General features: G+C 37.2%; 3 protein-coding genes across 3 annotated transcripts; 1 reads left to right on the top strand and 2 right to left on the bottom strand.

Moving 5' to 3' along the window:
- Positions 1-29,890: 29,890 nt before the first annotated feature.
- LOC113283229 (probable aspartyl protease At4g16563) lies at positions 29,891-31,564 on the top strand. Its single transcript, XM_026532415.1, has one exon. It carries the CDS (start codon positions 29,931-29,933, stop codon positions 31,371-31,373), a length of 1,443 nt encoding a protein of 480 aa, XP_026388200.1. The 5' UTR covers positions 29,891-29,930; the 3' UTR covers positions 31,374-31,564.
- Positions 31,565-32,431: 867 nt separating this feature from the next.
- LOC113277989 lies at positions 32,432-33,470 on the bottom strand. The gene is made up of 3 exons (XM_026526943.1): positions 33,174-33,470; positions 32,912-33,037; positions 32,432-32,813 (listed from the first exon to the last, which is right to left on the bottom strand). Exons 1-3 carry the CDS (start codon positions 33,222-33,224, stop codon positions 32,592-32,594), a joined length of 399 nt encoding a protein of 132 aa, XP_026382728.1. The 5' UTR covers positions 33,225-33,470; the 3' UTR covers positions 32,432-32,591.
- A 12,627-nt stretch (positions 33,471-46,097) lies between these two features.
- On the bottom strand, positions 46,098-47,471 carry LOC113279882. Its single transcript, XM_026528528.1, has one exon. The coding sequence runs from the start codon at positions 47,469-47,471 to the stop codon at positions 46,098-46,100; it is 1,374 nt and encodes a 457-aa protein (XP_026384313.1).
- Between the last annotated feature and the right edge of the window lie 24,618 nt (positions 47,472-72,089).

Below are 72,089 nucleotides of genomic sequence, written 5' to 3'. Positions count from 1 at the left end.
TTGGTATGTCAAATTTGGTTGTCATATTTTAATGAATCAAAACTCATGTTAAGAGTCGCTTGATTATGTACTAGAGTCAACTTCGTATAGTGATAAGCACATAAGTGCTACATTTTATACCCATATTTATATTAACTAGGACTCGATACTATGGCTAATACTACTATTTTAGTATTTTTTTTAGAAAGTACGAGTGAATTCGATTATCCAGCGAATAAACACATAGAATGTAACTTAAATGATGTTTACGGCGTAATTCTCGGAAGTGGCTAGCAGCACCAGGAGGAACAACTCAATTAGTTGTTTGTTGTCAAGCTAAGACACCATGTGCCTGCACCACTACATTTCAGAACTGAAAAGCAAAAGTGATAATTTCTTCCACGTACATGAGCCATTAGATTGAAGAGTTATTGAGACAGGTGGATTCCAAAATAAAGAGTCACGTGTCTAACTCTCAGTTTTCATAACAAAAGAAAGAGAAGTCCTATTTCTTATCTAAGCAGTGCGATCATTATCTCCTGTTCGAAAATGGATCTGTGGAGTCTCTATGGGTCAGAAATTGGATGGCAGGGAGCTGGTGATGCGGGGTTCTGGCTCAGGCAAACCTGTGGTACGAGAACTTCAGAATTCAGGGAAGTTTGATGTTCGTTGAATGCTGCGATGATATGGCTGATGCCATGGTTGCCGTGGTTGAGTTAAAGAGGGATGGTGGCCGGTCGAGGATCAAAGAATGGGAACGGTGGCCAATTTACGTGGCAAGATGTATAGAATATGGACTTAGGAATGTTGTTGCTGCGGTCGGAACGAGAAGATCACATAACTGATTAGTATTGCTGCCATTTGAGATCGAGTTGATGGTCAGAAATGATTGCAGTGATGAAGTTTTGTATGGCCTGTTAGAATGTAGTTGGACTGGTGCAGAGAAGAAGGAGAAGGTGACTGTTTTCGAGCTGAAGACGAGTTGCTGCTGATGCAATGGAAACAACAAGAGCACTGAGCAGTTGCCGTGGTGACTGAACTCATGATGGTCAGCAAAAGAAGAGATTAAAAAGTGGGTCTGTTGTTGATGTGTACGAGAATGGAGATGGCATCGATCTTCTACTCGCACTGAAGTCCGATGGAGTTGCTGTGCGATGGAGTTGTTGTATGTGGTTATCACCGGTGATTGGCTGGAATTGGGTATATTAATTAATGGCAGAGATGGATTCTGGTTGGTGTTTTTGAAGTTCAGAAGTGCAAATAGAAGTGAAGACAATCAATGGCTCAGCTGATCAAGAACTAGCAACAACACTTGGGCTTTTGAGATGGAGCTGTTCTTATGGAGTCAGGAAATGGAAATGGTGTGCTGCTAGATTTTACAAGAAGACGGAAGAAAGCTATGCATCTGAAGCGAAGTAGAAATGTATGTTATTGGCTGAGATTAATCTCTCCCGGAAATTGGGTTCTCAGGTTGGCTGTTTGGCCTGAATTGTGAGCCGTGGAAATATATCATTTCCATGGAACTGGTGTTGGGAATGGTGATTTTTACAAGTCGTCGATCCTGGCAATGCATTGGCGTCAAGTATAGCTGAATGGGTACCGGTGAATGGTGTACTGCAGTCTCGATTACAGCGACACATCAATGAAGTTTGGGGCTGTGAGTTATGTGGAATTAGGACTTGATGATATTTCCTAAATTTACGTACTGGATTGAATTTGAGTGCTTGTTGCACGGGTCCTGGGTGCTGTTGGGAGGAGTTGGAATGGGTCGAGATTAGAAGTTTCGAAAGAGGCAGTAACATGTGGAAATCAAGGAATAATTACCTCTTACCAAATATATAGGCAACGCATGAAATCATGGAGACAAAGGCATTTTACAATTGCACTCATGAGATATTGATATGGATGGAAAGTATTTTGAGTTTAAAGAAATAAGGTAACTATGTTTCCTTTTGGGGATGAGCATTTACTGAGCACGTAGTGGCAGAAGATTCTAAGATGAAGTGATGATGTGGCACGTTCTCATTGGTTGGTATTATATGTGTGACGCAAAAAAAGAAAAGAAAAAAAAAGGAGAAATGAAATATGAAAGAAGAGGGGAGGCTGGCGGCTGTGAGGCGGCTGGAGTTTTGGGAAGGCTACACGCCGAACAGAAACCGGAAAAGAGAAAAAGAGGCGACGACGTTTTTGAGAGCTCAAGAACAAGGGAAGAAGACAATGCCATTGATTTAATCTTTCCTTTTTTGTTATTAATTTTGATGAGTTTTAAGAAACCCATGACCATGTCTTGCTAGATTTTCACAACTAGGGTTTATGTTGAAACCACATTAAGTATAGGTTTATTGAATTGAGTTATTAGACAAAGACTATTTTAATTTGAATAAATTAATTCCATGATTTCATATATTGATTTTAATGATGAAATGAGTTGTTGCTTCACCGGTTTTCTATAACCTTTGTGCATAATTTTATAGGATAGCAAATATATGCGTCTACTTATTTGATATTCCATGATGGGTTAAATATTTTGATGGGTATACTTAGAATAGCCGGGTATTATTTGTGAACCTATAATTAATTTCGTATAACTTTCTCGCTAATGCAATTTGATGGTATATGCTTGAGTTTAGTCTTTTGATGTGTCATGCTTAGGGCGTCCCAGTGATATTTACGACTCTAATACTTATAATAGGCAATGTCAATAGAACGAGTTTCCCATATTCATGGATTATGTTTCATGTCAGTAATTGAATAGATATAGTGGTGGATACTATAAACCCTGGTTACCGAGTTTCCCATTGATTGTATTTTATTTCATTATTTTTATTATTTCGTTTTACATTTCTTATTATAAAAATTCCAAAAGATCATTTCTTGTTAGTTCATTAGAGATACTGATTAGAGTATTTCCACCGCTCTTCGTGGGAACGACCCGTACTTTCCATTGTCTACATTGTAGACACCGTGCGATTGCGGTTATCACATATAGGATTCTCCCAGGATCCTATCATATAGGTTAGCTTGAAAGTATTAGGATATGAGACATTACAAGTATTGAAGATGTGAAGAAGCAAGGATCTACAACAACAACAATCATCTTTCCACTTGAGGTTAGTGATATTTGACTTGAACTGTTTCATTCCCTAACGTATCTTTCAAGCCGTGCATATTGGAAACAAAACTGCGAAGCATGTTTGAACTCTAGATAGACATAGTATTAAGGAATACAATACGAGGTTTATTGCTTAACCATTAAAATTTGTAGATAAGACATCGCCATAATCATTTGAATGCTATTGTGATTATGTATGGGTATGAGGTGAGGACTTCATTCTAAGAAACAATGTTTTCATGTGTTCTAAGGAAGTAAATTCATGAACTTGGTTTGTGAATCGAAAAGGAAATGGCCAGGTGTTATTGGTTTTGTTATTCATTGCTTATCTTTTGAATAACCAATATGTGTGATTAGTAGATACATTCATGACTTGTTGTGTTCTTGGTAAAACTATTCACAAAGGACTGACTTATGTATTGGTGATCTGATTTCAAGTTGAGTTGTAGTAAAAAGTTCGTTGAGACTTGTGAAAGCAATAGATTTTAGACTTAATTTTAAAGCAAAGAAAACAAAGCAAATAAATGTTGATATGTTTTGAAAATTATGGAGACGCTGGAGCTAAGAAATCACCATTCATCAATACTTATGTGGTTCTAAATTAAATTATATCATGCAATTTAAACAATTGATTCGATTCTAAAGTATTGCCAAAATCAGATTCCCAAAATATCAAATGTTAGTCGCAATTATAACGCATCAAGAGTCTAAAAGTAAGCATGCATCATCAAGAGAAAACACATTTGATTAATAAGAATCATTTAATTTATTTTTTATCAATGCAATTAATCATATAAAAATATTGCATAAATTTATAAAATAACATTACTACATAATTCTTGAGAGAATGGCTTCCTCTGTCGCCCCAAGGATTGGGTTTATCTCATCATTAGGAAAACACGCTCAAAAATCATTTTTTATTGCTCAAAGGTGGTGTACAAATGATGAAATGGGAGAAACAATGATAAAACCGGGTTTGTAACAATTATATGTGTTACAAACAGAAAAGAACGATAAAACAGTACTATCACTGATTCTCGACCCATGCCTGTGTGTCGTTTCCACTGTTTAAAAACGACTGTCTTGGATGGTCTGTTCTTCGCGTTCTTCAGGTGAGCAGCATCAAAAGCAGGTTTTTCTGGTGATCGTATTTCGCCTCTGTGATGTTCCAAAACTCTCCCAAACTCTCTGTAAACCTTCTATGATATCCCAGCACCTATTTATAACCCAGCAACAACAAAATCTCACGTAATAACTTCATATAATTCTCCATTATTCTTCACGGCCAGTTTAGGAAATAATTCAGATTTTTTATCTCTACACGCGTTCTGAAGCTTCCAAATTGCCGTATTTAACTCCTTCACACTCCAAATAGTTGTTAGGGTCTTCCAAACACGTGCAAACTCCTCTGCTGCTCACCCAAATCTTGTGATAACCTCTTCCGAGAATAAACTTCCCTGTTTTATTCTCGCGAGTTATCTAGCCAAATGTAGTCGATCAAATCACCCATGATAGTTTTGTTGGGACATATCACAACTACCCAACAAGTTTCAGCCCTTTAATCTACCCAGAACTCCTTCAAATATCGATCGAAAAATCACACAGTTCTGTTTTTATTTTCCCGCCAAAATTCAGTTTTGAAATGTTGAAGATGAAGTGCCCCTATCCTGTTCTGGGGTGCGAATAGCAGATGGGTGCTGAAGACAAATTTGGGTGCTGAGGATGAATTTGGGCTACGCATAACCTTGGGTGCCCCTTAGCCAAATCTGGGGTCCGTATAGCAAATGTCCACCAGGGGTCCATATAACACTTTTTGAGCAAGTTTTTCCACACAAGTGTATTTCTCCAAAAACACCTGCACAAACATAAAAACACCATAATTAGTACAGAATCAAGCACTAGCAATAGAGACACTGAGGACAATTCATACACAAAAATGTGTCTATCAAATACCCCCAAACCTATTATTTGCTAGTCCTCGAGCAAAACTAATAAAAATAAAAGCCTAACTCACTAGGTGGCCCTAATGACCGAGATATAGTCTCGGGAGGGTTCACCAGAGGTGAACCCACAAAACCATGACTTCTAGTTGGTCACAAGTATCCAAAGAGCTATGAGGACATACAGATTCTCAAGCTATCTCCAAGTAACTAGAATGCCAGAGAAATTAAAGGTGTCAGCTCTAAAGCTGAACAAAGAATAGGGGAGACACATCCGCAACACTGCTAGATAAAGAGATATCCGCTACACATCTAGATAAACATTGTAAGATGTGTCCACTTTACAGCTGGATAAGATTATGAGAGAGATAAAAATGAGAGGGACATCTGCTACACAGCTGGATTAATTACGTGTGATGAGTTGAACCAGTGCTAGAAAGATTTTTTGCCAGATGGAAAGCGTACTAACAAAGCAACCAATATGCATCTCTCTTCGACTCTCTCATTGTGCTTAGTAGCAACAACGTCTTCTTCGGACTCAACTGTTGATGATAAACTATCGAATCTCAAAGAACCCTGACAATTAACTCTTCTCCTCGATTTCTTGCTTGAAACTTCCTTATAGATTTCTACTTCCCTATGGCCTTATTAAACAAAATTTAAATGTACTTTTTTTTTTTGAAACAAAGACAACAATTTACATGGCCATTAGAGAAGGACTTTAGAACTTGGATCTTCACAACTTGTAATGTCTTGGTATCATGAACTTCAACAACGTACATCGTTTGATTTTCTTTGCTCTTGTAACTCAATCTTCAACTTTTATTTTTTTTTATTTGTTTTTGAATTATTCTTTTCTATTGTTGCTTCTAAACCTTAAACGTCTTCAACTTTCTTCATAGATTTTTATGTCGCTCCGCTTGTTGATGATGATAAGTTTCTACTAAGAGAGAGTCGTAATCCAGTAACTAAGACTACATTGTGAGGTTGCTTTGTCTTTCTGGCATTTCCTTCTGACCTACTTTCCTTTCCGTCATGGATGGTTAGGTCCATCACGGTTACCCTCTAAAAGGAACAAGTTCTCTCCTGAATGTCAAAGATATTAATGTCTTTTTCCCTAATGTCTCAGAAGAATGTTATCCCTAGCAATTCCAATTTTCATCTTTTCGGTGAGAAAGCGTATGTAAACTTAGCTAACCGGATACTATGTGACGCTAGAAGTTTCAAAAATGAAACTAAAAAGTTCTTCCCCACCCCCAAACTTAAATCTAATATTGTCCTCAATGTTTCTAATGAAAGAGCAGTACCAAAAGTAAAATAACACGAGGAGAAGTTGGAAAGATAGTACCTGTGTGAAGAGAGAAATCAAAAACTAATATACAACATACAATCGCCTCGATGGTCAACAAGGGTAAACAGGGTCCTCCAGAGGGATCTCCTCAACATCTCCTGTAGGAAAGGGGTCTAAAAAGGGTTTCAATCTCTGACCGTTAACCTTCGAAGAACTACTACCATCCGGTGTCTCAATCTCAACAGCTCCATGAGGAAAGACAGTGCGAACAATAAAAAGACCCGTCCACCGAGAACGTAACTTCCCAGGGAAAAGATGCAAGCGGGTATCATACAGAAGAATTTTTTGACCTGGAGAAAATGATTTTCTTAAAATATTCTTATCATGCACAAGTTTCATTTTGTTCTTATACTCCTTAGCACTGTCGTATGCATCTCTACGAATCTCTTCCAACTCATGAGCTGGAGTTTCCTATGGGCTCCTGCCTTGTCTAGTGAAAAATTTAGCGGCTTAACAGCCCAATATGCTCTATGTTCTAACTCGACATGTAAGTGACATGCCTTGCCATACACAAGTCGATAAGGTGACATTCCAATGGGGGTCTTAAACGCAGTACGGTAAGTCCATAAGGCATCAGTAAGCCTAGACGACCAATCTTTACGATTAGGATTAACTGTTTTCTCTAATATACGCTTTATCTCCCTATTGGAAACCTCTACCTGACCACTAGTCTGTGGATGATATGGGGTAGCTACCTTATGTGTAATACCATATTTCTTCATCAAAAGCCTAAAAGGTCCATTACAAAAGTGCGACCCTCCATCACTAATTATAGCTCGCGGTGTACCAAAACGTGTAAGTATATTATTTTTCAAGAACTCAATCACAACCCTATGGTCATTGGTTTTACACGCAACCGCCTCAATCCACTTAGTGACATAGTCTACATCGACAAGGATGTAAAGGTTACCAAAATAATTAGGAAACTGACCCATAAAGTCAATACCCCACACATCAAAGACCTCAACAACTAAAATAGAGTTCAAGGGCATCATGTTCCTACGGGAAATGGTTCCTAACTCTTGAAAACGCTCAAGAGTAACACAGTGACTATGAGAGTCTTTAAACAATGAAGGACAATAGAATCCACATTGCAATATCTTAGCAGCAGTCTTCTTAGCACTAAAGTGACCCCCACAGGCATGATCATGACAAAAGGAAATAATACTGGACTGGTGACTCTCAGGTATACATCTCCTAATAATATGGTCTGGACAATACTTAAAAAAATAAGGATCATCCCAAAAAAAGTGCTTCACCTCGGCTAAAAACCTAGAACGATCTTGTTACCCCAATGTTGGGGCATTCGACCAGTAACAAGATAATTCACTATATTCGCATACCAAGGTGCTTGGGTAACAAAGAACAATTGTTCGTCAGGAAAACTATCCCTAACAGGAGGAGAATCATTAAGGGTATCCACAACAAGCCTAGACAAGTGGTCTGCTACTACATTTTCTGCACCTTTTTTTATCTCTAATGTCTAAGGAAAATTCCTGCAACAATAGGATCCATCTAATCAATCTAGGTTTAGTATCCTTCTTGGAAAGAAGATACTTCAAAGCAGCATGATCAGTAAAGATTATGACCTTATAACCTAAGAGTTAGGATCTAAACTTGTCTAAGGCAAACACAATAGCTAATAGTTCCTTCTCCGTAGTGGTATAGTTCAACTGGGCATCATTCAGAGTTTTGCTAGCATAGTAAATCACATGAAGTAACTTATTTTCTCGCTGACCTAGCACAACACCAATAGTATAATCTGAAGCATCACACATGATCTCAAAGGGTAGGTTCCAGTTGGGTGCTTGGACTATATGGGCGGTAGTGAGTAAATTCTTAAGCTTCTCAAAAGCCTCTAAACAAGCATCATCAAAGACAAACTTAACGTCTTTTGCAAGCAAATTGCAAAGAGGTCTAGAAATTAAGCTAAAATCCTTAATGAATCAACGATTAAAACATGCATGCCCTAAGAATGACCTAATATCTCTTACGGTTTTCGGGACCTGTAAAGTTTTAATAAGGTCAACTTTGGCTCTATCTACCTCTATACCCTTCGAAGATACGATATGCCCTAGAACAATTCCTGAACAAACCATGATGTGACATTTCTCCCAATTAAGCACTAAATTCTTTTCCTTACACCTAGTCAAAACTAATGAAAAATGATGCAAGCACTCATCGAAAGACGAACCAAACACTGAAAAATCATCCATAAAGACCTCTAAGAACCGTTCTACCATGTAAGAAAATATGCTCAACATACAACGCTGAAAGGTCGCATGGGAATTACATAGACCTAAAGGCATGCGTCTATACGCAAAGGTACCAAAGGGACAGGTAAAAGTGGTTTTCTCTTGGTCTTCTAGGGATATGACAATCTGATTATAACTGCAGTATCCATATAAAAAGCAATAATGTCAACATCCAGCTAATCTCTCTAGCATTTGGTCGATGAAGGAAAGGGGAAAGTGGTCCTTCCTAGTGACCTTGTACAATTTCCCATAGTCAATACAGACACGCCAACCCGTGGTCACCCGGGTTGGGATTAACTCATTGTTATCATTCTGGACTACAGTAATACCGGATTTCTTGGGAACAACCTGAACGGGTCTAACCGACTTACTGTCTGAAATGGGGTAGATAATGCCTGCATCTAACAGCTTAAGAACCTCGGTTCGAACTACTTCTTTCATATTAGGGTTCAGTCGACGTTTCATCTCCCTAGAAGGTTTGGTGTCACTCTCTAAATAGATATGATGCGTACAATCAGTAGGAATTATACCCTTAATGTCTCTTATGGTCCACCCTAAAGCTTCCTTGTTATTCTGAAGGACAATCACTAGCCTACTTACCTGATCACTATCCAAGTCGGATGCTATAATCGCAGGTAAAGTTTCAGATGGGCATAAAAACACATACTTCATGGAATCTGGTAATGGTTTAAGGTCCAACTTAGGAGGCTTTTCTAACGAAGGAACTAGGGTAGACTCAGAAACGGGTAGAGGTTCGAACTTAGGTTTCCAGCCATTACTAGTGTCTATCAAAGGGGTTGAATCTAACAAAGCATTCACCTCATAAATCAATCGTCATCATCAAAATCAATCCCAAAGTGGGATAGGCATTTCTCTAATGGATCTTCTAACAAAGTGTTTGGTAATGACTCCTCAACTAATGTTCCTATCATGTTCACCTCTTCTATGTTCAAGTCATCTAGTTCAGAGGGTAGCTTACTAATATTAAAAATATTCAGCTCAATAGTCATATTACCAAAAGACAAATTCATAATACCATTTCGACAGTTAATGATTGCATTGGATGTAGCTAAAAACGGGCGACCTAAAATCACTGGTATTTGATTCTCTGGGTCAGGGACAGGTTGGGTATCTAGGATAACAAAATCCACTAGATAAATAAACTTGTCGACCTCAATAAGAACGTCCTCGATCACACCATGAGGAATTTTAACGGACCTATCAGCTAAATGAAGTGTCATATGGGTAGGTTTCATCTCACCAAGTCCTAGCTTAAGGCACACATGGTATGGCAGTAAGTTCACACTGGCTCCTAAGTCAAGCAAAGCTTTCTCGACACGGTATTTACCTATTGTGCAAGAAATAGTAGGGGACCCTGGGTCTTTATACTTAGGAGTAGTGGTATTCTGAATAATAGAACTCACATGACTAGCTAGGAAGGATTTTTTCTGGACACTAATTTTTCGCTTTCACGTACACATATCCTTAAGAAACTTGGCATAAGCGTGAATCTGCTTAATCGCATCTAACAATGGAAGGTTGATAGAAACCTGCTTAAAAACCTCCAATATATCATTAAAGTTGGACTCCTTCTTAGTTGGAACTAGCAGCTGGGGGAACGGGGCTCTGGGAATAAAGCCGGGCTCAACAGGACCCTCATTGGTCTCTTTGGAGACTCTATCAGTCTCCTCATTTTCTGTCTCAGAAGGGTGAACTACAACATGTTCACTATCAGGCATCACAACCTTATTGTCAACTTTCTTTCCACTCCTAAGGGTTGTTATAGAATTCACATGATTGTACGATTTATCTCCTTTAGGGTTAGGATCAGTTTGACTAGGGAATCTTTCATCTTCTCTTTCACTAAGAAACTTAGGTATTTGACCAACTTGAAGTTTTAAGTTAGCAAGAGACTAGGGTTTCTTTTAAGGTGGAGATCTTTTCTCATTCTGAAACTGGGGTAGACCTGAAGAGTTCTTAGCATAACCGAAACCTGGGGGAGGCTGAGAATGACTAGACTGTCCTTGATTCTGACCCTTAGACCAAGAAAAATTAGGATGGTTTCTCCAACCAGGGTTGTAAGTCTCTGAGTATGGGTCAAATTTTTGTCGGTTCTCAAACCTAGCATTGTTATAAACAGCATGGGCTTGCTCTTCACTAACCTGACCTTCCCAAAACGAGTTATTGGGTTCTACTCCACAACTAGACACTTGAGAGGCTCTAAACCTATCATCAGGTTCAACAAGAGACCTATGTTTAGGATGATTCAATTCCAAAGCTTCTAACCTTCTAGAAAAAGAATCAAACTTAGCATCAGACCCGAAGCTTGTATCTACCACATTGGTGTTACTTCTATTGACCAAGAGTCTTTTGGGGGGTTCAACACCAGACTCCCACTGTTGGGATTTTTCAGTGACAACTCCTAAGAAGGTAAAAGCATTATCAACACTTTTACTAGTAAACTCACCAGCGCACATAGACTCAACCATGGATTTGGTTGAATAGTCTAAACCATCATAAATAATCTCTACTAGTTTCATATTATCAAATCCATGGTGAGGACACTGGGATAGAAGATCATTGAGTCTCTCTAAAAACCTATAAAGAGACTCTCCCTCTTGTTGCACACTAGCACTAATTTGCTGCCTAACAGACGCAGTTTTATGCTTAGGGTAGAATTTCATATAGAAAGCAGCAATAAGTTCTTGCCATGTTTCAATGGATTCAGATAGTAGGTTGTTCAGCCAGGTATTGGCTTTATCTCTCAAGGAAAAGGGAAACATCTTAAGTTTCAAGACTTCATCAGTAAGGTATTTTATTCTAATTGTCCCACAAATTTCCTCAAAGTCACTAATATGAAAATAAGGGTTCTCATCATCTTTCCGTAAGAATATAGGGATCATATGAAGAATACTAGGTTTTATCTCGAAATTAGCCGTAGTGGATGGCAATTTAATGCACGAAGCTCGGGTGGACCTAGTTGGGAACATGTAATCTTTCAAAGTTTCCATCGCTGGCACATCTGAAGTACTAGGGGTATTTTCCTCACGAAGAGACAGATTCTCAAAACTTAAGTTTCCAAAAACAGGGCTCTCAAAAGAAGAGTCTTCGAGCTCCCCGCCTTCACAAGAAGAACTACTAGGTTTATCACTAATCAAACGACCTAGAGTGTTTCTTTTCCAAGCCCGCTCTATAATAACCTTGGGCATACACTAGAAAAACAAAAGAAAAATAAAGAAATCCTAAAGTGAAGGGAGGTTCTATGCAAACACAAACAAGGCTGACTCCACCACAACAAACCTACTGATTTCTAGCAAAAAAAAAGCATGATGGCTCCACTTAGATTGTTTCTAGACCATCTTCTAATCCTTCGAAAAGGAATTCGTTACAATTTAAGCAAACCCCTCTTGAATCGGTCCGAGTTTAAGTAAGTTGAATCGAGATGAGGGAAGCTCAGTGGAGCTTTGATACCCAAGGCCTCACCGGCGTTACAAGGCGGCGTATTCAACTCGCAGAAACCATCATGAACTTTGAAGCATGCTTAAAAGAGTAACCAATATTTTTCGAATGACTTTCTTATTAAGATCGTTACCCTATAGGTCTCGTTCTAGTCAAATTTTAGGCTTAGGTTCGCGTTTGGTTTCGTTTTCCTAAGGCGGGCAAGAAGGGAACCCTTATCTTGTATGGACATTCCTTGCCCTTTACTAGGAGATTAAAGCAGCGGTTTTCAAATCCTCAGCATATATGCAAACAAAGGAATACAGTAACTTGCTGATAGGGTTCGCGAGTGTTTCGACAAACTTACCTCCCGTACCAGACGGGGGATGAACCGCTGAAGTCGACTCGGGCCACGAATCCTATGTCATGTACGAACCCGAGGGGCCGAGGCGATATCGTAATCGCCGTCCTTCTCTGCAAAAAGTTTATGTTTGAACTACCCTTCCGTAGGGTTTAAGAAAATAAAGTCCCAAAGTTCACAGTCCAAAGTCCAAAATAAAGTGCAAAAGAAAAAGATAATCTAAAAAAAATCTAAAAAAAATTTATCTCTCTCTTTTTTTTTTAATTAATTTTTATTTTCATTTTCTTTCGCTCCTTTCGATTTTCTTTTACTCCAAATCTTTAAGTATTCACCAAAAGCTTTGGAAATTTTTTCTTTCGCTCCAAATTCCAAAATCTGTAAGGAAAAGAAAAAAACCCAGAAACGTAAAGAAGAACAAATAAAATAAAAATGAAAAACAAATAAAAACCTAAAAAAAAATCTAAAAATCCATCCTAAAGACAAGTCCGCGTCGGCGGCGCCAAAAATTGATGTGATTTCAAGTTGAGTTGTAGTAAAAAGTTCGTTGAGACTTGTGAAAGCAATAGATTTTAGACTTAATTTTAAAGAAAAGAAAACAAAGCAATTAAATGTTGATATGTTGTGAAAATTATGGAGAGTCTGGATCTAGGATTTCACCATTCATCAATACTTATGTGGTTCTAAATTAAATTATATCATGCAATTTAAACAATTGATTCGATTCTAAAGTATTGCCAAAATCAGATTCCCAAAATATCAAATGTTAGTCGCAATTATGACGCATCAAGAGTCTAAAAGTAAGCATGCATCATCAAGAGAAAACACATTTGATTAATAAGAATCATTTAATTTATTTTTTATCAATGCAATTAATCATATAAAAATATTGCATAAATTTATAAAATAATATTACCACATAATTCTTGAGAGAATGGCTTCCTCTGTCGCCCCAAGGATTGGGTTTAGCTCATCATTATGAAAACACGCTCAAAAATCATTTTTTATTGCTCAAAGGTGGTGTACAAATGATGAAATGGGAGAAACAATGATAAAACCGGGTTTGTAACAGTTATATGTGTTACAAACAGAAAAGAACGATAGAACAGTACTGTCGATGATTCTCGACCCACTCCCGTGTGTCGTTTCCACTGTTGAAAAACGACTGTCTTGGATGGTCTGTTCTTCGCGTTCTTCAGATGAGCAGCATCAGAAGCAGGTTTTTCTGGAAATCGTATTTCGCCTCTGTGATGTTCCAAAGCTCTCCCAAACTCTCTGTAAACCTTCTATGATATCCCAGCACCTATTTATAACCCAGCAACAACAAAATCTCACGTAATAACTTCATATAATTCTCCATTATTCTTCACGGCCAGTTTAGAAATAATTCAGATTTTTGATCTCTACACGCGTTCTGAAGCTTCCAAATTGCCATATTTAACTCCTTCACACTCCAAATAGTTGTTAGGGTCTTCCAAACACGTGCAAACTCCTCTGCTGCTCGCACAAATCTTGTGATAACCTCTTCCGAGAATAAACTCCCATGTTTTCTTCTCGCGAGTTATCTAGCCAAATTTAGTCGATCAAATCACTCATGATAGTTTCGTTGGGACATATCACAACTACCCAACAAATTTCAGCCCTTTAATCTACCCAGAACTCCTTCAAATATCGGTCGAAAAATCACACAGTTCTGTTTTTATTTTCCCACCAAAATTCAGTTTTGAAATGTTGAAGATGAAGTGCCCCTATCCTGTTCTGGGGTGGGAATAGCAGTGGGTGTTGAGGACAAATCTGAGTGCTGAGGATGAATTTGGGCTACGCATAACCTTGGGTGCCCCTTAGCCAAATCTGGGATCCGTATAGAAAAAGTCTTCCAGAGGTCCCAATAGCACTTTTTGAGAAACTTTTTCCAAACAAGTGTATTTCTCCAAAAACACCTACACAAACATAAAAACACCATAATAAGTACAAAATCAAGCACTAGCAATAGAGACACTGAGGACAATTCAGACACCAAAATGTGTCTATCAATTGGTATGACTTTTATTAGTGAAACCCATCTTAAGTAATCACCTGAGATGGTATGATCGGGTTTGTGATTTTATGTCTGACGAAAACTAGGAAAATGAGAACCGATCCTAGTAAGAGGTGAAGTACATCACAAATGGGAACCGATCCTTGTATGAGGTGCAGCAGGTTTATAGCAGAAAGGGGAACCGATCCTATAGACATGTGCAACACGTTTTTAGGCAAAGGGGAACTGATCCCATGATTTTTGATTGAACGTTATTTGATCAATCACATAGTTCTTGAAAGTCAAATGAACCAATTCTAAACTTTTTTGGAAGTGTGGCAAATCGGTTTCAAGGTTGTAAGTATGAAAGAGAACTTACAAAGTTAAAATGTCGACATACTTTGAACACGTGTTGTGAATGTTTATTATTTAATTGTTCAAAGTTATTCCTTAATATATAAGGGAAGAGAATCCCAGGGTCGAAACATAAATAAGTTAAGAATCTTTTATTTATGATTATTAATTTCATTTTTAGGAAAATAAGAATTAGTAATTAAAGGTTTTCTGAGAGATTTCGATCATTATTTTTGGACAGAGCATTTCCGGGAATTATGGAAACCGAATTTTTGCTTTAATGAATATCTTGAGAATATTTTCGGTTTTGGAAATTCCTTGGTGTCCAAACTTCCTAGTCTATAAACACTTGAAGTTTGCATTTCTAGCAAACTAATCCTTCGTAACAGCAAACTACTTCTTGTTATGCTGCTACTGGTGAAGCCGCCTATTCGGAGAAGAGAGTAACCTAATTAGGCGAAATCTCTTACGGCCGCTCAGTTTAAAGTATTCTTTGGGATTGAGAAGCTCTATTAGTACCGTTGGTGGGAAACTAGATAATTACAGTTTATCTTTTGTTTTCATTGATTTGATTGACAAACGATGGTTGAACTTTGATTGCACCTAGTTTGTTTATGCTTGAGGATCTTCTCTTCTGATATAAGATTCACTCAAACTAGTTCAGAGTTTCGACAGGGATCTATAGACTGTTTGTAGTTCTAAAGACAATATTGTGATAATCCATTGTTAACAGACTCCGTTTTATGCGTGATTGATCACAAGAGATTCAAGTGATTGTGTGCAGGTGTTTATTGAAGATCTAAGAAGATTTGAAGACGAAGAAGATATTGAATATTTCTGATTTGTGGGTTCATAATCTTTGGTGTGCACAATACTTGTTTCGGTAAAAAGAGGATCCAATTAATAATCGGTTTTATCCTTGTGATAGAATTGGATTGATTAATTGAGTAGATCGGCATCAACAAAATTCTTTGGATTAAGAGTGTTGATCGCAAAATCTTAACGATTACTTTGGTAATTGAATATAAGATAGATCTAAGGACCTGACGAAGGAGTTTATGTTAAGATAAACAGAAGAGCCTTTGTCCGACTCATATCACTTGGTTGAAGAGAGTTGATACCAAACAGATTTGTTTTTCCTTTACTGTTTGGAATACGAACCAAAGTAATTGTTCCAAGTACGTGACTTATTTATAAGTTGGAGGCGTGGGAATACATACGGATCTATGTGAACTATAGGTTTAGTTTCTTGGTCTCAACTATACGAAGTTAGGTGTAATTTTGTGTAGCGGCTTAATCCTGAGAGTATTCAATTTCTGACAAGGTCCCTAGGTTTTTCTGCATTTTCGGTTTTCCTCGTTAACAAAACATTGTTGTGTCACTTACTTTTATTTTCCGCAATTATAATTGTCTTTATTATAATTTAAAGTAAATTACACAAACGTTAATTCTTATTTACTTGATAAGTGAATCCTACTGTGTTTGGTTAAGTACGAACCTTTTTATCAAGTAAACATACTTCGTTGTTGTATTGTCTCGATCTCGTATACATAGAAGATCACACGAAGTGTGAACCGATTAGTTGCATTGTCTCGACTCAGTCCATAGACAATCACTTTCGTAGAAAGCACTTATAGGTAGGAAAAGTTTTAGATTGAGGTATATTTGGGTACCCTCGTCTTTTCAGATCTATAACCCAAAAGAAAGAACAAGCTGGATCCAAAAACATTCAGTGGACTTTTCATTGGCTATACAGAAAGATCCAAAGGATTTTAGGTTTTATCGTCTTAACCGTAAGTTGAAAATAGTTGAGGCTAGAAATGCAAGATTTATATAGGATAGAAATATCAGTGGGAGTCTTTTTTAAAATTACCGCTTTGCATGGCATACAAGAAGAAGTGGTGATTCAAGAACTACCCCATAGTGAAGATCCAATGATAATGGAAACTGAATTACAACAAATTCAAATGAAAAATGTTGATATTCTATTAAGAAGATCCTCAAGATCAAGAGATCTGTAATTCCCTAGAATTATAAAGTGTATTTTCAATAATGTGACTATAATATCTTAGTTGAGGATGATGAAGTTATGTTTTCATAAGTTGTTAATATTAGAGCACTGCTTGGTGGAACTCGCAAGCGTTTCTATCTCAAGTTTGTTTGTCAATTTTAGTTGTCAAAACTATAAGTCTTGATTTCTAGTTTACTTATAGCTATGTCTCAGATTAGGATAGAATGTGTAGTTGAGATTTAGACTTCACGGCGTTCATTGATTAAAGACGAAGATCCACTGATGGGAGCTTGGAGAAAATTCATCAACAAAAGGTATGTGGAGACGAACTTATCTATCATTTAGAAGTCTATTATATTCTATCTCCTATTGAGACTAAGTCGTATAGCTATAAAGACTTTACATTATACACATTTGATATTTCGAGTTGAGTTTAACTCGCTTATATCTTTCTCGAAATATGTGTTGGAAAGATTTTTGCTTTAAATGCGTTCATCATTATTCTTGATGAAAGTCAAAAGATGATCATGTGAAAATCGTCTTGTAACATCTTACATGATTTGTGTAAGACAGTCATTTGATGTATACTCGGAATGTTTCGTATTGATCATTAGATCACTTGAAAATTGCTTATAAGCTAATAGTTTGCATGAGACGGCTATTGTCGTCTTCTAAGAATGTTTCAATGATTGAAAGGGGAGTTTAGAACAATTAATCATTGTCTGTATATAGCACAGTTTGCATACCCGTGTGCAAATTGTTGTAAGAGTGATTCAGGTCCGGGAACCAAGTATGCATACCCGTATGTGAACGGTTTTAACTATCAAAGCCCAGGAACTAAGTTTTCATACTCTTTTGCAAACTTATTCACCTGAGTTCGGTCCGGAATAACAGTATGCATACCCATTTGCAAACTGTCGGAAAGGATCAAGTCCGGAGCTTAAGTTTGCGTACCCGTTTGCAAACTTATGTGGTTAAGTTATAAAATCGGTTAAATATGATTTCATACTCATGAAAAAATACATTTATGTACAAAGGAATGTGATGTTTGCAAACCGTGGCTAAAATGTTCATGAACTGATTCTTTTGAATCAATCCGATTTTGCTTCAGTCGTGTCTTGTATACTTCTATAAGAATATAAACAATTGAAAAACTCTATGAGTAACAAGATTAGATTCATTTGATTATCATTTTATCTTAAAGTGTTAAGATGAATATGGTTAGTACAAAATTATTCATATGGATAACTTCAGTTAACTGTTATTGAGCCAACTCAATATACACGTTGAGGTACGGTTACCCATATCTAAATGAAGGTATATTTCATTTGTGTGTAACAAGATAAGACCATCTAACGGGGAGAGATATTGATTTGGTTTTAAGCAAACTTAGCTTGAATCTTAAATCAGGATTTCATCTAACGGTGAACATTGATTGCTTTGTTTCAAAGCTATCAAACCCCGATTTGAAGACTATATAAGGGAGAACTCTAGAAACTGGGAAACCTAATGCCCACACCTCATGTGTGATACTAGTTGCGACTAGAGTCGATTCTCCTTTAACCTAGGTTTTTTCCTAAAACCAATATAGGTTAACGACTTATAGACTTCATTGGGATTCTGAATCCAGACCCAACTATTTTCTCTGTAGTTGCGTGTTCTGATCTTACTTGTTCTATCGTATTGAGTACTATATTCTCTAAGATTTTCTCGAGATTTATCTCTGATAGGTAAGATATAAAAAGTAATCACAAAGCTCTTCGTCTCATTCTTTGTGATTCCACAATAACTTGTTCTATTACCACATAATTAAGTTATTGTGAGGAGATTGATATTTCTAGGATTTTCTTCGGGAATATAAGAGCGGATTATCAAGTGGTTCATGTTCACCTTGATTTATCAAAAGATGGAACAAAAACTTTGTAGGTATTTCTGTGGGGACAAATTTATCTATTAGAATAGCCTTTTCTGTGGGAGACAGATTTTTTAATAAAGTCTTCGACTTTGGATCGTAGCAACTCTTAGTTGTGGGTGAGATCATCTAAGGGAATCAAGTGCTTAGAGTCCTGCTGGGATTCAGAGACGTAAGGAACGCGACTGTACTTTGATCAGTGCGAGATTGGTTAGGGCTCAACTAAAGTAGTCGAAATCGGTCTCCTCGCCCGAGTACTCGCTACAAGGTAAATGAGTGAGGCGATTTCCGAGTCCAGGGTCATTCCGATGAACAACCGAGTAATCGACCGAGGAGACCGAGGATACCGAGTAATCGACCGAGGAGATTGAGTACTCTCCAAGTAATTGGCCGCGGAGACCGAGTATTAGGTATAAGTCATGACTCATGAGTATTATATATAAATATATAATAAAAAGGTTCCGAGTATGAGGTCGAGTATTAGCGATTTCCAAGTCTGAGCTCATTGCTCCTCACTACAAGGTACCCCACTGAGTAGGACCGAGGAATGTTTTCGATTACTTTGGGATCAAATACATTCCACTCTGAAGTTAAATTGTACTAGGCTAGAGTCCGTAGCGGCTTAATACAGTGTGGTGTTCAAATATGGACTAGGTCCCGGGGTTTTTCTGCATTTGTGGTTTCCTCGTTAACAAAACTTCTGGTATCTGTGTTATTTCTTTTCCGCATTATATTTTTTTACATAATTGAAATATCACAGGTTGTGCGTAGTTCAATCAATTGGTAAATCTAACCCTTGGTTGTTGATTGAAATTGATTGACACTTGAATATTGGTCTTTGATACCGTTCAAGTTGCTTCTCATAATAATCAGGCTCACGGATTCTATCAGTTTGATTGGATGATTACATTGAGAAACATAAATATAAATCTTGGATATATTTTCGTTGATTGAGTCTGACTGTCTAGTTGATTCTCTTGGAATTATATTGGAGTTAGTTCATACAAATTGCCTAACGAAGTATTGGGTGTGGTAGTTAGACCCACGCTTTTCCAGTTAATAGTGTCAAATAAGTGTTGACTTTAATTTCAACTATGATGGCAAAGTTTGTAGAATGTTACGAAGAAACCTCACAACCTATATATGGTTACAACATTTTTATAACAGGGCTTAGAATTCTGGACTATATATTCAAGCCATTAGTATTGTACTTTGATAACTCATCTGCAGTTTTCTACTCTAACATCAAGTAAAGTGGGGGTTAGAATAGGCATATCGTGCATTTTTATCAGAAAGCGTCTCCAGTAAATCACGTGATTAGAGATCACATTAGCACTAAATTTATTCTTGCTAAACCATTGACAGAAGGATTACATCCTCAGTTATATCAGGAGCATGTTAAGCATATGGGTCTGATCAACCTCTGATATGTATTATGTATTGTGCGTGAAGACACTTCCTGAATTATGTGACTTGCAACATTTAAGAACAAAATTTCTATATTTTTCATTCAAGTTGTATACATAAGGTCTTGGAAAACTAGAAAATGTCTCATTAGAGATAACATTGTGACCAAAATAAGTAATTGGTACTTATTCAAAAAGCCATTATGATTGACCTACTTTTGAAAATAATGGTATATAGAAGGGATTACTCATCAATAGAGTTTAAATCGCCATGATTAGTACATTAATTTTGTTTATAAGTTCCATTTATTGAGAAATATCACTGGCCATATAAAAATATTCTAAATTGATCTGCATAAGATAACGGGAAACGTCTGTCGCGACACCAATTTATGTCACATAGACAAGTGAGATAATGTTAGAAAAAAATGATGTGGCCCATGTGCCACATCATTATAAGGAACGGTTACGAGTAACCGACGTGTCTTTCAAGTTAGGTTGCACCCCTTTCCTTTGAAAGAATATATCTTTTGGAATTAGTTTTCATGCATGTTAACTCTTGATGAAAGAATTATTTAAGGAGATACAGAAGGATCCCTACTTTCACTGAAAAAAATATATTTATTCTGCAACCATCAAACAGAAATATATAAGAAAAATTAAGAGAGTATAAGATCTTGTAATAATCGTTTCTATACTTCTTCTCGGCGTCCATATTTTAGAGGTTTGTTTTTTGGTTTTTCTTCATTTGGTTCTTATTATTTTGATAAAATCAACAATATCTAGAGGTATGTGATCCTATCTTATTTCTGCATAAAGAATTTTAACATAAGAATGTTTCTTATGAAAACAATCAAGGCCGGTTCGTGAAAACCGCACAAGTTCTTTTTGATGATTAATGTACCTTTGTTGTGAATCTTTTTATCTGGTACTCCTACTACAACAATCTTCTTTCTTCTTTTCCGAACGGGTGACCTGATAATATTTGTGCTTAGGTTGAATGATAGTTTATAATTTTTTAAATATCTGAATAAACTTGTAATTACTAGTAGTATAAATGACTCTAGGGATGTGGATGTGTTAGGGGTATAACTCTAAATCGGTCTACAAGTTGAGGGATCCCACTGACTTATAAACTACCTAGTTAAGCCCCATCTAAGAAATATGGGACTAAGTTCCTAATATCCCACCACGCTTCCAGACTCAACGTCCTTATTGACCCGCTCTATCGGTATTGGCTTGGTGGTAGCCCTTTTCTTATGACGGCTCCACTCGACTAGAAGTATTCAATATGGCGAACACTATTCCCATACACGGGTGCACTCACACCTTGATCTTTAACTTATACGTCACCCCTTCCGTGGAGCGGGAATGTGTCGTCATGGTTGGATCTGATACCAAATGTAGGGTACCGACCTTAACTCATCATAAGCCATGGTAGATCTCAACTGTAAATTCGGTCTACAAGTGAAGGGATTTCATTGACTTATAAAATACCAAATAATCCTTATCTAAACAATGTGGGACCAAGGTCCTAACATTATGTATTGACGTTTAAAATTATTTGTTATAGGGAAATCCTAAAATTTAGGAGGAAAGATGATTTCGATTAAAGCAAGTTGACTCAGAGTCAATAAAGGGAGAAAATAGAGAAAAACAATGTCTCCCCTAATCTTGGCTCTATTATGTACCAGACTACTACCACCATTGTAAAACATCACCGCTAATGTTTCGATATCTCTTTTCGAAGATATAAACTTGACGATATAGGTTATTTAATTTAATTTTTGTTACTTGAAAAATATTTTTAAATTTTCAAAACTATTTTTGCTATTTTCGTTATGTACGAAACCATTTAAATATGATACTCTTACAATTGATGATGGTAAGCAATTGAATATGCCTTCTTAAAGATGAGTAAGCAATTACAAGCCAGCTCAAAATTTTAATCAATTTTCTTATATCAGTATCAAATCTAATATTGATGTATTTTCTTATTTCTATTGTTTCAATGGTGATTCTCATGAAATTATGGTTATTTTCTCGGTGGTTTGGAAGAAAATTAGGATGAACGATTAAGTAGTAGATTAGTCTTAAATTCGTTGAAATACATTCATGAAACATGAGACATGCAATTCACATAAGAGACACGAGGTGAAAATTTTAGCTTAGTGAATCATTAATATGGTGCACATCCTCAATTACAAATGGTTGGGTGGGTTTGGATATTTTATCGCCTTCTAAAGTTCCATTTGGTTCACGTACTTATATACCAACCCTTGAAGATTTTAGTTTCGAATTTTCTCCTCAACATAGGTAATGAGTTGGAGACCGATAACATGATATCTTCCTACTTGCCCAATCACAACTCTTCCGTGATAAATTTTTTCAAAACAACATGATATTATTGGTGCGAATATACAAACTATTTCAAGTGAGAAATAATGCACGATGTAAAATAATTTTCCGCGAATAAGTGACCATATATTTTGTTCTCATTGTTTCCCCATTCTCATCATTGACTTGTAAAAATAAAGATTATGACGTAGTTCTCTCAAAATATTCTTCCTTAAATAGGTGCATTGATCCATACTGTAATCTATCACCCTATTAAAAGGTCCAAGTTGTTCCTCAATGATCTTGAGTCAGATATAGTTGCTGTCATTGGGTTAAAATGTAGCAAGGGTCTTGTAAGACTCATTCTTGTAAATCCACATCCTCCTTGATATGTTTCACAAAAGTGTACACTGTTAATGGGAATATTGGATCCATTATCTCTATGAACACTATTCTCAATATTAAGATCATCACCAACGCCACCTTCAATGTGAGCATCAATAATATCAACACTTGGATCAGGCTTTCCAAGATATTTTAAACTCAGTGCACAAGATGAATCCACCAAAGTTCCAAAACAACTCCAACAAATTTTATCTTGAGTCGTGGTTCATTCTATATTCTTATCATCAATTTGTACACACCATAGTATGATATCAAAGAAGGCACACCTTACCGCTACAAGAATGTCCGCTTCATAACCATGTCATGCGAAGCAAAATCCGAGGTAATAATTCCAGTGGAAAAAATTGGTAGCATTATCATCAGCATGTTTCCGAACTATATAAGATGAGCAACAAGTGATGCGCTAAAAATATTGCAACACGATATTTGATTTTAAATTTTCGTACCTCTCTTGAGAATAGAATCGTACCAAACTTTTCAGAGACCTAGGTGAAGTACCGAAAATAAGGACTCTATATATGTTAATATGTTTTTGTTTATCAAAAAAAAAAGTTAATATGGTTTTGTATAAATACAACTAGATAAAAATATCAAAATCTGATAAACATTTAACTTTTTGGATTATTCGATGGAACTCATCTTATTGATGCATCATGCGTCTACCATATGGACCTCTATTTACATAAATAAATCGAAACGAAAAGCTAAAGTAATTTTATTTACTGGAAAAGAACACAATACAACTGAAACTCTATAAATTAATGCCTTTGGGACTAGCAAAATTGATCAACTAAATGAGATTATTAATTTAACGAGTTAGAATTAGCTTTAGTAAGCCTAGTTGGGATCAAAAGATTATATCATTTTAGAGAAATTATTAAATAGTTGAGTATTCATTAGTGAAGTTTTAACTGTAGTTATTAAAAAATTAATTTTACACATATATGAAACAATAATTAGAGTTTACACACAAAACTTTAAAAAAATGTGTTTACCCTTAGGTCTTATTGTAGTTATAACTAATTACAATGGCGGTATGTATGTTATTCCAACCAATAACTTCTAATTTGTCCCTCCTATGAATGTTTATCCACATCTAATTTTGTTGTTTTTCACGAGTTTTTTTCTTCTACTGAGTTTTTCAAACATGAGTCACATTATTATAATTGAATTAATATTAATACACAAAGTAATTAAATACTAATCTTAAAAGGTATTATTTTGGTAAGTTAATTGAAGAATATAGCAACTTTGGAGGCCGAGGTTGTTGGAGTATTCTAGGTGGTTGCCAAGGTGCTTATGCCCTTTGGTAAGAATCTGATTGAGAAGTAAAAAATTCATAACCAATAACCTAATAATCTCAATAAATAATGAATAAGATGAGGAATAAAGCAATGTGGATAAAATCAAAGCCCATGTCATCTTAATGGAAAAAGATGACTCGCGCTATAAGAATTGGAATTTTTCTCTATAGTCGTCTCTTTTTTATATATATAAAAAGACCAAATTAGTAAGTACAGGACAATTAAGATTAAAAATAGAGTGATGTTCATTAATGTAAAGACAATTCCTCTCAAGAAGTCAAAAACATTTAGTAAATCATTAATATGGTTTTCCAACATTCACTTAAAGCATGATGAATTTGACTCCATTTAGGAAGAAGAACAAAAATAACCTAGTTACAGAAAATTTAAAAACCGAAAAATATATATATCCAATTAAGTCAATTTAAAAAGATGAAAACCAACTAAAACTAAAACCTAATTCACTAATAATATTGGTATTTAGCAGAAAAAAATGAAGAACTCGGTCAGTAACAAGAATTACTATTAAAGAATGATGAATGCGCAATTCAAAACTTTACTGAAGAAGACTTTGGAGTTAAATAATCAAAACCAGGACAAGATTCAAATTGACCCTTAGTTCGAAGTTTAACCTATTTCGAAGTCTGACTTGAGTAAGTAGTTCAAGCGTAAGTTTTTACATCTAAACTTGACATACCAGATATGCGGGTTCCACTGAGCAGTGTTCTCACATTTAATTAAGCTAACTTGTCATGACCAGTATTTGTAAAATCTCTTGGTGTTTTGGTTCTTCTTTTATTAATTTATTAATGTATTGTTTGAGTTAATGAATTTATTTTAGGTAAAAACAAGGAAATGTTGTTGCTGATTATCCCACTGACAACATGTTATGTTACCTACCCTTATTTTGTTTTATAGATTTAAGAATTGAGTACTTGTAACTCGTCCTTGGGAGTTGAGTACGTAGTGGATATCATAAAATAGAGAACGTGGTTTGTGTGTAAGACAATTTGTGAGGCACCATGTAATTGTAAAATCTTTCTAAACCTTATTTGACACACGTTTTTACTGAACAAGTTTTTTTTTTATGATTGAGCGCTCGCACGTGTATATTATCTACCAAATGTTGCTTGTTGTTTAGGATATTCTTAAGTTGTGTTGTTGGTGATATCCATTTATTACGACTTTAACTAAGTCATATAAACCAGTTTAGCTGTTTCGTCGTACATCTTACCAAGTAAAAAGACGAGGGTACCAAGTACACCATAACCTTTTTCGCATTAACCTATTATAGACACACCTTAAATAAACTTACATAAACAGTATTTGCAAATTATTTCAACAAGATAAAATTAGTACTTCAAAGATATGTAACTTGGTATATAACTTAATTTGGTGACCGAACAATCAATATGATCGTACTAAGTTTGATTAACGTACAAGTGTATTTACTTTAATTATAACTGTAACAATTATAATGCGGAAGTATATTAAATAACATGACACAAAAAATTTTGTTAACGAGGAAAACTGCAAGGCATAAAAACCCTAGGACCTAGTCCAGTTTTGAATACTCTAAGAATTAAGCCGCTATACAAATTGACTACCGCAACTTGGTATAATTGAGACCAAGTAAACTACTCCTAGTTACTCAGTTCCTTCAGTATCACCACTCCTATAACAATTTGATCTATGCACGTGAATATCAAGATAAAGTCCACTATTTCAAGCAGATTCACATGCTGTGAAGACTTCTGCTTCTCAACTCCTTTGGATCGTAACCCAAAATAGTAAAAGACTAACCTGTTCCAGTAACTAGATCATTGTCTACCTCCCAAACCTGGCAATGATCAGAGATAAAGTTGAGTATAAAGGTTCTTTAGTTTGTCAATATAAACTCCTTTGGTCAAAGATCATAACTAGACAAGAATAACCTATCTCTAGCCAAGAAATCGAGGAAAAGCAACTAACCAGTTTGCCTAATCTTTCCACAAGTATGACGTTTATAAAATAAACTGCTTGTTAGATCCCAAATAATGAAGTGTACACGAAGTATCATAAAGATCAGAATACCAGAAACAAAAAGTCTTCTAGTCTTTAATCTTCATTGTTCAAAATATCACCTGCACAAACAACTTGATTCATACTAATTATCGAGCACACATAGAACGGAGTCTATTAACGTTGGATGATCACTAGTTCTATCTTTAGATATCGAATCAAATGGATATGAAATAATCAATCCTCAAACAAACTTGAGTGACCTTATATCATATGAGAAGAACCATGGAATAATCATGTTTGATAGATTAAGGATAATTATACCTCTAGTCAATCAAATAAATAATGGAAAACTAAAATAACAACACGATTTAGTTTCCCACCAACGGTACTACCAAAACATTCTTGATCCCAAAGAAGACTTTAAATAAAGGAAACACAAAAGATTTCACCTAATTAGATTACTCTCTTATATCAACGAGTTGGCTTCCCACACTAATGATCCGGCAGTGTGTCAAGGGATGAGTTTGTATGAATACAAGCTTCACTATTTATAGTTTTTGACCAAGGCTTTTTTGGACAATAAGGAATTACCAAATCTTAAAATCCTTAAGATAAGCAATAAACGTATATTTTCGATTTTGACAAATTCCAACTGTAATCCAACCAGTATGCCGAAATCACTCTTAGTTGGAAACTAATATCAGGTAGCATACATTTATAAATTTACTAATATAGTAACTAGAGATATGCAAACTTCTGGGATATCGTAAGCATATAAATTCAAATATCTAAAAAGATATCGGTTTCCGGATCTCACCTTGAGAATCAAGGAATATACTTGAACATTAAGTAATAATAGTTTAGTACATGTTCAAATCACTATGTCGACATTGTATAAACATTCCAAATTCAATCTAAATACACCTCGATGTTTGTACAAACCTGAAGATCACCAAACATATTGAAAATTTAAATTCAGACTAAACGTCAAACAAGATCGGTCAGGGATTGGTCCTGCTCTTGAGATCGGTCATGGGATTGGTCCTACAATGGGATCGATCCCAGGATCAATCCTGAACTTTCTTTAGACTAAGAAATAGAATTCCGCAAATATACTTTCTTAGATCATGTTTATGATATTTCTTTATATATAAACCCAAGGGTTGAGTTCATTCCGGGAGTTCAAAACTAAATAATTACAAGTTACCAATTAGTTTTATGTCGATTCACGAAGCCAATAGATAAACTAGACTTTGTAACTCCATATACTCAAGTTGTAAGAAACAATTAATATATCTTTCCTTGATACTTTGATCATATTGTAACGACCAAGTCACCGAGTAGATAAATTTTGCTTTGTATGTTATGTTTTTAATAAGTACTGACTTGAAAGAACTATGATTGAAATGGAATAAGTCAAGTTTGTTGTTACTAATACCGAACTGAAGGATGATGTGTTCTTTGATGCCGATACGTCTCCGGCTTCTTCATGACCAACAAGAGCGACTTTCAACATTTTTATGTTCCTAGTCTAAGCTAACGAAGTTGACTCTAGTAATCAAATCAAGCAGCTTCGAGTTTTGAAACTAAAATATGACAACTAAACTTAATATATCAATACTCGAAGGGTTCGGCCAATGAATGCTCTAACATCAAGTACTTACAATCTTTTATTTCGCCCTACGTTTTTCCTAATTAAAACATCCACCATTTTCTCTCTTGAAGAGGAAATAAAGTACTCTTGCATAACAAACAAATATTGACCACATAATACATTTTTGTGCACATTCCTCTAAGAGTATGAATTTGACATGTTCATATGACAGTAATTAACATATCTACATTACGGTCCATGCTTAAAATATTATCCAGTGTTGCATAACTCAGCGACAAAAGATTTTTGTATCTATTAATTTCTGAAACATGTTCAACGGCCCAGCAGTTTGTTTTCTTCAATCTGAGTCAGTTTATCAATTGCAAATGTTAACCTACTGCCTTTATAATTTCACCATGTTTATGTTAAGTAGTGAGATTCTTTGTTTCATCATACGAGCAAAGGCTATGGAATTGATCCTCTCAATTAAAAATTAAAAATGAATGATTTTATCAAGTTTGAGCAAGTTTGATATTACTAAGGGTAGAGAAAAACCTCATTTCATCGAAAACTCTATCGGAGAATTCATTATACAATACTTGGTATGCGGTTTGAGAAAAAGAAACACATATGTCACCTGGTCACCCGTATGGCGTTGAAGTGATTTATAATATATATTAATAGAAAATATTTTATCTTACAAAAAGAATCTCTTGGACGGCACTCCAAGTGCCCCTTATATAAAAATATTATTCTTAAAATAATTTTGTAATTGAAATACTATGTTAAGTGCCGTATAGCTTGTTTGGCTTTTTCCTTCCCACAGTGGGAAACACACTCCTTCAATTAACCTTTCAATCATTTTGATCTCATAATCCTTGCCCTCAAAAAGAAACAAGTGAATTTGTTGTGCCTTTAAACGTTTTTTTTGTTTTTCGGAAAGAAGCAAGTCTTATATATATTAATAATGATACTCCGATTTAAAATCGGAATTGATTACAGGACTGACTCAGGGATTTCCAGCAATTATACATATTAAAAACATGCAACAACCTCCAATAAAATCACAATACTTAGCAACATAGTTATAAACCATATTCCGTATAAGAATCTTAACCATTCTGGCCAAATTTCTAAGTAGCAAAACAAGTTTAAACGGACTAGTTTGGATATAAGTAACTCATCCAAATCATATAACACCGTTTCAATCAGTAGAGATGTTAGGATCCAACCATTTCTCAAGGTTTTTCAAAGAACAAAGTAAAACAAATGACCTAGGTATAAACGAATCCACAAATTCACCCATTTTCTAGGAGTTTTTTCTAAGTGACAGTGGCAGAGATAACCAAAATCGGTCATCATCGGACAAAATCGGTGTGAATCTTCATCGGAATCGGTCTGAAAAAGATATTTGTTACCGATGTTTTTTGTGTCTCTGGTGTAGTTGCCGGTGTCTTACAACATGTTGCTGCGGCTGGAGTCTTTTGAAAACATGTTGATGAAAAAGATATTTGTTACCGATGTTTTTTGTGTCTCTGGTGTAGTTGCCGGTGTCTTACAACATGTTGCTGCGGCTGGAGTCTTTTGAAAACATGTTGATGAAAAACCTTTCAACCTTTTAACCCCCATACTTTGATGTCGTGACTTTGGTATAGTCATTTTATTCACGTGATGAGCCAAAAGTTAAGAGTCTCTATCCCCCTGATTAGACGTGGTCCAACTCCTGGATCCAACTAATTTGAGAAGAAGTCTTCTCCCTCTTAAACTCCACCGACGGAAGGATAACTAGTTTTAAGTGAAAATCAATTGTCTGTTTGCACATTCTAAAACGGCCAGCCACTGAAACATCGTTTTGCATATTCTTGAATTGCGAACAAAGTTCGTATAAGATTTGGGGCCTATGTTGTCACAAGTTGTCCTGCATGGTAACATTATAAGCTAGTAGATTGTTCTATGAGGAAATCCTAAACTGTTGAACGATAAATTTACTATGGGGGAATGTAATGATTCAAAAAGCGAATGACAAAGACTAATAGTTAATGATAAAGCGAATTCCATGTTTTACTTATATAATCCAACTGGATACAACTACACCTACTGTTCCTAGTATAAGAAGACCACTCAACAGATAACCTCAACTCCTCTATCAAACCATGGATTCTTCATCAACATTATCCATTGTTCTTCTTCTCTGTATCCTCACTCTACTATCTCTCTCACCATTCATTTCTTCATCTCCAACTTCTATTATACTTCCTCTTGAGAAAATAACCAACACTCAGACCCAATCTTCATTATCAACTGATCCATGGAAAACACTAAACCATCTAGCTTCTACATCATTAATAAGAGCTAATCATCTCAAAAACCCACATAAAAAAACTACTCATTTATCAACACCAGTATACCCACAAAGCTACGGTGGGTACTCTGTTTCACTTACTTTTGGTACTCCACCACAAACCAGTATCCCTTTTGTGTTGGATACTGGTAGTAATTTAGTTTGGTTTCCTTGTACTGACCATTACATTTGTCAAAATTGTTCCTTTTCATCATCATCATCACCATCACCAAAATCAAATTCTGTTATTCAATCTTATAAACCCAAATTATCTTCATCCTCAAAACTCATTGGTTGTCAAAACCCAAAATGCAGTTGGATTCATCACGGCTCTGGCGATGATATCCAATCTAGATGTCAAGAGTGTGCACCAGGTGTAACGAATTGTGCACAAATTTGTCCACCTTATTTGATTATCTATGGTTCTGGTTCAACAACTGGGCTTCTCCTCTCTGAAACATTGCATCTCAAACCAAAAAGAGTTCCAAATTTCGTCGTCGGATGTTCACGTTTCTCTCTTCGGATACCGACAGGAATTGCCGGATTCGGCCGAGGTGAGGCTTCGTTACCGAGTCAACTCGGTGTCAACAAGTTTTCTTACTGTCTTCTTTCTCACCGGTTTGATAACACAGAGAAGAGTACTCAACTCGTTTTACATACCGGGTCAGGTTCCGGTGATACCAAAACCACTGGTGTTAAGTATACTCCGTTTGTTAAGAACCCGACGGGATTTTCTGTTTATTACTACGTGGGTTTAAAGGAAATTACCGTTGGAGGTAAAAAGGTAAAAATTCCATACGATTTTTTGTCACTAGGAGCTGATGGTAATGGTGGAACAATAGTTGATTCTGGTTCGACATTTACGTTCATGGAAGGAAGAATATTTGAGTTAGTAGCAAGTGAGATAGAGAACCAAGTGCGGCGGAATTACAGACGAGCATCGGAAGTCGAAATAAGTAGCGGATTAAAACCATGTTTCGAGTTACCGGAAAATCACAAGGGAATGAAGTTGGCATTACCCAGACTCTCTTTTCATTTTAAAGGAGGAGCCGAGATGGAATTGCCATTAGCGAACTATTTTTCGATTGTTGGTAACAGCCAAGTTGTTTGTCTTACCATTGTAACAAATAATGCTGACACTACTAGAGGAGAAGGACCTTCAGTAATTTTGGGGAATTTTCAACAACAGAATTTTTACACCGAGTTTGATCTTAAAAACGAACGGTTTGGGTTCCGACAACAAACTTGTAAGTGAAAAAACATGTTTCCGAGCGACGCTATTCATTTCCAAATTTAACATTGTACTGTATTACATAACTTTCTTCTTTGTGTAAATGTGACACAAAGAATGTATTTATAGTATATGATTTGAGGACAGGTACAGTTGTCTGCCTTCCAAAGACTTTACATTTGTGTATCTATCTACTACTTGGTTCTTTCTCGACACACACTACGTGGAGATTCTTCATTTCCTTCTTTTAATTGATGTCGAATCAATCGACTAGTCTTACCAGCAGCTGCATATGTCCTTATCAGTGACACAAATACCTCTGCTTCTAATTCATCCTCGGCGTTCTTTAGATTCTCTCTGCACCCTCAACATCTTGCTCCTGCTTGAAATGCTCATCAGAGTCCACTCACTTCCAACCCCTTCACTCTGTTGAATTGCATCTGTGACACAACTAACAGCAGAATTCATGTCCCTTTCTTCAAATGATAATCAAAAAAAATTCTACCATGTCCCGACATTATTAAACAGATTTAACGTTCAGTTTCAGATAATGTTCTGTGGCTTGACCTGTACCTACTTAACATAGAAATATATTATTAACCATTCCTTTACTTCCATTTCTTGTGCACATATTTCTAAATACGAAAAGCAAAGAAAACGGTAATAAAATGAATGAAACTAACAATTTCACCTCTTAAACTGAAGGAAGCGTATCCAGTAGATGATTGAAGTGCAAAATGGATTAGCAACAAAATTCAGTCTTGCTTTACCAAGTTTTATCATGAACAACAGTGCAAATTGCGATTCCGCATACAAACTTTACATTAATATTCTCAGCTCATCAACAGAATAGGCTAATGAACTAGTAAACTGACAAGCCTAAAGCAATAACAAAATCAATAACCAGAAGATCTTTCACAATGATAACTTGGTTAAATAATTAAGTTTCTCGCAATATTCTACGACTACAACGTACGAAGCCGCAACCAGGCTAAAAAAGAAAGAAAACAAAGAATGGGCAGAGGCATCACAAAGGGACATCAGTCATCCCAACTAGGTTGGCACCACTGATACCCTTTAGGATCATATGCCAGTCATGCCCCAATATACACAGACTATCTTCTTCTTCATTGTCTTATAATTACATCATCCACATACTCTCCTCACTTTTATACTGAAATTGAAAAGCAAAAAAAAAGAGCCTAAAACCGATAAAACGGACTACATAGATCAAACTTAAGTTTATTTGATAGAGATACCACTACTTTGCAGAAACTGATGCCAATCGAGTTTTCTGTATGGCGCATTACAAGATATAAGCATCTCATATTCCCTCATGGCAGCAAGGGGATCATAGACCTGAATAGACTTTTCCAATTTTTCTAATGCCAATCTTGCTGCTGCCCTGTCTCTCTGTCTTTTCAATTTGGCTTGTCGCATCTTAAGGGAATGGGATTTCTCATCCTGGATTAACACAACAGAAACAGAATTAGGTCATATTGAAATAAGGGATTATAAGATTTTAATGGTAAATATTGATTGACTGAATATGATTAACTTACAGTTAGATGAAGAAAAACCTCCGATTTATGGATGAGACCAGCACATCTAGCTCTCAACGCTTCAATACGCTTAGCTTTTGCAGTAGGTGATTCAACTATAAGTCTTCTAGTTTCGAAATCAGGATCCTGTAATTTGAACAATGAAAAAGATTTTAGCTTTCGCAATTCAAACAATTAAGGGATACACAATCAAAATCATCAAAACCCTAATTTGGAGTAATTACAGAATTGAATGAAGAAGGAATTTGAAGATGTTACTTACTTGTCGAGTATCAGCACAGAGATCAGCGTATTCATCAGGATCCAACGACATAGCTGTTGATTGGGTTCTTGAGAAAAAAATAACAGAGTTTAGATAAGGAAAGTTTAGGGCTTTTTTTGTGTTGTGAAATAATTCAGGGAGGAATTAGCGATGGAGTTTTGGTTTTATATGAAGAATACAAGTAGTAATTAGGCAACTCAGAGAGACTCCGGAGTGAAGTAGGAGTAAATACAAGTGTTTTAGGGTTCGGAGAAGAAACTTGGGAATCACGGTTAAGGTTATCGGACGAATTTAGGAATTTACGAAGTAGAAATTGCTTTCTTTCCCGCCTAAGCGTGTTCTTCCCTGTATGACCAGCTGTATCTTCGGAAGCAAAACTCAGACGGTGACAATAACATATTTTACCCACTAACCACCATTTGATAAGGGCTGCCAAATTAGTTTTCAGTTTCAGCTTTACTACTCATCTTAATTAGTCTAAAAGTTAAATTAAAAATTATGAATTACCCATCTCTACTGATATCTACTCCTAACCGGTTGGTAATGGAAGAAGGAAGACACCAGTTGGTAATGGAAGAAGGAAGACAAACTTACGTGTTTTTTTTTTCTTGATTGAACGGATTCCTCCGAATTCGAGTCATATCGATCCATTACATCTGAATCTGACTCGTTACGTCTCGCTCAAATGTTGACCAATAAAGACATAAAATGGCATTCATATCCGGTCAGATATTTGTCCAGTGTGTCATGTCCGAGTCAGATGTATGAGCCAAATCAGATCTAGAGTCAAATATTATTAAAATGAAAAAACAAACGATCTGATATCTAACTCACTCCGAGTCAGATTCAGATCGCAAGTCAGACTCAAACAAGCAACGTGTTAGCAAAAGTTTGAACCAGGGTCATTGTTGGCATTCATAGCTTGTCTCTGCAACTGCGGAAAAAGCTGCAATAACCATGCCCACGACTCGGCACCTTTAATAGCTACCTGCAATTTTAAGCATAAAAAACATAACAACCAGAAGAGAAGTAAAACAAAAGGTTTCATTTAAACCCGACGCCACTCTGAATTCCAAAACAATATTAGAAAAATACGAACCAATCACTCTAAAATGTCTCAACCATCATCTTGGTCGAAATTCATAGTCCTCTGCTCCGTTCCTACATTCCTGAAGCAAATGTCATAACTTGAATTCTCAGATAGTCATTTCTTAAAAGTTTTCTTGGCACCAGATACCGTTCAAGACGACCAAGACCTCAATCATATCCAGATAACTAACATTTGGTGTTTTCCGAAAAGCTAAGACTCAAAGAGTGCCAAACTCACTAAACTTCTGGCAGTTTCCAGTGCGCCCACACAATGTAATGAGAAGGAACTTATAAGCATCAAGACTTCTGTCGCTTCTCTTCTCAAGCTTCTTGAATGCTTCCTCTTCCTAAACAAACAAACAAGCATTAACGCAGATGGTTGCTAAATTGCTATAATTGGTTCAAGCTCCGGTAACTTTTCTATCAATTTTCACATCTTCATAAACCCTCTCAACCCCAGATATACCACTAGAAGCTGCTAGAACCCTCGTCCAGACATTATACTTGCACGAATCTGGAGTTATAGAATTGAACTTCATCTCGTGTATGATAACTAGGACTTCTCAGATTCTCCAGTTTTAGGATGCAGGGTCATTCATTTAGCTGTTGTAAGTCATGGAGCTTGTATTGAACTTCAATTCCTTCATCTTTTCCATGATGCCTTGTGCTTTTTCAATCATCACAATATAACAAATGAGAAGAGTGCCATAACTGTTAAGTTGCGTGGTGCAGATCCAGCTGTTATAGCTGCAAGATATTTCTTATGCACAGCAGAAAATTTATCACAACTAACATAATATGTCAAAGGATAAGGCGTACCTGAGGATGATGATTGTGTAGAATGAGGATGAGGTAGACTGTTTTCTCGAATGGTGTGCGTCACAAATCCTTTTAGTCTGCTAGAAGGGAGCTTCTGACGCTTCCCTTTACCCATCTCACCATCAACGACAACATTATTGCGAGAAGCAACATTTTCTTCATGCTGCTTATTCTCGGACTCAGCTGAAACACCAGCACCTTCAGTCTCAGTAGAAGGAGCAGCATCCTCGGTCTCAGCTGAACCATCAGTGCTGCCTGTCTCAGTTGAAACTCCAGCGTTGTCCGTCTCAGTTGTATCCCCACCTTGAGGAGCTAATACAGCTTCTTCTCTGCTTTCATCATCACTCCAGTACTCATCAGGACTGTACTGAAGCCTCTCAGCCAATACACCTTGCGGATCAGTCACAGATGAAGTATTAAATCTCGACTGCATCATCTCAGTCGCCATCTTACGCGATACAGCCTCAGTCTTAAATGGAAATTGATGTTCAAAAAAGACGACATCTCTTGACACCCTAAATTGTTTCGTGTCTAAATCATATACTTGCCATGCCTTTTTACCAAACGGATACCCAAGGAAGACACACCTTCTTCCTCTACTCGCAAACTTATCCCCTCTACCACTTTGATCATGCACATAGCACAGGCATCCAAGTACCTTCAACTGATGATATGGGGGATGTTTTCCAAACAAAAGCTCATACGTAGTTTTATGATCTAAAATAGGTGTAGGCGTGCGATTGATTAAATACGCAGCTTTCAATGCGCATTCCCCCCAAAACCTTATTGGCAAATTGGCTTGAAATCTCAAAGCCCTTGCCACATTCATTATATGTTGATGTTTTCTCTCAACTCTTCCATTCTGTTGTGGTGTACCGACACAGGATGTCTCAAACACTACCCCATTGGTTCGAAAGTATCCACGCAATGCATTGAACTCAGTTCCATTATCACTTCTGACAATTTTGATTTCTTTATTAAACTGACGCTTCACAAGAGCAATGAAGTTAAGAAATGTCTGTTCAACTTCAGTTTTGGTTCGAAGCAAATAAATCCACACACCTCTTGAAAAATCATCTACTATTGTCAAAAAATAATGTGCTCCACATGATGACTGAGTCTTATACGGACCCCATAAATCTATATGAACCAACTCAAAAATACAACTGGATTTACTGAAACTACTAGCAAAACTACTCCTATGATGTTTTGCTCGTGGACAGATATCACAAGCATCATTATTCTTCTTTATTAACCTACTCATTCCTTGTAACTTTTGCAGCACTCTCTCTGAAGGATGTCCCATACGCCGATGCCATAGCTCATACGTATCTCCATTAACAGCCATAACTTCAACTTGAGGCACACCACAGAAAATATACAGTCCACCTTGTCTCTCAGCCACTCCAATCATCCTCCTCGTCAACCGGTCCTGTATAAGACATAAACTGTTAGTACATTGGATAATACATCTTTTCTCATCAATAAGTTGTGTAACCTAGATTAAGTTACAAGTTATCTGAGGCACATAAAACACATTCTCTAGTCTCAATCCCCCAGGTAGAATAACAGTTCCTATCTTCTTAGACAATGCAGACTTCCCATCTGGAAGTCCAATATTGCATGCCTTTATATCTTTTATCTCTATCATGTCATCCTTTTTATATGTAACATGATTTGTTGCCCCCGTGTCTACAATCCACACAGTTTTATTCTTCTTACCTTGGAGTTGAGGCGTGGATTTCTTGGAGTTTAAAAACTCAAGCACCTGTTGAAGCTGTGTTGCTGTGACTCCAGTCAGACCTGACGCTTCTGATGAGGATGCTCCACCTGACTGCCTTGCATCTGATATGTTGAGGTTGTGTGCTCGAACCTGGTTGCCTGCACCTTGTCCTCTTCCTCCTCTACCACTGGTAAAGTTAGTGCCACCACGCCCTCTGCCATTGGTTCTGCCTCCTCTACCAGATCCTCTTCCACCTCTAGGTATGTCTCCCCACCATTCTGGATATCCAATACGTTGAAAACACCCATCCTATGAGTGTCCATCTCTGTTACAGTACTTGCAATGCTTGTTAGGATCATATATATTGTTAAACTGACGTTGATCAGATTGCACTCTGAATGCCATCACATTGTCATGTACCTCCGTAGATATAGCTACTTCTCCTATACGCAGACGCTCCGAGTTGACCATTGTATGGTATGCTACATCTGTTGATGGCAACGGGTCTCTAGCCAACAGCTGTTCTCGCACGGAACTATACACAGAGTCTAATCCAATCAAAAAATAATGCAAAAAGTCTTCTTCTCTCAACGTACTCACTTGTGATGCGATATTACAAGTGTAATTACCACACTTGCACTGAGGTACCTTCATGTATGTCATCATCTCATTCCATATCTTGTTGAGTCTCCCAAAGTACTCAGCTACACCTTCCGCTTTCTTTTGTTTGCACTCACTTAACGAAGTTTTCAACTGACAGATTCTTGTTCCGCTCACAACACAGTACCTTCTCTTCAACTGTGTCAACATCAAGTTTGCATCATCATAGTCTCCCAAGCTCGATCTAATTGATGAGTCTAACGTGTTGCTAATCCATGAAACAAGCATCTACTGGACAACAATCCACTCTTCCAACTGGTCACTATCTTCAGGTTTCGTGATTGTTCCATCAACAAAACCAAACTTTCTTTTAGCTATCAATGATCTTCTTATGGCTCTAGCCCATTCTTCATAGTTAGTCCCCTTTAGAACAATCAGCGTGATGATGATACCTGGACCATCACTTGATCCTAGATGGTAGACTGGGTTCTTCTTCTGCATATCACACTCTATATTTTTCCCTTTGGATGATTCTGTTTCACCCTCCATTGTTTTCTGTTAAGTTTGGTAATTCTCTGTGTTTCATTCATTCATCACGTTTCAATTTATACAAGACTCAACTTGGGTTCCAAGACACAAACCCTAAACCTACCGACTTGAGACCGATTACTTGGGTCTCAAGATTGCTACGTACGGAAACGGACTCTCTACATAGACTGTCCAAGTCAGTCCATCTAAATGGACTATCCAAGGTGGTCTCAAAACATGGTCTCAAGACATATTCTTGAGCCCAACACTACGTATCTCTTAATACCCCCCCTCAAGACGGAGCATGTAGGTCACAAATGCCCATCTTGGACAAAAGACCTTGAAGTTGAGCTTTCCCTAATGATTTGGTGAAGATATCTGCCAATTGCACCGCCGTAGGAGTGTAAGAAGGGGATATAATCTTCTGTACTATAGCATCTCGAACAACATGACAGTCCACCTCTATAGGTTTGGTTCGTTCATGAAAAACTGGATTCTGAGAAATCTATAATGCTGATTGACTATCACACAGGAGCTGCATTCCATGTGGATGACGAACCCCCAAATCACCAAGTAATTGTTTCAACCACTTCAACTCACATGTTGCTGCTGCCATGGATCGATATTCTGCTTCAGCTGAGCTTCGCGAAACAGTTGGTTGCTTCTTTGTTTTCCAAGACACCGGTGAATGCCCAAGACGAACAAACCATCCTGTCAATGAACGTCTAGTCAAAGGGCAACTTTCCCAATCTGAGTCACACCACCCTTGCAAACTCAGGTTACTATCAGAGCGCAACAAAATGCCTTGCCCAGGATTCTTTTTCAAGTATCTAACCACTCGAAGTGCAGCCTCCCAATGTTCGATTCTCGGTTGTTGCATAAACTGAGACAGTGTATGCACCGAGTATGTAAGATCAGGTCTAGTCACGGCCAAATAAATCAGTCTCCCAATTAGTCTTCTATATTTTTCAACATCAACAAACAAATCTCCCTGCGCCAAAGCCAGACGATGATTAGTCTCCATTGGAAACTCAGCAGGTCTAGCTCCTAATAAACCCGTTTCCATGATAATATCCAATGCATATTTCCTCTGGCATATATAAATACCCTGTTTACTACGAGCTATCTCCAAGCCGAGAAAATATTTCAATTTTCCCAAATCTTTCATCTTGAAACATTGTCCCAAGTATGATTTAAATGTATGAATCTCCACTAGATTATTCCCCGCAATAATCAAATCATCTACATAGACCAAGACATTAAGCTGTATGTCTCCCTTGGTCATAGTAAAAAGAGAATAGTCCGAGTATGCTTGCCTAAAGCCGTATTTCTTCAAGGATGTTGATAGTTTGGCAAACCAACAATGAGGAGCCTGTCTTAAACCATATAATGATTTATTCATTTTACACACCATATTTGTCTGACCCTTAGAAAATCCAGGTGGTATCTTCATATACACCTCATCCTCCAAGTCTCCATGAAGAAATACATTATGTACATCCATCTGATGTACTTCCCAATGTTTAACTGCTGCGACAGCTAAAAAGGTACGTACCGTTGTCATTTTTGCAACTGGTGCAAATGTCTCTTTGTAATCCAATCCTTCAACCTGATGATTCCCAAAGATCACCAAGCGTGCTTTTAATCGACCAACTTCCCATTTTCATCGTACTTCTCCGTGTAAATCCATTTACTTCCTAGTGCTCTCTTGCCCGGCGGTAATTCTTGCAATTCCCAGGTACCTTGTTCTTCCAAAGCTCGGATTTCTGCTTCCATGGCTTTCCTCCACCCTGGATGCTTCATGGCTTCTTTAAAGTTGCGTGGTGCAGATCCAGCTGTTATAGCTGCAAGATATTTCTTATGCACAGCAGAAAATTTATCACAACTAACATAATATGTCAAAGGATAAGGCGTACCTGAGGATGATGATTGTGTAGAATGAGGATGAGGTAGACTTTTCTCGAATGGTGTGCGTCACAAATCCTTTTAGTCTGCTAGAAGGGAGCTTCTGACGCTTCCCTTTACCCATCTCACCATCAACGACAACATTATTGCGAGAAGCAACATTTTCTTCATGCTGCTTATTCTCGGACTCAGCTGAAACACCAGCACCTTCAGTCTCAGTAGAAGGAGCAGCATCCTCGGTCTCAGCTGAACCATCAGTGCTGCCTGTCTCAGTTGAAACTCCAGCGTTGTCCGTCTCATTGTATCCCCACCTTGAGGAGCTAATACAGCTTCTTCTCTGCTTTCATCATCACTCCAGTACTCATCAGGACTGTACTGAAGCCTCTCAGCCAATACACCTTGCGGATCAGTCACAGATGAAGTATTAAATCTCGACTGCATCATCTCAGTCGCCATCTTACGCGATACACCTCAGTCTTAAATGGAAATTGATGTTCAAAAAAGACGACATCTCTTGACACCCTAAATTGTTTCGTGTCTAAATCATATACTTCCATGCCTTTTTACCAAACGGATACCCAAGGAAGACACACCTTCTTCCTACTCGCAAACTTATCCCCTCTACCACTTTGATCATGCACATAGCACAGGCATCCAAATACCTTCAACTGATGATATGGGGGATGTTTTCCAAACAAAACTCATACGGAGTTTTATGATCTAAAATAGGTGTAGGCGTGCGATTGATTAAATACGCAGCTGTCAATGCGTTCCCCCCAAAACCTTATTGGCAAATTGGCTTGAAATCTCAAAGCCCTTGCCACATTCATTATATGTTGATGTTTTCTCTCAACTCTTCCATTCTGTTGTGGTGTACCGACACAGGATGTCTCAAACACTATCCCATTGGTTCGAAAGTATCCACGCAATGCATTGAACTCAGTTCCATTATCACTTCTGACAATTTTGATTTCTTTATTAAACTGACGCTTCACAAGAGCAATGAAGTTAAGAAATGTCTGTTCAACTTCAGTTTTGGTTCGAAGCAAATAAATCCACACACCTCTTGAAAAATCATCTACTATTGTCAAAAAATAATGTGCTCCACATGATGACTGAGTCTTATACGGACCCCATAAATCTATATGAACCAACTCAAAAATACAACTGGATTTACTGAAACTACTAGCAAAACTACTCCTATGATGTTTTGCTCGTGGACAGATATCACAAGCATCATTATTCTTCTTTATTAACCTACTCATTCCTTGTAACTTTTGCAGCACTCTCTCTGAAGGATGTCCCATACGCCGATGCCATAGCTCATACGTATCTCCATTAACAGCCATAACTTCAACTTGAGGCACACCACAGAAAATATACAGTCCACCTTGTCTCTCAGCCACTCCAATCATCCTCCTCGTCAACCGGTCCTGTATAAGACATAAACTGTTAGTACATTGGATAATACATCTTTTCTCATCAATAAGTTGTGTAACCGAGATTAAGTTACAAGTTATCTGAGGCACATAAAGCACATTCTCTAGTCTCAATCCCCCAGGTAGAATAACAGTTCCTATCTTCTTAGACAATGCAGACTTCCCATCTGGAAGTCCAATATTGCATGCCTTTATATCTTTTATCTCTATCATGTCATCCTTTTTATATGTAACATGATTTGTTGCCCCCGTGTCTACAATCCACACAGTTTTATTCTTCTTACCTTGGAGTTGAGGCGTGGATTTCTTGGAGTTTAAAAACTCAAGCACCTGTTGAAGCTGTGTTGCTGTGACTCCAGTCAGACCTGACGCTTCTGATGAGGATGCTCCACCTGACTGCCTTGCATCTGATATGTTGAGGTTGTGTGCTCGAACCTGGTTGCCTGCACCTTGTCCTCTACCTCCTCTACCACTGGTAAAGTTAGTGCCACCACGCCCTCTGCCATTGGTTCTGCCTCCTCTACCAGATCCTCTTCCACCTCTAGGTCTGTCTCCCCACCATTCTGGATATCCAATACGTTGAAAACACCCATCCTCTGAGTGTCCATCTCTGTTACAGTACTTGCAATGCTTGTTAGGATCATATGTATTGTTAAACTGACGTTGATCAGATTGCACTCTGAATGCCATCACATTGTCATGTACCTCCGTAGATATAGCTACTTCTCCTATACGCAGACGCTCCGAGTTGACCATTGTCTGGTATGCTACATCTGTTGATGTAAACGGGTCTCTAGCCAACAGCTGTTCTCGCATGGAACTATACACAGAGTCTAATCCAATCAAAAAATAGTGCAAAAAGTCTTCTTCTCTCAACGTACTCACTTGTGATGCGATATTACAAGTGCAATTACCACACTTGCACTGAGGTATCTTCATGTATGTCATCATCTCATCCCATATCTTGTTGAGTCTCCCAAAGTACTCAGCTACACCTTCCGCTTTCTTTTGTTTGCACTCACTTAACGAAGTTTTCAACTGACAGATTCTTGTTCCGCTCACAACACAGTACCTTCTCTTCAACTGTGTCCACAGCAAGTTTGCATCATCATAGTCTCCCAAGCTCGATCTAATTGATGAGTCTAACGTGTTGCTAATCCATGAAACAAGCATCGACTGGACAACAATCCACTCTTCCAACTGGTCACTATCTTCAGGTTTCGTGATTGTTCCATCAATAAAACCAAACTTTCTTTTAGCTATCAATGATCTTCTTATGGCTCTAGCCCATTCTTCATAGTTAGTCCCCTTTAGAAAAATCGGCGTGATGATGATACCTGGACCATCACTTGATCCTAGATGGTAGACTGGGTTCTTCTTCTGCATATCACACTCTATATTTTTCCCTTTGGATGATTCTGTTTCACCCTCCATTGTTTTCTGTTAAGTTTGGTAATTCTCTGTGTTTCATTCATTCATCACGTTTCAATTTATACAAGACTCAACTTGGGTTCCAAGACACAAACCCTAAACCTACCGACTTGAGACCGATTACTTGGGTCTCAAGATTGCTACGTACGGAAACGGACTCTCTACATAGACTGTCCAAGTCAGTCCATCTAAATGGACTATCCAAGGTGGTCTCAAAACATGGTCTCAAGACATATTCTTGAGCCCAACACTACGTATCTCTTAATACCCCCCCTCAAGACGGAGCATGTAGGTCACAAATGCCCATCTTGGACAAAAGACCTTGAAGTTGAGCTTTCCCTAATGATTTGGTGAAGATATCTGCCAATTGCACCGCCGTAGGAGTGTAAGAAGGGGATATAATCTTCTGTACTATAGCATCTCGAACAACATGACAGTCCACCTCTATAGGTTTGGTTCGTTCATGAAAAACTGGATTCTGAGAAATCTATAATGCTGATTGACTATCACACAGGAGCTGCATTCCATGTGGATGACGAACCCCCAAATCACCAAGTAATTGTTTCAACCACTTCAACTCACATGTTGCTGCTGCCATGGATCGATATTCTGCTTCAGCTGAGCTTCGCGAAACAGTTGGTTGCTTCTTTGTTTTCCAAGACACCGGTGAATGCCCAAGACGAACAAACCATCCTGTCAATGAACGTCTAGTCAAAGGGCAACTTGCCCAATCTGAGTCACACCACCCTTGCAAACTCAGGTTACTATCAGAGCGCAACAAAATGCCTTGCCCAGGATTCTTTTTCAAGTATCTAACCACTCGAAGTGCAGCCTCCCAATGTTCGATTCTCGGTTGTTGCATAAACTGAGACAGTGTATGCACCGAGTATGTAAGATCAGGTCTAGTCACGGCCAAATAAATCAGTCTACCAATTAGTCTTCTATATTTTTCAACATCAACAAACAAATCTCCCTGCGCCAAAGCCAGACGATGATTAGTCTCCATTGGAAACTCAGCAGGTCTAGCTCCTAATAAACCCGTTTCCATGATAATATCCAATGCATATTTCCTCTGGCATATATAAATACCTTGTTTACTACGAGCTATCTCCAAGCCGAGAAAATATTTCAATTTTCCCAAATCTTTCATCTTGAAACATTGTCCCAAGTATGATTTAAATGTATGAATCTCCACTAGATTATTCCCCGCAATAATCAAATCATCTACATAGACCAAGACATTAAGTTGTATGTCTCCCTTGGTCATAGTAAAAAGAGAATAGTCCGAGTATACTTTCCTAAAGCCGTATTTCTTCAAGGCTGTTGATAGTTTGGCAAACCAACAACGAGGAGCCTGTCTTAAACCATATAATGATTTCTTCATTTTACACACCATATTTGTCTGACCCTTAGCAAATCCAGGTGGTATCTTCATATACACCTCATCCTCCAAGTCTCCATGAAGAAATGCATTATGTACATCCATCTGATGTACTTCCCAATGTTTAACTGCTGCGACAGCTAAAAAGGTACGTACCGTTGTCATTTTTGCAACTGGTGCAAATGTCTCTTTGTAATCCAATCCTTCAACCTGATGATTCCCAAAGATCACCAAGCGTGATTTTAATCGGACCAACTTCCCATTTTCATCGTACTTCTCCGTGTAAATCCATTTACTTCCTAGTGCTCTCTTGCCCGGCGGTAATTCTTCCAGGTACCTTGTTCTTCCAAAGCTCGGATTTCTGCTTCCATGGCTTTCCTCCACCCTGGATGCTTCATGGCTTCTTTAAAGTTGCGTGGTGCAGATCCAGCTGTTATAGCTGCAAGATATTTCTTATGCACATCAGAAAATTTATCACAACTAACATAATATGTCAAAGGATAAGGCGTACCTGAGGATGATGATTGTGTAGAATGAGGATGAGGTAGACTTTTTTCTTGAATGGTGTGCGTCACAAATACTTTTAGTCTGCTAGAAGGGAGCTTCTGACGCTTACCTTTACCCATCTCACCATCAACGACAACATTATTGCGAGAAGCAACATTTTCTTCATGCTGCTTATTCTCGGACTCAGCTGAAACACCAGCACCTTCAGTCTCAGTAGAAGGAGCAGCATCCTCGGTCTCAGCTGAACCATCAGTGCTGCCTGTCTCAGTTGAAACTCCAGCGTTGTCCGTCTCATTTGTATCCCCACCTTGAGGAGCTAATACAGCTTCTTCTCTGCTTTCATCATCACTCCAGTACTCATCAGGACTGTACTGAAGCCTCTCAGCCAATACACCTTGCGGATCAGTCACAGATGAAGTATTAAATCTCGACTGCATCATCTCAGTCGCCATCTTACGCGATACATCCTCATTCTTAAATGGAAATTAATGTTCAAAAAAGACGACATCTCTTGACACCCTAAATTGTTTCGTGTCTAAATAATATACTTTCCATGCCTTTTTACCAAACAGATACCCAAGGAAGACACACCTTCTTCCTTTACTCGCAAACTTATCCCCTCTACCACTTTGATCATGCACATAGCACAGGCATCCAAATACCTTCAACTGATGATATGGGGGATGTTTTCCAAACAAAAACTCATACGGAGTTTTATGATCTAAAATAGGTGTAGGCGTGCGATTGATTAAATACGCAGTTGTCAATGCGCGTTCCCCCCAAAACCTTATTGGCAAATTGGCTTGAAATCTCAAAGCCCTTGCCACATTCATTATATGTTGATGTTTTCTCTCAACTCTTCCATTCTGTTGTGGTGTACCGACACAGGATGTCTCAAACACTATCCCATTGGTTCGAAAGTATCCACGCAATGCATTGAACTCAGTTCCATTATCACTTCTGACAATTTTGATTTCTTTATTAAACTGACGCTTCACAAGAGCAATGAAGTTAAGAAATGTCAGTTCAACTTCAGTTTTGGTTCGAAGCAAATAAATCCACACACCTCTTGAAAAATCATCTACTATTGTCAAAAAATAATGTGCTCCACATGATGACTGAGTCTTATACGGACCCCATAAATCTATATGAACCAACTCAAAAATACAACTGGATTTACTGAAACTACTAGCAAAACTACTCCTATGATGTTTTGCTCGTGGACAGATATCACAAGCATCATTATTCTTCTTTATTAACCTACTCATTCCTTGTAACTTTTGCAGCACTCTCTCTGAAGGATGTCCCATACGCCGATGCCATAGCTCATACGTATCTCCATTAACAGCCATAACTTCAACTTGAGGCACACCACAGAAAATATACAGTCCACCTTGTCTCTCAGCCACTCCAATCATCCTCCTCGTCAACCGGTCCTGTATAAGACATAAACTGTTAGTACATTGGATAATACATCTTTTCTCATCAATAAGTTGTGTAACCTAGATTAAGTTACAAGTTATCTGAGGCACATAAAACACATTCTCTAGTCTCAATCCCCCAGGTAGAATAACAGTTCCTATCTTCTTAGACAATGCAGACTTCCCATCTGGAAGTCCAATATTGCATGCCTTTATATCTTTTATCTCTATCATGTCATCCTTTTTATATGTAACATGATTTGTTGCCCCCGTGTCTACAATCCACACAGTTTTATTCTTCTTACCTTGGAGTTGAGGCGTGGATTTCTTGGAGTTTAAAAACTCAAGCACCTGTTGAAGCTGTGTTGCTGTGACTCCAGTCAGACCTGACGCTTCTGATGAGGATGCTCCACCTGACTGCCTTGCATCTGATATGTTGAGGTTGTGTGCTCGAACCTGGTTGCCTGCACCTTGTCCTCTACCTCCTCTACCACTGGTAAAGTTAGTGCCACCACGCCCTCTGCCATTGGTTCTGCCTCCTCTACCAGATCCTCTTCCACCTCTAGGTCTGTCTCCCCACCATTCTGGATATCCAATACGTTGAAAACACCCATCCTCTGAGTGTCCATCTCTGTTACAGTACTTGCAATGCTTGTTAGGATCATATGTATTGTTAAACTGACGTTGATCAGATTGCACTCTGAATGCCATCACATTGTCATGTACCTCCGTAGATATAGCTACTTCTCCTATACGCAGACGCTCCGAGTTGACCATTGTCTGGTATGCTACATCTGTTGATGTAAACGGGTCTCTAGCCAACAGCTGTTCTCGCATGGAACTATACACAGAGTCTAATCCAATCAAAAAATAGTGCAAAAAGTCTTCTTCTCTCAACGTACTCACTTGTGATGCGATATTACAAGTGCAATTACCACACTTGCACTGAGGTATCTTCATGTATGTCATCATCTCATCCCATATCTTGTTGAGTCTCCCAAAGTACTCAGCTACACCTTCCGCTTTCTTTTGTTTGCACTCACTTAACGAAGTTTTCAACTGACAGATTCTTGTTCCGCTCACAACACAGTACCTTCTCTTCAACTGTGTCCACAGCAAGTTTGCATCATCATAGTCTCCCAAGCTCGATCTAATTGATGAGTCTAACGTGTTGCTAATCCATGAAACAAGCATCGACTGGACAACAATCCACTCTTCCAACTGGTCACTATCTTCAGGTTTCGTGATTGTTCCATCAATAAAACCAAACTTTCTTTTAGCTATCAATGATCTTCTTATGGCTCTAGCCCATTCTTCATAGTTAGTCCCCTTTAGAAAAATCGGCGTGATGATGATACCTGGACCATCACTTGATCCTAGATGGTAGACTGGGTTCTTCTTCTGCATATCACACTCTATATTTTTCCCTTTGGATGATTCTGTTTCACCCTCCATTGTTTTCTGTTAAGTTTGGTAATTCTCTGTGTTTCATTCATTCATCACGTTTCAATTTATACAAGACTCAACTTGGGTTCCAAGACACAAACCCTAAACCTACCGACTTGAGACCGATTACTTGGGTCTCAAGATTGCTACGTACGGAAACGGACTCTCTACATAGACTGTCCAAGTCAGTCCATCTAAATGGACTATCCAAGGTGGTCTCAAAACATGGTCTCAAGACATATTCTTGAGCCCAACACTATGTATCTCTTAATACCCCCCTCAAGACGGAGCATGTAGGTCACAAATGCCCATCTTGGACATAAGACCTTGAAATTGAGCTTTCCCTAATGATTTGGTGAAGATATCTGCCAATTGCACCGCCGTAGGAGTGTAAGAAGGGGATATAATCTTCTGTACTATAGCATCTCGAACAACATGACAGTCCACCTCTATATGTTTGGTTCGTTCATGAAAAACTGGATTCTGAGCAATGTATAATGCTGATTGACTATCACACAGGAGTTGCATTCCATGTGGATGACGAACCCCCAAATCACCAAGTAATTGTTTCAACCACTTCAACTCACATGTTGCTGCTGCCATGGATCGATATTCTGCTTCAGCTGAGCTTCGCGAAACAGTTGGTTGCTTCTTTGTTTTCCAAGACACCGGTGAATGCCCAAGACGAACAAACCATCCTGTCAATGAACGTCTAGTCAAAGGGAAACTCGCCCAATCTGAGTCACACCACCCTTGCAAACTCAGGTTACTATCAGAGCGCAAAAAAATGCCTTGCCCAGGATTCTTTTTCAAGTATCTAACCACTCGATGTGCAGCCTCCCAATGTTCGATTCTCGGTTGTTGCATAAACTGAGACAGTGTATGCACCGAGTATGTAAAATCAGGTCTAGTCACGGCCAAATAAATCAGTCTCCCAATTAGTCTTCTATATTTTTCAACATCAACAAACAAATCTCCCTGCGCCAAAGCCAGACGATGATTAGTCTCCATTGGAAACTCAGCAGGTCTAGCTCCTAATAAACCCGTTTCCATGATAATATCCAATGCATATTTCCTCTGGCATATATAAATACCCTGTTTACTACGAGCTATCTCCAAGCCGAGAAAATATTTCAATTTTCCCAAATCTTTCATCTTGAAACATTGTCCCAAGTATGATTTAAATGTATGAATCTCCACTAGATTATTCCCCGCAATAATCAAATCATCTACATAGACCAAGACATTAAGCTGTATGTCTCCCTTGGTCATAGTAAAAAGAGAATAGTCCGAGTATGCTTGCCTAAAGCCGTATTTCTTCAAGGATGTTGATAGTTTGGCAAACCAACAATGAGGAGCCTGTCTTAAACCATATAATGATTTATTCATTTTACACACCATATTTGTCTGACCCTTAGAAAATCCAGGTGGTATCTTCATATACACCTCATCCTCCAAGTCTCCATGAAGAAATACATTATGTACATCCATCTGATGTACTTCCCAATGTTTAACTGCTGCGACAGCTAAAAAGGTACGTACCGTTGTCATTTTTGCAACTGGTGCAAATGTCTCTTTGTAATCCAATCCTTCAACCTGATGATTCCCAAAGATCACCAAGCGTGATTTTAATCGGACCAACTTCCCATTTTCATCGTACTTCTCCGTGTAAATCCATTTACTTCCTAGTGCTCTCTTGCCCGGCGGTAATTCTTCCAGGTACCTTGTTCTTCCAAAGCTCGGATTTCTGCTTCCATGGCTTTCCTCCACCCTGGATGCTTCATGGCTTCTTTAAAGTTGCGTGGTGCAGATCCAGCTGTTATAGCTGCAAGATATTTCTTATGCACATCAGAAAATTTATCACAACTAACATAATATGTCAAAGGATAAGGCGTACCTGAGGATGATGATTGTGTAGAATGAGGATGAGGTAGACTTTTTTCTTGAATGGTGTGCGTCACAAATACTTTTAGTCTGCTAGAAGGGAGCTTCTGACGCTTACCTTTACCCATCTCACCATCAACGACAACATTATTGCGAGAAGCAACATTTTCTTCATGCTGCTTATTCTCGGACTCAGCTGAAACACCAGCACCTTCAGTCTCAGTAGAAGGAGCAGCATCCTCGGTCTCAGCTGAACCATCAGTGCTGCCTGTCTCAGTTGAAACTCCAGCGTTGTCCGTCTCATTTGTATCCCCACCTTGAGGAGCTAATACAGCTTCTTCTCTGCTTTCATCATCACTCCAGTACTCATCAGGACTGTACTGAAGCCTCTCAGCCAATACACCTTGCGGATCAGTCACAGATGAAGTATTAAATCTCGACTACATCATCTCAGTCGCCATCTTACGCGATACATCCTCATTCTTAAATGGAAATTAATGTTCAAAAAAGACGACATCTCTTGACACCCTAAATTGTTTCGTGTCTAAATAATATACTTTCCATGCCTTTTTACCAAACGGATACCCAAGGAAGACACACCTTCTTCCTTTACTCGCAAACTTATCCCCTCTACCACTTTGATCATGCACATAGCACAGGCATCCAAATACCTTCAACTGATGATATGGGGGATGTTTTCCAAACAAAAACTCATACGGAGTTTTATGATCTAAAATAGGTGTAGGCGTGCGATTGATTAAATACGCAGTTGTCAATGCGCGTTCCCCCCAAAACCTTATTGGCAAATTGGCTTGAAATCTCAAAGCCCTTGCCACATTCATTATATGTTGATGTTTTCTCTCAACTCTTCCATTCTGTTGTGGTGTACCGACACAGGATGTCTCAAACACTATCCCATTGGTTCGAAAGTATCCACGCAATGCATTGAACTCAGTTCCATTATCACTTCTGACAATTTTGATTTCTTTATTAAACTGACGCTTCACAAGAGCAATGAAGTTAAGAAATGTCAGTTCAACTTCAGTTTTGGTTCGAAGCAAATAAATCCACACACCTCTTGAAAAATCATCTACTATTGTCAAAAAATAATGTGCTCCACATGATGACTGAGTCTTATACGGACCCCATAAATCTATATGAACCAACTCAAAAATACAACTGGATTTACTGAAACTACTAGCAAAACTACTCCTATGATGTTTTGCTCGTGGACAGATATCACAAGCATCATTATTCTTCTTTATTAACCTACTCATTCCTTGTAACTTTTGCAGCACTCTCTCTGAAGGATGTCCCATACGCCGATGCCATAGCTCATACGTATCTCCATTAACAGCCATAACTTCAACTTGAGGCACACCACAGAAAATATACAGTCCACCTTGTCTCTCAGCCACTCCAATCATCCTCCTCGTCAACCGGTCCTGTATAAGACATAAACTGTTAGTACATTGGATAATACATCTTTTCTCATCAATAAGTTGTGTAACCGAGATTAAGTTACAAGTTATCTGAGGCACATAAAGCACATTCTCTAGTCTCAATCCCCCAGGTAGAATAACAGTTCCTATCTTCTTAGACAATGCAGACTTCCCATCTGGAAGTCCAATATTGCATGCCTTTATATCTTTTATCTCTATCATGTCATCCTTTTTATATGTAACATGATTTGTTGCCCCCGTGTCTACAATCCACACAGTTTTATTCTTCTTACCTTGGAGTTGAGGCGTGGATTTCTTGGAGTTTAAAAACTCAAGCACCTGTTGAAGCTGTGTTGCTGTGACTCCAGTCAGACCTGACGCTTCTGATGAGGATGCTCCACCTGACTGCCTTGCATCTGATATGTTGAGGTTGTGTGCTCGAACCTGGTTGCCTGCACCTTGTCCTCTACCTCCTCTACCACTGGTAAAGTTAGTGCCACCACGCCCTCTGCCATTGGTTCTGCCTCCTCTACCAGATCCTCTTCCACCTCTAGGTATGTCTCCCCACCATTCTGGATATCCAATATGTTGAAAACACCCATCCTCTGAGTGTCCATCTCTGTTACAGTACTTGCAATGCTTGTTAGGATCATATGTATTGTTAAACTGACGTTGATCAGATTGCACTCTGAATGCCATCACATTGTCATGTACCTCCGTAGATATAGCTACTTCTCCTATACGCAGACGATCTGAGTTGACCATTGTCTGGTATGCTACATCTGTTGATGGCAACGGGTCTCTAGCCAACAGCTGTTCTCGCACGGAACTATACACAGAGTCTAATCCAATCAAAAAATAGTGCAAAAAGTCTTCTTCTCTCAACGTACTCACTTGTGATGCGATATTACAAGTGCAATTACCACACTTGCAATGAGGTACCTTCATGTATGTCATCATCTCATCCCATATCTTGTTGAGTCTCCCAAAGTACTCAGCTACACCTTCCGCTTTCTTTTGTTTGCACTCACTTAACGAAGTTTTCAACTGACAGATTCTTGTTCCGCTCACAACACAGTACCTTCTCTTCAACTGTGTCCACAGCAAGTTTGCATCATCATAGTCTCCCAAGCTCGATCTAATTGATGAGTGTAACGTGTTGCTAATCCATGAAACAAGCATCGACTGGACATCAATCCACTCTTCCAACTGGTCACTATCTTCAGGTTTCGTGATTGTTCCATCAACAAAACCAAACTTTGTTTTAGCTATCAATGATCTTCTTATGGCTCTAGCCCATTCTTCATAGTTAGTCCCCTTTAGAACAATCGGCGTGATGATGATACCTGGACCATCACTTGATCCTAGATGGTAGACTGGGTTCTTCTTCTGCATATCACACTCTATATTTTTCCCTTTGGATGATTCTGTTTCACCCTCCATTTTTTTCTGTTAGGGTTCTTAACCGGCTCGTGATGCCATGTTAAGTTTGGTAATTCTCTGTGTTTCATTCATTCATCACGTTTCAATTTATACAAGACTCAACTTGGGTTCCAAGACACAAACTCTAAACCTACCGACTTGAGACCGATTACTTGGGTCTCAAGGTTGCTACGTACGGAAACGGACTCTCTACATAGACTGTCCAAGTCAGTCCATGTAGATGGACTATCCAAGGTGGTCTCAAAACATGGTCTCAAGACATATTCTTGAGCCCAACACTACGTATCTCTTAATAATAACAAAGACGATTCTTTGATCTTTTGAAGTTTCAGGAAGATATGAAAAAGTAAGTTTCAGCAGCAGTTGTTCCTTTGGCATTTAGCATAGATTGGTCAGTGATTGTCATACCCATGCATCTTTTAACCATAGCTTCTAAATGCTGATCAGGAACTAAAAAACGTAACATTTAACATTTAATAGAGACTTCAATCAAACCCAAATTTCACATTTCTACTGAGCAAATCTTACAATGCAATTATTGTTACATGAACCTGAAATCAACTTCTGCAACAGAGAAAAGGTCACCTTTGGAATACATTTCAGAGATCCAAGAGAGAACACATATACAAAGACTTCAACATTCAGAAAAGGCATAGGTCAGTTTGTGGAAAACCGTATACTTATTCTGGGAGCAGATTCAGTACTACAACTATTTAGAGGATATTACAAGGATCATTATGCAACCGCTGAATTTGACGCAATAACATTATAAAAATAGAAGTTCTTAATAGATCAGACTACTGTTAACCAGACAAGTAGACAACTGTCAACCATGAATACATAAAATTGCAAATATGATAACATGTTTCTTGGCAACCATCTTTCTGCCTCTAGCAATAATTTAAATTATTCTTGGCATCCAGATGAGTTGTTAAGTGACTAGCTTATTTCCTTCTTTGGTACAAGGGACTGTATCGATGGATGCCTTCAATTCATTTCCTTTTTCTGGTGTAGTGTCTAGCTTATTTCCTTCTTTGGTACAGGGGACTGTATCGATGGGCGCCTTTTCTTTTTCTGGCGCAGTGTCTAGCTTATTTCCTTCTTTGATACAAGGGACTGTATCGATAGACGCCTTTCCTTTTTTGGACCACGGGACTGTTTCGAGGCACACCTTGGTTTGGCCATCCCTGTTTACATGGATAAAAAAAAGCTAATAAGTCAGAATACTGAAGCTATTTTGGTGGATAAGCAAACTGAAAACACTAAGGCTGGGACAAATGCAGGACATGGTATGGCACCCATCCAGAGCTACAGAAAAAAGAGCACCCCCACTGGATCTCCGACTGGAAGGGGCACATCTTGCGAGCCATTTTTCCCACCTCTAATCAGGTGGCAAACCGGAAACTAGCAAGTCAAAATCATGGAGCATCTGCAACGGGTATTATCGAAAAAGAGGAATGGGACTTTATATAACTTACTCAAGGCGCAGCAAACCCTCCTCCACATTATAAGTAAGAACAATCCGATGAATCTCCTTGTCTGGTATCATCATCCTCATGCAAAACCCGAAATTACCGGGAGAGACCCAAAAGGATATCGGTTCATTGGTCGGCACTATAACAATGATGTGCTAATAAGGGAATAAAAAAACACAACTGCTGAAACCAGAAAAGTACCAAAAATAAAATAAAATGGAATTATAACTATAAAATAAAAGATGTACCTTTTTAGCTGATGACAAAGTTACTGCAGAGCAAATGCTTATTTTGCTATTCGATAAGTAAAAATTCACTATATCCACTTTATGAGGAACTTTTTTCTTTAATAGTTTATACAGATTTTTGGCAGATAATTTAATGGAACAAACAAACGTTGCTTGAAGATCATAAGGCCCCTTTGGAGTAATTGGTGGTGGTCTAGAATCTGGTTCCGACAGTGGCATTTTTCCAACAGATAAATTATCCATTGTACCTACAGAATCCAATACAATTGTCAGAAACCAAGAGAAGGAGCTTCAGTTCCCAACTTGAAAACAAACAAACATGTGCAACATATTATCATGTAATCGAATCAAACTAAAAATCACGATATTGAACATAAAATAATTACAAAACGGATACCACTAGTCTAGGTATCCGAACCCAAACCTGAAACGGGATCGCCAAGTGCTTCTTCACAAAACTGTCTATTATCAGAGGTTTTCACTCCTTAAAAACTATGGCATGCGATTAGAGTTTCTATAGTTATAGATGGATTTTGTCTAGGCATAGTTTATTAGTAGAGAAACGCTGCCAGGGTGGGGCGCAACGAAGAAGAAACAGACTTAACAAATAGATGCCGAGAGTGTACCCCCGATTCAACAAACTGTACACAAATTTGTCCACCTTATATACTTATCAACAGGAACTGCCAGATTCGGCCGTGCTATTTTAGTAGTAGAGCCCACATTAGCAGAGCCCATTAGTGGATTCTTGCAACAAACAAAAAAGATGGGTCAGACTACCTCTAGCTTAGCTTCGCCAAAAACAGAAGGTTACTTTAACGGCAAACTATAAGCCAGCAAGAACAACTGTAAAAATATTTTTTAAAACAATATGTCAAACTAGCTACAATTTATCCAGATCACATAATATTTGCAAAGACTACTGAATGAGTAAAGGATATGCTCTTTGCACAAGAGAACACGCCAATTTCTTCACCCATTTTTTGTTGAAATCCATATCATGTCCAATCTACAATTCTAAACAGTTTGCTAACACCTTTCCATAAGACCCACATAAAGATGATACAAGGTCTAATTTTCTAAAGTATGAACTCCTCATCGTGTAGATCGAGATCATTCCTCGTGTTATCATCAAGGATTCAACCATGTGATGATAACAGAAAATTTGATCTTGATTTTCATGATAAAGAAATCATCCTCTGCAGAGAAATTAGTCATTAGATCATTTTCATGTATGCATGGATGAAAAAGCAAGTGGTTAAAAGAAAATAACAGCGTAATTGTACAACCATTGAAACATGACAGGAATTTTTCAGGAAAAAAAGAGAGTAAGAAACCTAAGGTTTATTCCAAATCCTAATTTCCATTCTATTACTCACTGTACATGAATCCCTTCAGAAACTCAATAGAAATTGCATTGAACAGAAATGTAATACAAAATCACAAAATATAAAAAGAGAATCAATGAAATATTAGGCCAGTTAAACAAGCAAATCTAATTAGTGACGCGCATGGATGGAGCAAGCAGCTCTGAGAAATATTATGAACCTTGCATAAATTGACTACTACAACATGGTTTGCTAATACAAAAAGTAATGAATTGAGGGCAGCAATGAATACTACTATCAAGTAGAAAAACCCAAATGCGTATTGCCAATCTTGCATTGTAAGTAAAAATTTTCTTGATGCCTTGAACTACCGAAAGAATTTGCTATGGACAGATTAGTAGATAGATACTTCAACAATTATCAAAGAACATCAATTCAATTCAATAAAGTAAACACGTTTATGTAGTATCTGGATGTTGTATCAAAGAAATATCAGCTGACAAAATCCAAAGAAACACATTTTTGCAACTATCCACAATCAAAAATAAAAACCAAAATCAAAAGATTCAAAACTGAAAATGAAAATAAAGGGATGAGAACATTATAGACAGCTTTCTCTCTATCTACCTGTTTCTTCCTCAACGAGATTATTCTTCAACGCACACTACGTCTAGCAACTTGTTGGATTCTTCATTCACCTCGAAACTCTCCATCTTTACTCAGCGAGGAATTGATTGACTAGTCTTACCAGTAGCTGCATATTTCCCTATCATTGACTCAAACACGTCTACTTCTAATTTATCCTCAGCCTTCTTTAGATTCTCAATAAATGCTTCTAGGCCCTCAACATCTCTCTCCTGCTTGAAATGCGACATCAGAGTCTGAACCACTCCTTTGAGGGAGTCCAGTTGCTTCTATCCCCTCTGCCTAGTTGTATTGCATCGTTGAAACAATTCACAGCAGAATTCATGTTCCCATTTACAAAGGAGAAGATTCCCAAGTCCTGACATAATAAACCTTTGGTCGGTTCCTCCTTTCTAGTTCCTTGAGTTCATCAGCTTTTTCCAGCTTAAACATTCTTTCCAATAAGCTCCAATAAAGACATTAGCAATGTGAACATCATAAGTTGGATTCCCAGAACCCATTCCCAAAAAGTCTTCTCAGTGCCAGATTTTTCAAGTCGACCAAAACCTGAATCATACTCGGACAACTAAAATTAGGTGTTTTTGGAAAATCTAGCTTCAACGAGCGCCAAACTCGCTAAACTTCCAGCAGTCCAGTGCGCTCATACAGTATGAGAAACTTATAAGCATTAAGACTTTAGTCGCTTCTCTTCTCAACTCCCAAGCTCCTTGAGTGCTTCCTCTGCCTTCTCAAACAAACGAGCATTAAATTAGACGGGTACTAAATTGCTTTAGTTCGTCCAATCTCCAGTAACATTTACATCTCTTTTCATCTATTCATAAACCCTCTCAAACCCAGATATATCACTAGAAGCTGCTAGAGCCGTCATTCAGACGTTGCACGAATCTGGAGTTACATCATCGGACTTCATTTCTTGTATGAAAACTAGGACCTTATCAGATTCTCCAGTTTTAGTTTAAAGGGTCATTAAGCTGTTGTAAGCGATAGAGCTAGTGTAAAACTTCAATTCCTTCATCTTTCCATGATGCCTTGTACTATTTCTGTCACCAGTTCCTTACAATATAACAATGAGAAAGGCACCATAAGAAAGATGATTCTTTGAACTTTTGAAGCTTCGTGAAATCTGAAAATGTAAGTTTCAGAAATCCCTTTGGATTCAACTATCAAGTTGGATAGATTGGTCGCTGGCTGACATAACCATGCCCTTTTTACCCATAGTTTTTGAAAGTTGAACAAGAACAAAAACCCAACATTCAGCGTGCAATAGACACTTCAAGCAAACCCGGATTCACTCACATTTTCCATAATGCTACTGAGCAAATCTTACGATGTAATCAAACAAATGAAAAACCAAATACTCAAGTTATTTTTTCAGGATTAATGATAATACCTTGAGAGCTGTGCTATAGAGTTAACGGTGACGATGTTGTTTGACAGTGTTACCAACTTCCCGACTGTTTTTCTAAGTCTTAGAAATTGATTCGACTCTGTTCTTGAATAGTGCTTCCTCTATGGCATTTACGATTTGCTATGCCTCTACTTCTGCCAAACTCAAACTTGGTCATTTCTCTGCTCTAGCTCTCAATAGATTTTGAGATGGACTATCAGTTGGGGATTTCAATTTGGTGTCCGTTTTTTCAACCATAGGATAATGGACCGGTGAACGAGTTAGGGTCCATATATGGTCAAAAGCAGCAGTTATACAGATATTATGGGTGTTGGCATTTAGTAGACTCCTTGGAGTTAGCTCAGTTAGGACAACATTAATAGGTAACTGTTTGGAAAGTTGGGTCAAAAACTAGAGGATGAATTCAATCCGAAGAATGGTTTAGACAGTAATTCGACATTTCCTTGTTAATTGGCGAGTATAACAAGTTAATCGAATTATACTTTCACGGTTTTAATGAAGTCCTAATACCATAATCGAATTCAAGAATTGTACTTCCTTGACCTGAACCAAGAACACAATGTTAATGATTCTGATGGTGTTGTTAGAGAAGAAGAAAAAGATAATGTTTGATGTGTTTTCAAGAAAGACAATTACTGCTACTTATAGGGATTTCGTGTCTTTTGGAGATGTTTCTTCATCACCAGACGACACCTTCAAAAGACACCAATGGTGGCTATTGGAAAAGATGATTCCATAGGTTTCAAACTAAACCATAAATTTATACGAGACGCTGTCTCGTGCTCTGCTATTGGACGTTGCCCCCTTAACCCCCCGCAATCTGACCTGTCAGGTTGACCATAACCCTGGGAGGGATGACACCCCAGGATTTCCCTGTCTTAGCGGCAAACATAATGCATATGTTTTGAAAATTTCCAACAGTAACTACTCCTTGGAGTATTAGATATTTAATTAACATATTATTATCATCAATTCAACTTATGCATACATTCAATATATTTTAGGTTTTTCAACCCTTACAACTTATTTGTTCATCGAAATAAAAATACATTATTTCTTACAAACATAAAAAGGGAAAATATGATTATCATATTCAACGTACATGGAAATAAAATAAAGGAAAACATACATACCCAAAAAAAAATAAGAACAATTTATGCGAACACAAACTTAGTTCAATAAGCCAATTCTTTTGCCCGACTTTCCGAGCAGATCGATGCAAATTTTCTTACATTTTTTCTCTTTTCTCAATTTATCTTCAAGAATGCCACGTTCCTCCTCACATTCAGCCAATTCTGAAGCTAATTGTGTTTCCTTAGGACTAGGTTGCACTGGAGCATATCCCCCACTAACATATGTAACCTCACGATATGGAATCGACGTAACAGATAAACCATAGCTAGGCATGTTTAGTACCTCACGCGCCATAAACCTTGCTGGTTTACTCATTTGAGGTATGAAACTATTAAATCTATCACGAGGAAAATTTATGAGAAAAAATCTCACCATAATGATTTACTACACAATCATATTTGTATATAAAACCTGCCATGGCGTGGAAATCGGTCTTCTTCCACTGAAAAGAGTGATCAACCAAAGATAGATAATCTGCGACATCTCCTAAGTATTGGAAGTCACCTGATATGGTAGGAACGTTGTAATTATCCTTCAACCTCCACAAACTGATCGCCCCTCTTAAATAATCGGTATACAACGTAGAGTCTTCGTACCAATGCGTTTTATTTGGGGCAGTTTGGGCTATTGACGAAGACATAAATAAACCAAGTATCATGAAAAAAACGATAACTGCGGACCTCCTCATTCTCGTTGAAGACGGACTGGGATAGGTAATGCTGAAAGGAAAAAAGAAAAATATCTCTTTGTATTTGATTTGTTTTGGGAATGGTGAGTTTGAATGAGGATATAGAGTGATATTTATATATGAAGACTAATAATATGTATATTCCTTGAATAAATAACTTGGAAAAAAAATACATGATAAGAAAAACAGCTAATATTATAATAAATAACTAATGGTAGGTCTAAATAGCTAGAAAAATGTATATTGACTATTAATGCATTGTCTCATTTGTATTATAATAACAATTAAAACACATAATGCACATATTATCATGTTAATGTTTAAATCTGATATGACTACTTAAACTTTCTAAATTAGTTCATGTTAGTTTACAGCTAAGGTGATACCAATGGTGACAGAATTGATGGTGCTCGAGCCACCCCCTCAAAGGTATTTTTGGGATTTTTTCTTAGACACCCTGAAAATTTACATTTTAGTCCACGTTGGTTGTCGTAGGCTCAACAAATGAATAAAGATATTTCCCAGTAATTAACTAGTAACATAGCGGTAGTAAGAGATCGTTCCCACATAGAGCTGTGTAATTGATATGTTATTTGATCAGCAAGATAAAATAAATAACAAAGGAGTTTTTGGTTGTAAGATGAATATAAAGACAATAATAAAGAAAAGAGATGATTAAGGAATCCTTCTCCGTTACCAAGCGATAACTGGATTAATATACTTATCTATCGTTCGTAAGAACCATTCATCACCAACCGTAGAATAACAGCTAGATCATTGTTACCCCCAAAACTCCTTCAATCATTGGGTATGGAAGTTCTCAACTACCAGATTTTATCCAACGAACCACCAAGTAGTAGATCACTCAAGGTGTAATCCAAACGAACGCCTTAAGCTTTGTGAATTTAGGTTGATCCCAGTAGTTAAACTCTTAGATCAAGGTTTACTTGCTGGTGATGTATTCACACACGATTGATCCACAAAATCCCTACGTAAGATCTCGCGATTTCTACTTTTGTAGAGAGTTAATCGACGATTACTTATCTCATAACTTCTACTAGCAATAGAACAATCAATAGACTAATCTAGTATGCATCCCAAATCAATCTAAGAATCACTCCTAAACCCTAGATATGGTAAAGACAAACGATGATGATAAAAACTCTCAATATATTTGTATTATTAATGAAGCTTCACACTTAGAACATTGAATTCATCCTTAATCAACAAAAGATTTAGCTACTCATATTACAAAGAAGATGAATAATGGTGGTTTCCCCCTAAAGGGGTAAACCCTAGGTTTGATGTAGAACTTGTGATATGAGATTCCATTATTTTACATAACCTAATACCTTTTTATAAGTTTACATTGCTTGGTCTCCAAGTATTTAGTTCGGTTCAAAAACCGGACCCGAAAACACGAACTAACGAAACCAAACGTGCCCTTAGGCTTTCCAAGATGTAAATACACGTTTCCTACTACCTAAGTTTGCGAACCCAGTCCGAAAACTTCATATTCCAGCAGAAATTTTCGGAATTAAGTCTGCGAACCCGGTATGCGAACCCAGTTCGCGGACTTCACTGTCTTCGGTATTTGATAAAAACTGTTTTGGCCACAACTTCTTCATCCGAACTCGGAATAACCTCATTCTTTTTGAATTCTTTTTATATTTCAATTATATCCAATATTGTGATGAGAAATCCTTAATTTGAATGAGTTAAGAACGGTCTTTGGCCTGAGTCTTGATTTTGAGCGTTTTGCTCCTTTTCGTCGCACTTCTTCCACTTCTCTTGAACTTGGGCGCTTGGATACTTGGAATACTTCTATTCTTAGATCGTTTCAGAACTTTGTAGCTTCTTTTTGGATGGTTCACCTATTAGAGGCAAATAAGAGAAAACAAGAGTAATAACACAAATACATGCAAGAATAATAGCTAAAACAAGTATGGAATGGATACTAAAATCATATGAATTATGCACTTATCAAACACTTAGCTTTTTCTAGTCCTCGAGAAAACTAAATAAAACTAATACTAAATACAACAACTCCATGTCATGAGGATACGGTTACTCTTAGCATGAATAACATGCCTTTAAACCCCTAGGTGTCCCTAGTGGACGAGTTATAGTCTCGTGAGGGCTTACGAGAGGTATACCCACAAAACCTACTCCAATTTCTCTCCTTGGAAGAACCACTAAGGATAGACACAAAGCAAAAATCCAAATAATTAGCTTGCATAAGTTCTTTAGCTGCAAACATCCCACATACATTCCACTCCGCACACACAAGCAATTACTTACGTGTGACATTCAACCTGATTGAAAAACTCTACTCAGATAGTCATCATACTTGTTGAAACATTTGTCACAACACTCGCATACTGAAATCACATGGATAGATAAGACAATGGAAATAGAAAAGTGAAGTGTGAAAATGTTGACTAAAGTGAAAGATTTTACCCACAATACTTGTGTGAATTTCGTCAAAGGATTCTTATTTATAGCACAATATTTGAGAGAAGCACCCATAACTCGACCACGTGATTAGATACTCTAAGCACATGTTCCTTTTCAGTAAGTATGTGATAGTTGCCTTGGATTCTGCGTTCCACGCTTGCTTAGGCGACAGAGACAGGGACAACGTTTCACACATACTGCTATCAAAGTGTCAATAACCTCATCAATAGTCTCTTGACTTGCTATAAAATGATGATATGGTTTTTGTTTTTATCGACTATGATTAGTCCGAAATTCCGGACCTATCATTTATTGGTGTCGATAAATGAAGAGGAGCCTTATATATATGTTTCTTTTTTTTTCTATTTTTTTTCTTTTTGGCTCACTCTTTGTGAATATAAGACAATTTTATTATGGGGATTTTAAATAACTCAACCAATGATTACCTTGCTACAACATCCACGGTAGTATCAGGATCCCACCAAATCACTTTAGAGAAAACTGCAAAAATAAAAAAGAAAGTGATTCAGTAATGATTAATTGCGAGGATAAATCTTTCAAACAAATACCATAGCTTATTTTCGCACTCAATTATGAACATATGTATTTAAGGATTGAAATAAATGGAACTTAATCTATAGCTTGAAGAACTGTTTCAACCTTAAAAGGTTTTGTGTGTCATCCTAAATAACTCATAATTAACTCCAAAAGATGAAGTCTCAAGAATGCAAGAAATCAAAGAGTATTATTTTGTTTATTTTTATTTTATATGAAAACCAAACATGTTAAACTACTCCCCCACACTTAAACTCAACATTGTCCTTAATGTTCAAAATCGAAAATTCTGATTTCTAACATAACAACCCTGAAAAACTAAAAAAACTGTACCAATGGGTAGAGAACTAGGAAAAACATCCTAAATTAAAGTTTTTAGCCTATGTCTTTTATATGAGGTATCAAAATTTTACAGTATTTCGATAAACGGTCTGACTTTTATGGCCTCAAGACTGACTGACATGCAATCTGAAAAAGTTATATAATAATACCGAAACTCAAATGTCCAGGACTATCGCTCCAACTTAACAGACTCCAAATTCAGATTTTATTTTTGTAAAGGAAAGGTGAATCTGTCCTCTTTAAGAGTTGGGGTCACACACTCAAATCGGACTCCGTATGAAGTCTCGAGAGTTTTTTTCGTGACAAGTGCACAAGCAGAATTTTCTGATGAGAATAGTTTCGTCAAAACTTTCATTATAGATATAGGACTTTGTAAAGTCTAAGATGGGAATGCAATATATGATATGAAAAACTAATAAAACTAAAAACAAAAGGGATATAGATTCAAAATCGATGGGTTGCCTCTCATTAAGCGCTTGGTTTAACGTCGTCAGCCCGACGTTATTGTTATCGTCCGTACACCAATAATATGAAAATTTGGTAATCCTTCCAAATAACAATCTGCAATTCAAGTAATAGCTTCACAAAAATGTTAGCACAAGATATAAATATTGAATCTATCACTTTATTGAATTTTCCCCCACACTTAGTCCTTTCTACACTCGGAAGTATATAGAGAACATAACATTCCGGAACTTCAAAAGGTTCCTCAGCTTGGTGAACCTTCACAATACTCGAATTAAACACATCAAGTGGTGGATACTTAGAAGAAAAATAATCCGTTAAAAATTTAGAAGCACGCAACTCCAATCCTAAATGAGGTATTTTCTTAAAAGTTGGGTTAACAACTCTTTGAGAAGCTACTTCAATTGGAGGAAAAGGATCAATAGATATTGAATTATGCAAAGGATTAGACAAACCTTGTTTCGGATCCTCATCTTTCTTAGTTAACAGTGAATTATTTACCTCAAGTATATCGTGGTCCTCTATCGAACTATTATTATCTAGCTTAATTGGGTCTTCCACGAAATCAATCAATTTGGTTTTATTCTCAATCTCAATCTCAATCTCCCCAACAACCTCGTTATAGGAATCAGAATCCTTTCCTAAAATGTAGAGCTCATGGATGAAACTCCTAATTTCTTCGTTTGAGTACGTTACACCATTTATAACAATAGATATATCATACCAATCTCCTCCTTTTGAATAGGCGAAGCATCTTTATTATGATCCGGAGTTGGAGTAATCATATCATTGTTGCAAAGACTTTTGAAAGGTTGCTCATCTTCATCGGGACCTTCGTCATCCATAGGAATTCCGGATTCGGTTTGGCTTTGAGACCAAACTTCTTCATTCCTTGTGTCATTGAGTTGATCAATTTGTATTTTTAAGTTCTCCGCACTCCTTTGAATTTCCTGAAGTTGCTCATATTGTTCATCTTCAATTGTATGGAGTCCTTGTTGATGTTGTGTCATCGCTTGGAATTGGTCAAGACATTCATCAAAACCAACACCTTCACTCACCACACTATTTCCAGACCAAGTATCCCCTTTTTGAATAGGTGAATGACCATAAAAACGATCATGAGTTTGGTTAGATATATTGAAGTAAGATTCGGTTGACATATTGTTCTCCGAGCTTAGTTGCTCGTTGAGTGACTCCACTGTGGAAATACTGGTCTTTAAATAATGCATAATCTGATCAAACTTCTGCTCAAGTTCAGGAGATAAACTATTAGAAGTGTAACTATCCTCCCATCCTGTGATTGTTCACTTATATGCCCGTCATAAGGTTGTTGACATGTATGAGAATATCCATAAGGTTCTCTGGGATATTGATCATAGCCAAAAAATTGGTTTTGATTATACCCATTGGATGGTTGGTAGTTTTCATATGAATGAGATTGAAAACCATATTGATTACCATAGTTGTATTTGTAATCTTGTGCTCCGAACATGTTATTTCCGTAAGGAAACATGACGACTCACAAGAGTAAAAGAGAAAATAAAACAAAAACAAAAACAAGCTAAAAAAATAACAAATCAATTAGCAACTGCTCCCGGCAGCGGCGCCAAAATTTGTTGGCTGTCGTAGGCTCAACAAATTAATAAAGATATTCCCACTAATTAACTGGTAATATAGCGGTAGTAAGGATCGTTCCCACAGACAGCTGTGTAATTGACAGGTTATTTGATTAGAAAATTAAAATAAATAACAAAGGGGGGTTTGTTTGTAAGATGAATATAAAGACAATAATAAAGAAAAGAGATGATTAAGGAATCCTTCGCCGTTACCAAGCGATAGCTCGATTAATATACTTATTTATCGTTCGTAAGAACCATTCATCACCAATTGTAGAATAACAACTATATCAGTGTTATCCCCAAAACTTCTTCAATCACTGGATACAGAAGTTCTCGACTACCAGATTCTACCCAACGAACCACCAAGTAGTAGATCACTCAAGGTGTAATCCAATGAAACGCCTTAAGCTTTGTGAATTTAGGTTGATCCCAGTAGTTAAACTCTTAGATCAAGGTTTACTTGCTGGTGATGTCTTCACACACGATTTCTCCACAAAATTCCTCTGTAAGGTCTCGCGATTTCTACTTGTGTAGAGAGTTAATCGACGATTACTTATCTCATAACTTCTACTAGCAATAGAACAATCAATAGACTAATCTAGTATGCATCCCAAATCAATCTAAGAATCACTCCTAAACCCTAGATATGGTAAAGACAAACGATGATGATAAAAACTCTCAATAGATTTGTATTATTAATGAAGCTTCACGCTTAGAACATTGAATTCATCCTTAATCAACAAAGATTTAGCTACTCATATTACAAATAAGATAAATAATGGTGGTTTCCCCCTAAAGGGGTAAACCCTAGGTTTGATGTAGAACTTGTGATATGAGATTCCATTATTTTACATAACCTAATACCTTTTTATAGGTTTACATTGTTTGGTCTCCAAGTATTTAGTTCGGCTCAAGAACCCGACCTGAAAACACGAACTAGCGAAACCAAACGTGCCCTTGGGATTTCCAAGGTGTAAATACACGTTTCCTACTACCTAAGCTTGCGAACCCAGTCCACAAACTTCAAATTCCAGCAGAAAGTTTCGGAATTAAGTCTGCGAACCTGGTATGCGAACCCAGTTCGCGGACTTCACTGTCTTCGGTATTTGATAAAAATTGTTTTGGCCACAACTTCTTCATCCGAACTCGGAATGACCTTATTATTTTTCATTATTTTTATCTTTAAATTCTCTTAAAGATGCCGATGATAAATCCTTAATTTGAATGAGTTAAGACCGGTCTTTGGCCTGATTCTTGATTTTGAGCGTTTTGCTCCTTTTCGTCGCACTTCTCTTTGACTTGGGCGCTTGGATACTTGGAATACTTCTCTTCTTAGATCTTTTCAGCACTTTGTAGCTCCTCTTTGGATGATTCACCTATTAGAGGAAAATAAGAGAAAACAAGAGTAATAACACAAATACATGCAAGAATAATAGCTAAAACAAGTATGGAATGAATACTAAAATCATATGAATTATGCACTTATCAGTCTATCATATCGTTTTTTTTCCACCTAAGTTTTTCTTCTGCTTACATCTCTGATTGTACCCATTCCCTTAAAAGAAAAACAAAACAATTGTTATGGCACGAGTTTATAGCTTTATATGATTATAAGTCACACAATTAATACTAACTTATTTATGAAATAATGATAAATTTCCTGGAAGTATAACTTTTTCGTGGATTAACACGCTCTAAGCCATCTAAATTTATTTTGATGACTTTGAACTTTCAGGGCTAATTATCAATTAGATTGGTACGTAATGAGGTTAGAGTTTCATAAAAACGAGTAGCTAGCTCAACTGTTCATCCATGTTCCTCAAAGGTTTGATGCGTTCCAAGAGGTTTCAGGTTTGAGTCCACGATGGTGCAATATTGCAGATTTAACACGGAAGGTAGAGATATCTTGCCCACCCTTACAACATAATTAGGCCCTTATCCGCTTCGGCTCCCTTGACTTCTCATGAGGCTCACTGGTAAGCTAACACGACAACCTGTTCAACTGATGCAGTAGTACGTTGTTGGAGCTTAGCCTGTTGGGATTCCAACTAGTTCTTATAATATTCTTTACCCAATAATTAAGTAAATAATTGAAAACAATAAAAAAATCAATATTCAACAAAAACGCTATCAGTTTTTATCATTTAACAAATGTTGATTGGTTACCGCATACCAGTATTAATTTGTTTGAAAAAGTATCTATCATTTAATGTACCTAATTACTTTAATTATTCTCGATTATAGTATACGGGTGTTAATCAGTATAATTTTAAATCTTACAATTAATGTATTTGATTGTTTTAACGAATGTCATCTATAATAAGCTAATGATGACTAATATAATATAGTTTTTACTAATGATGTGCCTAATAATTTTGTAATAATGTCGATTATAATACACTAATATTAGTAAGTATAATGAAATTAGTAAGTATAATAAAATCACGCGAGATTAATGTAACTTTGTTAGCTAGTTGGTGTTTTTTCTTATTTTTGATAAAAGAGTTGATTGTTTTTCACAATATGTTTACTTGAGTCGTGGAGATGATTTTTAGTTTCGGTCATGCTAGACTACTTACAAGAAGTGTTTTAAGACCCGGACCGGCCAATTGGACCGAAAAATCGGTAAACCAGTGAGAAAAAACGGTCTGGTTCAATACTGTCCCACTAACATTTAAAAAAATCAGTAAAACCGTGTGAACCATACGGTTTAACATGTGAACCAGCTTACCCTGCAAGGTTTTTGACGGTTCAACCGTTTACTTTTCTATCAATTTCTTTTTCCATCCGAAGCATCTATTAAAAATTTTAAAATTGATATTCCGTAAATTTCACTAAATATCTATATACAGTGATTTGTTTTACTCAACATGTTTATAGAAATTACAAGATGAATTTTGATTTAAAGAATCAGATTTATAATCATCCATCATCAAATCTATAATGCATCATATCTATTCATGGAAATTAAAAAAAAAAAAAAAACTCTTCTCATGATATAAGATGAATCCATAAAATAAAACTCATACTTAAGATGATAGGAAGTCGTTGGACAAATTTAGATAAGGAAAGAAAATATTTTACTAATGAACTTTTCCGTGCTGGTAATAGACAGAGACATAATCGAGCGGAAAAAAAGAAGAAGAGAAATAACGAATGAGAAAAAATTAGACCGGTAGGAGAAGGAAAAGTATTAATAATTAATATCATGTCCTTATTCAGACACATGCTAAACGGTAACAACTGTATCATTACCACCTCGTTTTAAATCACTTGTTAACTCAGTAGCTTTACTGCTTCGATGCCCGATCCAGTTATTAAAACATTGCTTACAGGCAGGTTATGCAGGGTAGTTTACATGGAACTGATGAATAGAAATTTTGAGATTCCATCATATAACCTTAATTTGTTTGCGATGTTATTCCAGTACCAGTCTACTAGTTATGTGACCAAAACTCTAGTCGCAGTATGTGATCTGTACTAGTTAATTATGAAAAATCGGGGGTCTAACAACCACACCCAATATTTCGTTTAGGCAATTTGTATGGGAAAACTCCAATATATTTCCAAGAGTATCAACTAGACAGACAGACTCAATCAAAGAAAATACATCCAAGAGTTATATCTCAATTTCTCAAATCAATCTGCAATAGAACAAATAGAAATCTGTGAGCCGAATTAATATGGGAAATAAGTTGGATGGTACCAATGAAAAATATCCAAAGAACAAGGTGAACATGAACCAATTGATACACCGTACTTATATTTCCTAAGAACAACCTAATAATATTAATCACCTCACAATAATCTTAATCGTATGGAAGCGAAACATGATATTGTGGAATCACAAATGATGAGACGAAGATGTTTGTGACTACTTTTTATCTTACCCATCGGATATTAAATCTCGAGCAAATCTTAGAGAAGATAGTACTCAACATGATAGAACAAAGTAAGATCAAAACACGCAACTACAGAGAAAATAGTTGGGTCTGGTTTCAGAATCCCAATGAAGTCTTTAAGTCGTTAACCTATAATGGTTTTAGGAAAAACCTAGGTTAAAAGAGAATCGACTCTAGTCGCAACTAGTATCACACAGGAGGTGTGGGGATTAGGTTTCCCAGTTGCTTGAGTTCTCCCTTATATAGTCTCCAAATCAGGGTTTGTAATCAATGTTACCTTGGTAACAAAGAATTTAATATTCATTGTTAGATGAAACCCTGATTAGAGTCAAGCTAATATATTTCAACCATTAATTGAACTTAGCTTGTTATACACAAATGAAATGTGACTTCATTTAGGTATCAGTAACCGTACCCAAACGTGTGCACATAGTTGGCTCAACAATAGTCAACCGAAGTTAGGCATATGAACGCTTTCATATCAACCTTGTTCATCTTAACCACAACTAGTTCAAATGACTCAAATGAAACTAGTTACGGAGTTGTTCAATTGTTTATATTCTCATAGAAGTATACAAGCCACAATTGAAGCAAAATTAATTTTGATTCACCTCAATCAATTCATGAACATTATAGCCACAGTTTCCAAAAGATTGCATTCCTTAATATATAAATGTATTAGTTCATGAACAAACCGATTTTAGAACTTAACCCACTCTAGTATGCAAACTGGTACACATACATAGAGTTCCAGACTTGTTCTGGGTTCGCCAGTACGCGAACGGATACGTACACTGTCGTACACCACCAAACTCATTTGAATTCCCGGACTTGAACTATTACGTTGGTGCGCATACGGGCATGCATACTAAGTTCCTGGACTTCTATTTCTAAACCAGTACGCATACGTGTATGCATACTGTGGCTCCCGGACTTTGAATAACTTGCAACAGTTAGCATACAAGTACGCATATTGTGCTATCAATAAATGGTTAATCATTCTAAACTCCATCTTAATCATTGAAACATTCTTCGAAGACGGTAATAGATGTCTCACACAAACTATTAGCTTCAAAGAAATTTTCAAGTGATCAATATATCAATACGAAACATTCCGAGACTACATCAAATGACTGTCTCATACAAATCATGTATGATGTTATCAGGCGATTTTCACATGATTATATTTTGACTTTCGTCAAAAATAAAGATGAACTTGGTTAAAGCGAAAGCTTACCATAAGCGAGTAAAACACAGCTCGAAATATCAAATGTGTATAATACAAAGTCTATATAGCTATACGACTTTTCTCTCAATAGGAGATAGAATAGAAATAGACTTCTGAGTGATAGATGAGTTCAAGTCTCCACATAACTTTTGTTGATGAAGTTCCACAAGATCCCCTTAGTAGATCTTCGTTTTCAATCAATGAACGCCGTGAAGTCTAATGCTCAACTACACATTCTATCCTAATCCGAGACATAACTATGAGTAGACTAGAAATCAAGACTTATAGTTATGGCAACTAAACTTGACAACAGGCTTGATATAGCAACACCTACGAGTTAGACCTAGCAGTGCTCTAACAATCTCCCTCATTGTCAATTTTAATGACAAAACTATCAATACATATGGATTTCAAAATAAATAAACTTTGTAGCTTCTCATCCAAATGCTTGATTTCCTTGGTTCTTCAACATTACTCGAAATCTTCGTCACTTCCAAGTATTCCAGTGATTCTGAACGTGTTCAACTCAGCATCATAGTTGTTAAAGATCCGTAGCTATAACAATAAGAAAATAATTGTTCTCAATTATTGATATACAGTGTCATAGTATTATTACACAACATTAAAGTGCAATCGTATCACAATTTGACAATAATACTACGGTGATATGTATCACTCCCCTCTTAGTAAATACTTCATCTCACAATGAAAACCACTCCCCCTTACATAATGATCTGTAAACCATATGTATTTGTAGTGTGAACTACACATTAATTCTCCCCCTTTTTGTCAATATAAATTGGAAAAGGTACGAAAACTAGTGGGATCATAATGAATTCTCATAGAGATACTTCATGACTAAAAGAGAACATATCAACTTTGTTTTGATGATTTCACATACTCGAAATTTAGTGTATTCATCAAGTAGTTTATAAAGATACAAGAAAACTCCTACAATACTCCACAGCCGCACTCGCCACAAATATTTGGCAATTAAGCACAAGTTCAATTAATAACTCTTCCCCATAAAATGTCATTACCAAAAGGAACAACAAGAGCAAAACCTTACTTTCACAAGAAGAAAAGGATTTCTTTGGACATTAACAAATTACATGAAACATGAATTTGTATCCAGAAAACTCAATTAAATTAACCACAAGAAAATCCATGATTAATTTAATCGAAAATGCTCAACATAAGAGAACTTACGGAGCCAGACAGTACTTTCGCATAGAAGTGGATCAGGGAAAGATCAATACTGCGGAATATTCAAAGATTCATTTTATTTTACATCAATATTTTCATAATGATATCATAGACTTAATCTTTGTAAATCAAAAGTTCATCCTATCTTTTATCAATATTTGCATAATGACATAATAGGTTTAACTTTTGACATATGTGGGACAATCGTAGTTCACGGATGCAAACACACATATACCATAACAATTTTTGCAATATATAAAACCGATAAAGATTAATACCGCAAAATCATCTTCCAAATAAACTTTAGAATTTAAATAAATAAATCTAAATACATTGCAAGATGAAAATCATTGGCAATAGCAATGTGTAATCACAAAATATGCTATTCCAAACCCTAGTTATCCTTCTTAAAACATAAGAATAAATTCTCATAAGAAGTTTCCTAGAAAAAATAAAAACCAATGAGAGAAAGAGAATTTAATCATCATCTTCATCATCGGAAACCATCCAAGAGGCTTGAACAATATCCATATCTTCCCTGATTTCGGCAAACTTAGTGGCAATTACTCGTAATTGTTCTTGCACACATTTTACCTTGGAATTGATCTTACACACACCCTTGTGAATTTGTTGAAGAAAACTCAAAGTGGTAGGATCACAAGAACCGTCAAGGGAATCACATCTTTGTCTTTTGCAAGAATTTTCCTTCATACGTTTGAAAGTACAAGGGCGAACAAGTTTAGGAGTTCCAATGGAGTTTCCAATAGGAGCAATAGAATATGCTCGACAAATTTGCTCAATTAAGCAAGGAAATCCTAACTTCTTATTAAATGACGTCATTGAGAGCCTTTGAAGAATGATGAATCCACAAATATCAAGGCTTCGAGAACCCAATCCAAGGAAATAGACTAACTCCCCAAACCCATGACTCCACCGAGAGTTCTCAATTGTGGAGGGACAAAGATTAGATATACAAAGTTTTCCAAAAGACATCAAGGCAAGACTGAGATAATTAGTAGGAAATTTCCCTTCAATCCAATCAATACTCTTTCAACAGAGACTATTAGAAATGGTTTCATACGATGTTCTTTCTTCCACTACAAGAAAATGGGCTTTACCAACTCCTATGATTCAGTCGGTACAGGGTCGTTTTTTTCC

The sequence above is a fragment of the Papaver somniferum genome, chromosome 5 (assembly GCF_003573695.1).
Source record: "Papaver somniferum cultivar HN1 chromosome 5, ASM357369v1, whole genome shotgun sequence".
Classification (NCBI taxonomy): Eukaryota; Viridiplantae; Streptophyta; class Magnoliopsida; order Ranunculales; family Papaveraceae; genus Papaver; species Papaver somniferum.
Note: the sequence above shows the minus strand (reverse complement) of the source record. Positions and strands in the feature narration are given on the sequence as shown.

Bases quoted from the DNA above. Each gene is read 5' to 3' on its own strand.
- LOC113283229 (XM_026532415.1), top strand. From the start codon at position 29,931: ATGGATTCTTCATCAACATTATCCATTGTTCTTCTTCTCTGTATCCTC.
- LOC113279882 (XM_026528528.1), bottom strand. From the start codon at position 47,471: ATGGAGGGTGAAACAGAATCATCCAAAGGGAAAAATATAGAGTGTGAT.
- LOC113277989 (XM_026526943.1), bottom strand. From the start codon at position 33,224: ATGTCGTTGGATCCTGATGAATACGCTGATCTCTGTGCTGATACTCGA. The intron at 33,038-33,173 runs GTAAGTAACATC...TTCAAATTACAG, and splicing joins TCTGTGCTGATACTCGACAA to GATCCTGATTTCGAAACTAG. The intron at 32,814-32,911 runs GTAAGTTAATCA...GTGTTAATCCAG, and splicing joins AGGTTTTTCTTCATCTAACT to GATGAGAAATCCCATTCCCT.